At 39.8% G+C, this 72,089-nt stretch overlaps 1 long non-coding RNA gene across 1 annotated transcript; it reads left to right on the top strand.

The window, feature by feature from the left end:
* The first annotated feature begins 41,026 nt into the window (after positions 1 to 41,026).
* On the top strand, positions 41,027 to 52,288 carry LOC132652418 (uncharacterized). Its single transcript, XR_009589972.1, has 4 exons — positions 41,027 to 41,863; positions 43,004 to 43,239; positions 46,191 to 46,291; positions 49,953 to 52,288. It is a non-coding gene; the product is annotated as an uncharacterized LOC132652418 (long non-coding RNA).
* The last annotated feature ends 19,801 nt before the right edge of the window (positions 52,289 to 72,089 follow it).

Here is a 72,089-nt window from a genome sequence, read left to right as displayed (position 1 = left end):
TTCATGAGATTTCCATTAGATGCAGAAAGAAAAGAGCAATAGAAACGTGTGTAAAAAATGATTATATACAATAAGTAGCGAAACTGTGATGCGTGCTGTTAGGAAATTTGCCTGAGGGCTACGACAAGGAACCATTGCTGCAGGCTGGTGCTGTCAGGTGACACAGAGGGAGATCACTTTGCTATGACACAAAGGAGAGGGGAAGAGAGCTAAAGACAGGAGGGGCAGAACAGAGAACGGTGAGGCTGGACCTTGGCAGAAGGCCATGGAGGTGGTAATCATTTGAGAATCATCAGCTAAGGTGGAAGAAGGCTACACGGGCCAGCTGGTAGCTCCCTAAACACAGTGAGAAGATCGATGTCATCTGAAGCTTCGTCAACAGGGACTGAGAGTTCAAATCCAAGGAATGGTCTGGTCCACTTCACATATTAAGGAGTGCCATGACAAGTGGCTTTGTATGTTAAGGAGTGCTGTGGCAAGTGTCCTGAACGGTACAGTGATAGGAGCAAAGACTTTGGTGAAAAGGCAGGGACATTCACCAGATAGTGGCCAAGACTGGAGGAGTGGCTACAGAGTAGGAATGGATGCATTCAGATATATTGTGGCAGGAATGTGATTTGTGATATTTTTGACAGAGTAGAGAAAGTAAGGAAAAACTAAAGGATAATCATTGTTTCTTATTTATATTGCCAGAGGTCACTCTACTTACACACTGTGCTAAGTGCCAGACAATTAGACACTGAGGTGTAAGATACTTGGGCCATTTCCTCCTCAGTTTTCTGCAAACCTTTGATCTTCACTAATAAGTTAAGGGTCCAGCTAGAAGGCAAAATGATAATTCAGAGGAATTTTTTATCAAGGACCTCTAGACACATTAATTAGAGTAGTTACAACCCATTGTTTCCCCTCAAAAACCTAGTCCCTGTGATACTCTTACAAGGTTGGTTCCAACCACAACATTTTAGAGAGAGGGAAACTGAAGTCATGAAAGAATTTGCCCAGATCACACCACCTGGATAACAGTGGAAGAGAGACCTGAATTCAGATAAGCTGTTTCACAACTAAGGGGTATGGATCAAACAAGGATATGATATCATGTGAGAGGAAAAATGTCACCACTAAGTACTTCATGTTAGTGGAACATGGTAGCTAAGGAGAGAGAGGAAAGAATATACACAGTAGGCAGCTAGAGACAGTGTCTGTCTGTCTGTCTTTTGTCTTGCCACATACTGCACAGCAGCTTGGAAGATTTCCCCTTACCCCTGTGTGGCATAAGAGAGCTCCTAACAATCCTGCCTGATGTAGCAAGCAGACAGGGGTTTCTCAGTCAGGGTTGGCATATGTGTGTAATGTGAAGGCTTCCCTGCAGGGATTAAGGTCCTGTCCTTCCACTCTCCCAGGGATATAACAATAAACAAGTGAGACAAGAAATCACAGCCTGCAGAGCGGGAAGTCAGAATGCTTTGGCCTTCAGTCTCTTTGTCTAATGGCCCTAGGAGTAAGTCATACTAATGCCATTGAGCCTCAGTTTCCCCACTGGAGGAAAACTAGGAGTAATTTCTCTCTTGGTGACTACAGTGAAACACTCTAAATGGTGAAGATCATTGATGGCTGATACTCCTTGGAGATGGTTGAGCCTTTCACAGACACAAACATTTAGTTGGCTAAGCGTATAGTTACATAACGCACCAGGAATTAGGTTGTACCTCATCCAGACTTAATTCCTGTTGACAAACATGTAACCAGATCTGAGGGAATAAAAGCCAGCATTCCAGATTTCCATAGGTCTGTGCTGTGTTGTAGGACTACTAGTCAACCATCAAAGTGAGCAAGCTCTGTTCAGAACAAAAATATTCAAACCACTGGAGATAAAGCAAGGGAATTAGGAAAGTTGAGAAGCACAGAGAACACTGATTCCTTTCCTATCACCAAGCCTATATAGACTCCCTCAGTCACTCTCTATTTGGAGGCAAAGTTGAAAGCAAATGGAAAAGCCTAAAATGTTGGTCTTGATGCCTATTTCAGTCCTAGCTGTAATGTTTCTTCACATATCTTTTTGGAGACTATTTCACCACACATCAGAGTCCAGAATGGGAGGCAGGGGAAGAATTGCTAGAAAAGAAGACAAGAGAACTCATAAGTCAGAAGAGACAAGAGACAGGGGTGCTGTGGAGTATACACTTTATGTCCTCCCGAACTTTACATCTGGGTGCCATGTCACTCCTGCATCTCTGGGGATGATCAAGTTGAAAGTATGGTGAGACCAGGACAAGCTTGCATAGGAGGACTTGGGAATTTCATCCCACACACCCTTGTGGTGCTGCCCCAAGTTAACCTCAAAACAAGACAGCAGGCTTAAGGGATCATTATTTCAAAGTTTCATAATCTCCTGCTTGACAGCAGCTGGTGGTACAAAGTGGAGCGTCTACTGGATCTGATTATATAACAGATGGTTCTGTTTTCAAATTTTCTCCAACTGTTCAGATGTATTTGCACTAGATCCATATTGCCCTTCCGATGCTACCCCCTGGGGCTGAGCTTTAATCTGGATTCTAGTTTGTAAGATTGCTCCCCTCCCCATCTAATCTTCCGAAAGAAAGAGAATCCTAAAACACTATCAAGCATCCTCAGGGCCTGAAAAATGACTGCACATGAACACAAGAGGATTGCTCTCTGAGGCAGGTCTTGCCTCCGTCGAATCTCCTGCCAGAGGTGAATTCAATATACTCTACTTGGAGAAACCTCAAAACTCAGCTTCAATGACCTTGAGATTGAACAGCGTGTTCCTCTCCTCAGGCAGCACATGTTAACACATCAGCATTCTTAGTAGCAAATTAAAACTTCTTTAGTAGAGAATAAAGGCCCCAAGTAACTGTGTTACTGGACCATTGTGTGTCTCTAATTGTGTCACCCCACTCCTCACTGGGCTTTTCTGTTCATTATTTCCAGGTCCTTTTCCCACTGCTGTGTATTGATGGTTTCCCTATTCTTCCTCTCCACGCCAGCTGCCTACAGCTGTCAGCCTCCCACTCCAGCCTGGCCTTTCTGGTGTTTTCATCTTCCTGCCAGCATTATGAAATTTAATTTATAACAAAAAAAATGTTCACTGGGCCTTCTTTTCCAATTTCTGGTTTCTTTCAGTGCTTAGAAACCTCCCTGGTTTTCCAAGCACCTGTTCCCCAGAATTCGTTTTGTCAAAACTGCCTTTCTTTTGCCCAAGTTTATGATCCCAGTAGACACAAGAAAGAACAGAGAGGCCTGGAGTGTGCAGTGTGCTCTGGAAGTAGGGCAGTGCTTGGGAAGGGATGGGCTCTGTTGGAGGTCCAGTGCTTGGGCCTCAGTGGTACATGTCGTCTTTCCCACAGATAATAATGGGGGATGACTTCCAAAGTTATAAGATAATGACGCTGGTACCCAGAAAGTTTTGCACATCAGTGGCCTCCCTGTAAAGAGCTGAGAGCTTATGGACACCTATTTTATATCTCTATGAACTGTTGTGCTATCTGATGAAGCCAGCTTATAGGAATGACTACAAAAGTCACTTCTAGCGCTATTGAAGGACCACTGAGAGAGTACCCCGCCACATACATTGTATATTAAACACAAGTATTGAGTAATGCCAGATATGGGGTCCATGCAAAATGGAAACACAGGATAAGAGCTCTTGTTCAATGACAACAAAGAATTACAAGACATTTACTGCAGAACATTAGACCAAGCATAAAGCTGTGCTGATCTTGGGTCTTGTGTGACAGTTCACCCCCCAATGAAGCTGATCCTAGTACTACAGCTGTCATGTGACTATGAGTAGGCCACAAGGCCATGTCTACTTGGCAAGATGCAATTTTTTTCTTTTGGATATATTATAGGTGTATCTATTTTCATATAGACACTAAATACTAAACAACTATTACTTAATCTTCTTTGTCTTTTTAATATTCATGTGTTTCCAATCTTTATCATCTGATGGCATGCTCAAAGCTTATGTCTGCAATCCCAGAATGTAGGCAGTATTTTAGATTTTGATTTTTCTGTCCCATGTGTTTTCTTCCATCTGAAGGTGAAGATAACTTTATTTAGTAGAATTCTTCTTAGAAATATATTTTGTATCTACATGGATGAAATTCTTGATGAAGTTCTAATGAAAGCACAAATCCTAATGGTGCATTTAAGCAGCAGACTAGGTCACAAAACTGCTAGGCATAGGACAAGGATACGAGCCTGTGTGGATGCTGAAAAGATAACGGGACAAGGAAACAAAATGAAAGAAAGTAGGTGTGGTGGTATGAATAGGTATGGTCCCCAAAGCCTCATGGGTTTGAATGCTTAGCCTACATGGAGTGGCACTATTAGGAGGTGTGGCCTTGTTGGAGTAGGTGTGGCTTTATTGGAGGTGTGTCACTGTGTGTGTGTGTTCTGCCCAGTGTGGAATGATAGCCTCCTTCTGACAGCCTTTAAATCGAGATATAAAATTCTTGGCAACTCCTGCACCATGTCTGCCAGAATGCTGCCATGCTTTCCATCATGATGATAAGACACTAAACCTCTGAAGCTGTAAGGCAAGTCCAAGTCAATGTTTTTATTTTGTTTTTTTTTTTTTTTTGTCAGAGTTGCCTTGGTCATGGTGTCTCTTCACAGCAATGAAACCCTAAGACAGAAGGGAGGAGAGAAAAGAGCTCTGAGGAGACAGGATTGGCCTATGAAAAGTGCAAAAGGGACTGATGGCTTGAGGCCCAACAGTGAAAAGGGGACTTCAGGATAATAAATATTCAAGAAGGTTTTTTGTTTTGTTTTTGTTTTTGTTTTTGTTTTTTTTTTACTTGTTTGATGTATGTGAGGCACCAGTTTTTCTGGAATCCAACATAACATTTTTTAACAGTGTAGAGTGTGCATAATAGTGTCTGTGTGCCATATATAAACAGATTGGGGAACCAATTAGAGAGAGCGTGACTAGACGATTTCTGGTGTCCAACCATGAGACAGAATCTGCACCATCAAAAGGGACCCAACACTGTGACCTTTAAACATTCCTGGCTTCCTCCCCAGAGGTAGCACAGAGGTCGCATAACTGTTGATAGAGGAAACATTGAAAGTCATTTCAAAGAATTTTCCCTAGACCAAAGGGGCAGGGTAGGGGTTCTAGCTGATATCTGCACTTTGATTCTTTCTGTCATTTCTGAACCTTTAAACAGTCTTGACCAAATATTCCAACTTAGTCTCATACTGTAGAACACAGTGTTAAGGGAATGCTCATGGGGCCACACCTGGACCAGAACCTGGCCAAGAGAGAAACACTGCCTTTGCCTTTCCAGGCTGAGTCAGAAGTGCCCCTCAGCTGGTCTTAGTGAGAGATGTCCATGAGGTTGTTAAATCTGGGGACAGGCAGCAAGTTTATCTCAACTCTTTTCCACCACTCCAACATGAAGAGTCTCTCTTTCCTGTTATCCTTGAAATAGCTGAGGCTTCATATCATTAAAATTCTATGTCCTTTAACCGCCTCTACTGTGGATGCTACAGCAAAGAGACACTTGGCAATCTGGGAAACTTACTAAGAATGTCATCCCTGGGCAGACAGATTTCTGAAGTTCTGTAATTTCATAACTCTTAAATCATACCATGACACATGTGTGTGGAAATGTCCCCCAAAATAGAAACTTTCTTCTAGATCCCAAAGCATTAATTAATATTTTAGAGCTGATAAATGAGTAAAAATGAAATGTGGTCATTAAAGTCTTAAAAATTCCGCTCATGTTTCTTACCTACCAGTTACATTCCCAGAACTCATTTTGCCTAATTCATGTAATATGTGCTTTATTGATAGCTTCCAGCCTGTGAAAGATGGTATTTCAGTGAACTAAATCATTGGAGTTTTGGACTTTTGGAAAATTACCTTCCAGTGACTAATTTCCTTTTTAAATTTAAATTTATTTTTTTTATAATTTATTCACTTTACATCTTGATTGTAGCCCCCTCCCTTGTCTCCTCCTGTTCCCACCAACCCTTCCTCTTCCCTCCATCTCCTTCTCCTAGTCGTCAGAAAGGAGGAAACCTCCTCCTTTACCAACTGGCCCCAGACTATCAAGTCTCATCAGGACTGCCTGCATTCTCTTCCTCTGTGGCCTGGCAAGGTTGCCCCATCAGGGAGAAGTGATCAAAGAGCATGCAAAGAGTTCATGTTAGATTCAGCTCCTGGTCCCCTTACTAGGTAACCCACATAAAGACTGAGCTGCCTATCAGTTACATCTAAACAGGCTGTCTAGGTCTTCTCCATGCATCATCCTTGATTCGTGCATCAGTCTCTGCAGGGACCCTTGGGCCCAAATTTGTTGGTTCTGTTGGTCTTCTTATTGAGCTCCTGTCCCCTCCAGGTCCGCCTATCCCCCAACACTTCCATAAGACTCCCTGTGTTCTGCCCAAAGTTTGGCTGTGAGTCTTAGAATCTGCTTGGGTCCCCTGCTGGCTGGAATCTTTCAAATGACATCGATGGTCCTGTAGATGGGGTCTTCTAGTCGCAGATATAGATCATAGAGTAGTTGAACTGTAAATTTTGTGGGCTTCTAACAACAGGATCTATGCAGAATTATTTATCTATGCAGAAGTATCTGTCATTGTTGCCTGAACTATCAACCTGAGGGGTAGTAATGACATTTCTGTGTTGTGTGATAATAGCTATCATGTGCAACATTGCTTGTGGTGATTGTTATGGTGGTGGCAAAAATTGAAGTTCTGTGCTTCAGAAGTTAGCTGAACTTCATCAATGCCTCAGTATTGTATACAGAAAGAACCCAGATGCCATCTGGCTGAAACTGAGCATATAAATAAATTGGAGATGATATAAGTTTTCATTTTTTGCATTTAATTTTTTTTGAGATTTAAAAATGGGGCTTTATTTGGGGTTTAGCTTTTGGGCTAACATTTCACTATGAATTGAATAATTACAGGGAAATCATCTTATGTAACATTGGGATGGTCTTCATTGTATTAGTCCGGTTCACTCTATAACCTCTGGCAAGCTCTACTGAAGTATGTGGCTGGACATGATTAAAGATGGGAAATAGAATAGACAGCGATTTTTGAGCTTATGAGGAAATTAACCATGGAGATAATCAATGTTCTCTTCCAACCCTGAGATTGCTGGAAGTAACAGCCAACTGGCTTACAAGACACTCGAAAGGATTTGACATTGGTAGGAACTTTGATGGTAGAGCAATCTACTGTCTGGGACTACTGGGTTCAAATGTTCCTGGGAAGTTAAACGTTCAGCACTAAAGCTGGGAAAGTCTCACGCACATCCTAAGTAATTAAGGTGTCAGCCTACCCAAAGAGGAGACTCCCTTTAACACAAAGGTCAGCTCTTTCTTCTGGATATGGGGAGGAAGAAAATGCAGAAAGCACAAACTGCCTTATCTCTTTGCCACAGGCCCCCAGGTGTTAGTAGACTCTTCCTTGAAGCTTAAGAATCATCCATCAAAGAGGAGGATTGTGAAGAATTGAGTCAGTACTCAGACTTGTGATGCTGTGACTGAAGGTAAATGAGTTGGGGGCCGAAGTTACCACTTTTGCTAGAGTTTGGGATCAAGTATTCTAAGCTGTTGTTTCTAACACATGTTTTCCTGGTCAAAGCAGACAGGAGGACAGCCTGGACCCTGCTGGAGATGTCAGTTTGTAAATTACAAGGCACAAAGAAGTGTGAAATATTAAGTTTGCAAGGGTCTAATACAAGACCCAAGTTGCACCTGCTAAGTTAGATAGTTTCTTGTAGTTTTCAAAATTGTGTGGCTGTGTATGGGTAGGGAAATATGAGTGCAGGTGCCTGAAAAGAGCTAAAATTACAAGTGTTAGTGAGTCATCCAACATAGGTATTGGGAGCTGAATTCAGGTTCTCTGCAAGTACAGTAACTGCTCCTATGTCTGAGCCATCTTTCCTGCCCCAAGTGAGATAGGTTCTACTTGTAAGAACACTAGGAGAGATAAATGTGCAGAAATGCAGTTTCAACAGAGTATGAGGTTTGTATGTATATATGGATGTGGAGACACATGTTTACACTAAAGAATATACAAGGCAAGTATTATGTAAGTTATAAGGAAGTAATGTTTTTCTATTTGAATTTGTCAAGATTCACAGGCAATATAAGGAATTCGAGGAACAAACAGAAGTTGGTGTGGTAGAGATGAAGGGTAGGAATACAGCAAGTACATATTAATCACACAGGGCTTTCACTGATTTAGCAGGGCATGATTTGCACTACATGGCTGGCATGTGAGTTTGAATGTGGGCCCAGGAAATGATGTCAAAGAAACAAGTCAAAAGAAACCCTGATGGGAAACACAACCTGCAATGTTGTGGGACTGATCTAAAAATAAAGGAGTTATTTAATTAAGCTCTTTTTTAAATGTTTTAAATGTGTTAATGTTTAGTATTAAGTAACAACAATTGATACTTCATTACATTTTGTATTGACCAGGACCTGTTCCTCATAATACAAAGCCATTTAGTAGAGAAGAAGCCTACAAGGAAGATTACTATCCTGTTATGCAACTAAAAACAGAAACAAAAACAATAAAAGTCCTGAGGCACAGGTAAGATAGATCAATGGCTCAGCATCACACAGTGGTTAAAGGGTCTCACATGAACTTGAACCCATGCAGTCTATCCCTCAATCACTGTGACATTTTGCTGTCAATTGTCTTAAAGATAGATTTGTGTAAGGAGAGATTGGAGTTGCTTCTACCACATAGACCATTGTAATAATTCAAGTGAGTACTGAAATATCCTGAAACCACACACACACACACACACACACACACACACACACACACACACCAATTCCCCCACCCCCAAAATACTGGGTAAAAGGAACACAGATCAATATGAAAGATGTTCAAACTGTTAAGATTTGAATAGGATTCAATGAACACCTGCATCTAGAGGGGGAAAGAAAGAGAGAGAGAGAGAGAGAGAGAGAGAGAGAGAGAGAGAGAGAGAGAGAAAGAAAGAAAGAACAAAACAGAAAGAAAAAAAGGACTGATGCTAATTCAAAGTTTCTGGTTTGGGTGAACTTAACTATGAGGGTGAGTTTGTCATGAACAAGAAACAGGACAATTTGGTTTGGAAGGAAAGACAGAGTTCAGTTTTGACACTCTGAAGTGCTCATCGGCTAGTAATGATGTGTGGGAGACAGTTGGAAAGAAGGATGGATTCAAAGGAAAAGGCAGTTTCGAGGAAGAAACAGTTCCTAGTACCAAACACATTAGGAGGTCAGGTAAGGTAAGGCCTGTGCGGCTACCACTGGATCTGCAAATAGAGAGGTCATCATGACCTTGACAAGAACAAAGTAAGTGGAGGGGTGGCTGGAAGCCAGCCTGCCATGGATCACGAAAGGAGGAAGTGAAATCAGCAAGGGGTATCCTAGATTTCCAAAACCTTGCTGGGAAGGGAAAGTGAAAGAGCAGATGCTACAAGGAGATTTAGGGAAGATGTTTAGCTTAATTTCCCCCTCTATTTTTTTTTTCACACTGGAGTCAGAGGAAGAGGGAACCTAAAATTTAGAGAGAAGCATGGCACTATTTTTATTTTTTATTTAAGTACCCGAGGAGATCAAACGGGAGGCCAACAAAAGGGCAGGTAGAAGGGTTCCTTTTCAGTGTGCGACTTCCTGAAAATAGGAGGTTGGAAGATAATGTATTCAGAGCTGGATATATTTGTACTTTTGTGCAAGAAATTGAATTTTTTATAATGCTTTCTAAGAAGTACTAGGAGAAGTCATTTGTCTAAGGAAGAGCAGAGGGCTAGCCATCCTTGAGGGAGAAAGTGAAAGTCAGAGTTGTGCTTTGGTAAACAGGTGCCAGAAGGGAGAATTTGACGTGTGGTAAGCACAGTGCTAGATCCTAATGCATAATAATAGTGGAAATAATTTATGAGTAACCTATGCTTTAGACCCTCTTCAAATTGTCTGTTAGGTTTGTGCCCTGTAAACATTTACTGAATGATTGCCAGCCATCAAGCAGTCTGCATATTAGGACCCAACTTTGCAGGTATGGCCCTTCATTGATAATCTTAATAAATGTGTACACACACACACACACACACACACTTTCCTTTCTTGTGTGTGGTATTGGGTATTGAACCTGGGCCCTTGAATGCTAGACATGTTCTACTGCTGAGCCATTCTGTAATCTCTGTCATTGAACATGAATTAGATTTACGATGGAGAAAGTAGCTTATGTTAAGAGTAAGAGAGAGGACGTGTATCTCAGAATGTATAAGATGTTCCCTGATCTCTATGAGAATTCAGAGGGGCCAGAGAGATGGCTCAGTGGTTAAGAGCACCGACTGTTCTTCCAGAGGACCCAGGTTCAATTCCCAGCACCCACATGGTGTCTCACAATTATCTGTAATTCCAGTTCCCGAGGAACTGACACCCTCTTTGCAGACATGCATGCAAGTAAAATACCAATGCACATAAAATAAAAATGAATTATTGAAAAAAAAAAGCTGGGTACAGTGGTCCATGCCTATAATTCCAGTACTCGGGGAGGCAGAGGCAAGTGGATTTCTTTGAGTTTGAGGCCAATCTGGCCTACAAAGCAAGTCCAGGACAGCCAAGGCTACACAGAGAAACTCTGTCTCAAAAAAGAAGAGAGAGTGAGAGAATTCGGGATGCGCTCCTACCCACTGAGGCGTCTTTCCATTGTCTTGGCGATTTAATGTGATGAAACGTAGTGCATAGCAGGCGTTCAGTGAGTAGCTCTGAGTTATTATCAAAATATAAAGATATTATTAAAATAAAAAGATTCAGAATTCCAAATAAAGCCGACTCCCTGACCTGGTCTGTTGCCAAGGCCAGTGTACTTCTTAGAAAGTATTATGAAACTTCAGTGTCTTGCCCACAAATACAGATATATCCATCAGAAGATAATGAAAGCAGCAATATATTTGGACCTCCTGTTTTAAAAGAAATTTCATCCTCCAAGGGATCCTGTCTGCGCCTGTGTTAGTCTGCCCTTTGCTCTACACAGCCACTTATATTCATAAATAAATAGATGTGTTTGCAGCTATCTTCGCTCTTTCCTGTTACTTCAAGGGTCCAATCTAACATCTTGGATGGAATCTCAAAAGGCTTTGACCAGTTTTACACAGCTCCATTACAGGCCCTCCGTTCTGTTACTAAGAGAATTGGCTTTGGTGGTGGTGCCTGAGAAACATTCCTAACCCTTAGCTCCTGTTCTCAAAGGATAGTTAGCAACCTAGAGCATTGGTATGTTCTTTGGAATAGAACTCAGTACTCTGGGGGCAGAGCTCAGCAGTCAGTGTTCAGCAGATTTCTAGATGACTACATGCTCACCCAGGCTCAAAGTTCACCTCTGCGGACCACAGCTGTGTGGTCTTGTCCCTCTTCTACCTCAATGCTAGGGACCTCCCTCACATTTTTAATGCCACTATTTAGCCCAGACAGGCAGCAAATGTTTCTTGAAGCTTCTACACTTGGTCAGAGGTGTGCATGTGTATGAGGTGATGAGGGTGGAGTGAGGAAGGAAGTACATAGAGGAAGGCCAGAGTGGAGACAAGCACTCATTTCCCATTTTCTCAGTGTGAATGACCTGTAGCCCAATACCAGTAAGGAACTTGGAGTCCAAAGGACATTGAAACTTCTACAACTCTAACTGACTTTGGCAACAGCCCAGGTAAGAGAGTCACAAACTCTTGGAGCCATGAATCTTTTCATTTTAATAATAATTTCATAATTAACTACTTACGGAACAGTTTCTATGTATCAGCACCACACATTACATATTTTATCATATCAAAATACCAACCAAGAGGTGCAGAAATGCCTCACTGTTTATTAGCACTGGCTGCTTTTGCAGAGGACCCCTGGTAGGTTTCCAGCACCCACGTGGCAGCTCACCATCATTAGTAACTCCAGTTCCAGGGGACCTGACACCCTCTTCTGGCCTCCAAGGGCACTTGCACTCATGTGCTGCACAACCACACATACAAATCATTACGAATGTTACCAGTCTGTTCTAGTTTATATTCATTTTGTAGGAAAAGAAAATGAAAGTGAACTTAAACAATTTCCCAAAGTAAATGGCATATGATTCAAAGACTTGTCTCTGGGTTTGTAAAATGATTAAATCATAGTCTCCAGTACAAAAAGAGATATTTAGATTTTTTGCCTGAAGTATGTGTATCTGTCTGTCTTTTACACACACACACACATACAGAGAAAGAGAGTCTGATCAACAATGTATACATTCACCTAGGCAATGGCTGTTAACCACCTTAGGAAGAAACTTCTACCCTCCCGTTCATATCATCCTCAAGTCTACACTGGGGTTCATTGGAGCTCACAGGTTACCAAGAGCCTTCTCAATGTCCACGGCCTGTGAGGTCAGGAGGTAGCTGAAGGCTGCAATTAGCCCTTCCAGACTCCACAGACCATAGCTCTTCAGCACCCTTGAGGAGGTGGCTGCTAGGATGCTTGCTGCTGCCTGGAACTTTCCAGAGCTTTCGGTTCTCTTCTGGACTGGAAATACATTCAGGGCAAAGGGCTTGGGCTTTTTCTTTTTGTGGTATTTGGCTATGTGCTACTCAAATCTTAGCTTGGCCCTGGCAGGACTGAGGACTGTATAAGTGAAAAATCGTGGACTAAAACCTCAGAACACGTTATGACCTTCAAGAAGGTTTGGTTTGGATAGTGTTCTAGAAACAGTCTGAGTTTTTTGGTTGCAGTTTTTTTTTTCCAGAATGCAATTTGGTTTTCTTTAGAAGGCTGGCTGTTGATGGCCTCTGAGAAGCCTGTGTGGCCCTAGTGAGTCTCACACTGCCCCTCTCTTTGACTCCTAACAACAATGTTACTGGCCTAATTAAGAAGTGCAATGTTAGGGGTTAGCATTAAACAATACCACATAGCAGGATCCAGGCTGAAGAAACTTGTAACTGTCATTACAGAGTTTTCACAAGAGCTCAGAGAAGGGAGATGCTGAAATGTGTGGGATTGTTTTGATGAGGGAAAGAAAGTAAAGGCTTAAAATGTCTTGTCCTGGGATCTCAAGTTAACATCAGAGGGGGCTCTGATCATCAGAATATTTAACTGAAGGACATGACTTCTGAACCAAGTAGTCTAAGCTTTTCTTTCTTTTCTTTCTTTCTTTCTTTCTTTCTTTCTTTCTTTCTTTCTTTCTTTCTTTCTTTCTTCCATTCTTCCTTCCTTCTTTCCTTCCTCCCACTCCCTCCCGTCCTTCTCTCCTTCCTTCCTTCTTTTCTTTTCTCTTTAGTTTCTTCCTCCCTCCTCCTTCCTCTACCTTTCCTTACTAATTCCTATAATTCTCCTTATCTTCTCCTTTACTCCCCTACCCTCCCTTTCTCTCTGTTTTCCTTTACCTTTCTTGTCTTCTACTTTTAATCTCTACCATTCTCCCTCCTTCCTTTCTCATTGCCTTTCTCTTTCCTCTTTCTTGGGCTTACCAAGGCAATCCTTCCAGATGTTCTGAGTGCTGCTGGAGGTAAATCACTGGACCAGCTTTCTAGGAGAATTAGAAGATGCTGAAGACATGCAAATGATGAATGAAATCTTTAAAATATCTGAAAGGAGGCGAGGCTGAGATGTTCAGTGAACCACTTCCTCCTTTGTGGACCATTAAACTTAGTTGTGTTCAAAACTCTTCACCTTGCAATTAATTTCCAAATAAGGGCCTTGGAAACTTCCGATCATTAGATCCCAGCTAACTCAGAAGGGGATGAGTTCAGATGCTGTTTGTGGATTGTGTGTGGCTTCATGTTTGTGACTGCTACTGCATGTTTAAGTCAAGACCATGTAGGACTAAAAGGGTATTAATTTGTTCATAGATGATCACTGGACACAAAGCCATGCTGATCACTTATACTGGCCTCACTAGAAAAGATTCTTTCTTCTGTGAGTAGCAGGACATTTTTTCTCTAATTAATTAAGTTATTTACTTTATATCCTGGTAGGAAGTGCCCCTCCCTCCTTTCCTTCCAGTCCCTCCCTCTTCCCTCCCCTCCCTTTCCCCCCTGTGCTCTTCTCTCTTTCTTCTCAGAGAAGGGGACACTTCCCATGGGTATCAACCTGCCTTGTCATATCAAATAGGACTGGGCCCATCTTCTATTGAGGCTAGACAAGGCTCTCTGGCTAGGGAAAAAAGATCCAAGGGCAGGCAACAGAGTCAAACACAGCCCCTGCTCTTGCTATTAGAGGTCCCACATGAGGACCAAGCTGTACATCTGTTACATATGTCTAGGGGCCCTAAGTTCATCCCATGCATGCTCTTTGGTTGGTGGTTCAGTCTCTGTGAACCCTAATGGGCCCAGGTTAGTTGATGTGGTAGAATTTCTTATAGTGTCCTTGATCCCTCTGGCTCTTTCATTCCTTTTTTCCCTCTTTCATAGGATTCTCAAAGCTCCTCATAATGTTTGGCTATGTGTCTCTGCATCTGTTTACATCAGCTGCTGTATAAAGCCACTCAGGTGACTGCTATGCTAGCCTCCTGTCTGTAAGAATAGCAGAATATTATTAGTAATTTCAGTAATGGGCTCTCTCCCATTGCTTGCAACTCTAGTTGGGCCAGTCACTGGGTTCAAGGTTTTGTGTGTGGGTTGGTATTCCCCTCCCTCCACTGGAAGTACCACCCTCTCTGTGGCCACTTCAGGCTCCCGCTGTTAGGGTTCTCAGCTATGGTCACTACCATAGACGTACTGGAGCCTTCTCCATCTTACAGATGCCTCACTCCCCATCCTGCTGACTTCAGTTCTCTATCTCAGCCCTGCCCTCCCTTTCAAGTGAGGTTCCCATAATAGAAAAGAAGTCAAGATTCCAAAGAAAAACATGAAAATGCATAATCTGGCCATGCTTGAAACCAACAAATTTTCCAGTTTGATTTAAGCTTGGTAGAATTAGGATTAAGCCATCTGCAAATGAAAATGTCTAAGCAGCTTCAAGTAGAAGGGTTTTTCATGATCACAAAATGTCAAGATAGGTGGGTCTGGCTAGGAACTTTCTTGTCGTCCTCACCGTTTATTCCAGCCACTTAGAATGATATGTGACACATAGTAGACATTCAATAAATAGCAACAGAACACAACTGAGGTGGGACCTGGGGGCATGGATGACACATTTTGTTGCTTGTGTAGCACGTTTCACAGTTTGTCTCCAGATGCCTCAGGCACTTAGTTCAGCAAATGTGGGAAAACACAACAGAACACACAGTGAACCTCATAGTACGGAGAAAGGCAAATACTTAAGAGAAAGACTGGAGGCCTTGAGGTCTTAGGTCCACATCCCTGTTCCCAGTTACAGAAAGCTTGGTTTTCTACAATCTACATAAGCTTTATTGAGCTTAGTTTATTTGTAACATACATTCATCCTTGGTATCTATAGGAGATTGGCACTAAGCAAATCCTCCTGCAGATACCTAAACCTACACAAGCTCAGGCTTCATATACAGAACTATAAAGCATCTGTTTCTAACCAGCCAGTCCTCCTATATCCTTTAAATCTTCTCTGCATTACTTCTGACACACAACGCAGTGTAAGTGCCACATGATGGTGGTTGTGCTGTATTGTTTAAAGAATAAGGGCAAGAAAACAAAGTTGTCTCCTATCTAGTCTCCTCTCACTTCTCCCTTTCTGCCTCACTCATAAACAACTAAAGTCTCTGACAGGAATTTACGGAGATTATTTTTTTCTGAAGTGCTGGCAGCAGTTGACACATGTGCTCCTCAGCAACGCCACATTGCAAGGTGGCTTCATGACATTTTCTACCTAGGGTAGTTCTTTCTTCAAAAGCACATCAAAATCAGCTGTAACGGGGGGGGGGCACACTGAGTTTTCCATCTTATTATGAATGAATGAACCAATGAACCAAGAAGCATGATTTAATGAAATGTGAAAAATGTAGTACAGACATTCAACCGCACGCTTTCTTGGTAAAAAGGGAGCTAATCCTGCTGGGACTTTTGTCTGAAAGTACATGTGATGCATGGTGGCTATCTGCAGTGACCACAAGAACAATGGGATAAATGATAGAAAATGATTTGCTGGGTCGCTGTGGAAAGGGATTACTTAGAGGTCCTGTAGAAGACAAAGGAAAGGATCTAGCAACAAATGCAAGGTAATGACTGATGGAGACTGGGGAAGTGGTGACCTTGGGATTTCAAGGCTGTCATTTTCAACTTGACTAAAGTTATAGACAATCTCCAAGCCCAAGTTTCCTCTTTTCCAAGTATGGCATCACACAGATGCTGAAAAGAGCTCCGTGGCACCAAACATCTCACATTAGAGTCACCCATGAGAGCTCATTTCCTTTCCTCTTACCCTTTGTTCTTTCAAGGCTCAGCATCCTCCACACTCCCTTCCAGATTTCTCCCCCTTCATTCTTTTCACTCTGAGGTAAGTCCTCCCCTCTCCTCTGATTCCTAGACATTGAACAGTATATTCATCAGCCACTCTTATTTGACAGTATTGGCTAGATGGCTTTTTCCCTCTAAGACTTTTGGAAATTATGACTGCTTCGTATGATCTTCATCTCCGTAACCATGGGCAAGGTAGTAAGAGTGTGCTAGGAAAGCAGAAAAAAAGTAGCTAATCTTAATGTTATACTGTGAATCAAGTTACCTTAGGTAACCAGGTACATTTATGATTTAGAAAGGAGAGTAATAAAAATAAATCAATTTGAAAAAAAATTTAAAGTAAATGTGTCTATACCTCCGTGTGTGTGGGTTGTATGCTATGACATCAGTGATTGGCTGAGATTTAGCATTCATCACGGATATTAACAAAGACATGAATCTTTTTTAAAAGATTATTTATTGGGTATATGAGGGAGAGTGTGCATATGTGTATGCATACATGTGAGTGTGTGTGACTGTGTGCTAGTATGCAAATGTGTGTGCATGTGTGAGTTAGTATACCCATACTCATGAACATGGGGGCAGGGCGTATGTGTACCCTGGCACATGTATGGAGGTTAAAAGACAACTTGTGGGAACTGGTTCTCTCCTACCATGTGATCCAAGGGTCATACTCATTCCTTAAACTTGGCTGTAGGACCTTTACCTGCAGAGCCATCTTTCTGGCTTTTAACTTGCCAGTTGAGTTGGGGTCCTAGTTGAAAAAACTGGGCAGGATTGCAATGTCTCTTTTCCTTGTGCGAAAGGTGTTTGAGGTGCTGCAATGAAAACTCCATGTACTAGGAGTGTCTCTTCCAATCTGAAAAGAGGCCACACTCCTGAACCACTTTTGGAAAGCAAAATTTGAGAACTTTTCTGACTCTTGTCCTTCTCCCATAAGCATTTAGAAGAGGAACAGGGAACAATTAGCAAGGAAAGCAAAACCAACTTATTAACAATCTCTGAATCCATGGATGGAGAGACAGCAAGGCTAGTGATTGTCACAGTTTGAAATTGTGTGAAGCTTCAGGAATTATGCAATTGTCTGGAACTTAAGCCCTTCATAGCTTTTCATTTGATTTCTAACCAGCCACACAACTGGTGTGAGATGATTTAATACTCTCGGACTCCTCTACAGCAAGGGCCTTAGTGCTATACCTAAGTGCACTTGAAATTCTGATGAGGTCATTCATAACATCTCTTGTCAGTGGCTTAATAACTTCCTTGTGACTTTTGTCAAATAGATTTTCCTGGGGATATTAGTTTCCAAAAGTTTGTGGATGTCCTTCGATTGTTAGCCAGTGACAGAAATAGCCATTTTGCTGTGGCATGTTTTGAGGTTTTCTCCTAACTTCTAAGGGGGAAATAAAAGGCGATAATTGTGTAAACTAACCAGTCATCAGTGTTTGGCATCAAGTTTGAACCTAAAGCCTGAAGTAATATTTTCTAAAAAGAATAGTTTCATGCAATTTCCATGATAACAGCATGCCAACACCAACTATTTTAAAATGGCAGCCTGTTATTTTACAGGTTATGTAAGTCTGATAGAGGAAAAAAAAACTCTTACCACCTCTCTCTGGGGGCAGTTTCTTAGAATTTTCCTGACTAATACAGACTCACGTCAGAATGCTCATTTCTCATCTTCTGCAGCTCACGCCACACAGCCAGTCCAAACCCACTTTCACGCCAGAGCCAAGCCCAGGCTCTGCTGTGGACTGTGTTTGTGTATTTTCTGTGGTGGGAGGGAAAACCAGGGATAAGGTCAGCAAGAGCTGTTCATCACATTCTAGAACAGCTGAGTAGCTGAATAGGGCAGCCTTCAGTATTTGAAGGAAACATTTGCAGGGTGGGAGAGGAGGCAGAAGAGGAAAAGGGAGAAAAAGAAAAGAAAGGGAATAGGAGAGAGAGAGGGAAAAGGAGGTTGTGAGGGAGAAGGAGAGAGAAATTGCTTTACAAGTGAAACAATTTTCACTTTCTACATCCACCTACAGCCCTCAGGCTTGCCTTGGGAACGGAGATTCCCACACACCTAGTGAATGAATGAACGCCACAAAAAGGGCCAAACAGGGTTTGGATTAACTTACTTTGGATTGACATGTAACTGTCTTGGAAGAAGAATTCAATTTCCTTTAAGTTTCAGACTCCCTTCCACTTTCCTTCCTGTCTATTTCCTCTTCTTCGACCTCTGTGGACTATGAAAATTACTAGAAAAGGACATGTGGCCCTGGAATCAGGAGAGTAGTTCCCATTGTTATGGAAAACATGTGTGAATGCGTATGTGTATACATGCTCCTTGACTTCATCTCAGAAATGATAGAAAGCTGGAGACACAGATTGACAAGGAGTTGGTGGCGTTCAGAGAAAGGAGAAGCTTTGTAATGCTTCCTTAAGGTTTCCTAAAAAGACTTGTTTTTGCTGGTAGAAAGAAAGACTGGGTTAAGCATTGGTTGCTGCTTGAGCTTTACAGTCTAATGGTGGGACATGGAATGTTTTGGAATCCAGTGATTCTATACATGACCATACGCAAAGTGCAGGCATTATAATATGTATATATTCTGTAGCCCAGTGAGCCCCTGAAAACAAGGCATCCTTCTACACACTCAAGGGAGACCCATGCCTTGGCTTCCTGTTTCACTCTTGTTATGGTTTGAATATGTAATGCTCCCTTCAGAGTCAAGGTTTGCATCCTTGGTCTCCTGACCATGGCACTATTTGAGAGAAGTTCTGGAAACTTAGGAAGCAGGGCTGCATTGGAGGAGGTAAGGTAATGAGACTGGTCCTTAGGGCCTTTTCTTCTAAGATGGTTATCTCCAGTTTCATCCTGATTCCTACAAATAACATAACTCTGTTCTTTCTTATGGTTGAACGATTCCATTGTTTATATACACCACATTTTCTTTGTCCATCCCTCTGTCATTGGATACTGTAGCTGACCTCTGGTTAATTGTGCTCCAGTAAACAATGATATGTGAGCATCTCTGTGACACGGGACTTAAAGTTTTGGGGGTAAATATCTAAGAGCGGCATAGCTAGATGATATAGTCTTTATTTTATTTTATTTTCATTTTTTTAATTTTGAGGAACATACATGCTGATATCCATGGCAGCTGGGCCAGTTTGCATTCTCACAGACAGTGAGCACATATCAACTGTTTCATTTTAATAGTGCCTCATGCTAGGGACTGCCCTCACTCTGTTTAACCTAACTCCCCCAGGGAGCTTGACCTAACTTTGTCCAGGGACCACTTCTGCTTTCCCACCCTGCACTCTTAGCTGCTTTCCTCACTCTCTCCAGCAGCGCTCCCTTTAAGAGACACCGTGTCACTGTGCCCTCCGCAGTAACTAGTCCTATCTTTGGCAGACTTTCAGACCTCATTTTATTAACTGGGCTTCCTCTCTTCGCTTGGTATGTGACTTTTTTTTTTTTTTTTGTATTCACAGATCTGGATTTGGGTAGGGGTTCAGACAAAATCTGTGGTCTGGAGTGCTTTTCTCGCTTTCGCTTGCCCTGTTGGCTCTTAGCCCTCTGCCTTATGCTCTTTGGATATTTGTCAGTAACTCATTTGCACATCCTCCCTTCTCAGAGTCCTGGAGACTCTGATGTCCCTCCCCTTTGGAGCAGCTTCTTTCTCAATTTGCTTTTCTCAGTTTAATCCACTCTTAGGACTTCACCCAGAACTTAAGTGTACTGGCCTTGTACAACTCCACGTTTCCTGAGCATCAGACTTCATGTGCAGCTATGTGCTCCCACACAGTTTTGAAATTAGCCTTTACAGGCTATATGCCCAAATCCTGTGAGCTTAGAAAGGTCACTAACAACAGGAAGACCTAAGTAAAAGAATAATGGCTCCAAAAAAAAAAAAAAAACCTAATGAGAATAATTCAAAATGTAATATTATGTCAGTTTTATTACAAAAATATAATTATTTTAAGAAAATTTCAGTTTGCATATAAGTTGAGAAACCCTTATCTAATAAAAAGTAAAATGAGTTATGCATAATTTCAAAAATCAAAAATCATAAAAAATATAAATTTTTTTCTGCAAAGGTTACAGTTATATTTAGTGTGGTCTGTGTGTAGATTTTAAGAGCTTTGTTTTGATATGGAATTCTGTATCTTACAAGCAGCTCAAACTCCTGAATTACCTCCATCTGGATGTTCCACAGACATCTAAAACTTGGCATGTCCAAGCCCAAATTCGGCTCCATTTCTCTATGGCATTGCCCATTTTGGTTTTCAATGCCAAATCAGCCAAGCTAGATGATGTTCTTGGCTGTTTTATCTAATCCAAGACTTTTTTTTCTGGAAATATTTTATTTCCTCAAACATAACAATAATGGATAATACAATATTTTATTAATCTTATTTTCTTTCAATAAAGTCTTTTTCAGGAGTGGCTGCATTGTCTTTTTCTGTGGCCTGGTAATGCTGCTTCCCCCTGAGGGGGAGGTAATTAAAGAGCAGGCCAATCAGTTCATGTCAGAGACAGTCCCTGTTCCTATTACAATGGAACCCACTTGGACACTAAGCTGCCATGGGCTACATCTGTGCAGGGGTCTTAGGTTATCTCCATGCATAGTCCTTGGTTGGAGTATCAGTCTCAGGAAAGATCTCTGTGCTCAGATTTTTTGGTTCTGTTGCTCTCCTTGTGGAGTTCCTGTCCTCTCCAGATCTTACTGTTTCCCACTTCTTTCCTTAAGATTCCTTGCACTCTGCCCAAAGGTTGCCCATAAGTCTCATCATCTGTTTTGATAGTCTGCAGGGCAGAGCCTTTCAGAGGTCCTCTGTGTCAGGCTCCTGACTTGTTCCATTCTCTTTGCCTTTCTGGATAGGGATTGAGCAGTTTAGCAAGAGTCCTCCCTCTTGATTAGTTTCTTTAGGTGTACATATTTTAGTAGGTTTATCCTATTTTATATGTCTATATGAGTGAGTATATACCATGTGTGTCTTTCTGCTTCTGGGACACCTCACTCAGGATGATCTTTTCCAGATCCCATCATTTACCAGCAAATTTCATGATTTCCTTGTTTTTTATTGCTGAGTAATATTCCATTGTGTAGATGTACCACAATTTCTGTATCTATTCCTCCACTGAGGGGCATCTGGGCTGTTTCTAGCTTCTGGCTATTACAAATAAGGATGCTACAAACATGGTTGAGCAAATGTCCTTATTGTGTGCTTGAGCCTCTTTTGAATATATGCCTAGGAATGGTATAGCTGGATCTTGAGGAAGCACTATTCCTAGTTGTCTGAGAAAGCACCAGATTGCTTTCCAGAGTAGTTGTACAAGTTTACATTCCCACCAGCAATGGAGGAGAGTTCCCCTTTCTCCACAACCTCTCCGGAATGTGCTGTCACTTGAGTTTTTGATCTTAGCCATTCTGATGGGTGTAAGGTGAAATCTTAGGGTTGTTTTGATTTGCATTTCCCTTATGACTAAGGATGCTGAACATTTCTTTAAGTGTTTCTCTGCCATTCGATATTCCTCTATTGAGAATTCTCTGTTTAGCTCTGTACTCCATTTTTTTTAATTGGATTACTTGATTTGTTGCTGTTTAACTTCTTGAGTCCTTTATATATTCTGGATATTAGTCCTTTGTCAGATATAGGGTTGGTGAATATCTTTTCCTAATCTGTAGGCTGTCGTTTTGTTCTGAGGACAATGTCCTTTGCTTTACAGAAGTTTTCAATTCCATGAGGTCCCATTTATTGATTGTTGCTCTTAGAGCCTGTGCTGTTGGTGTTCTGTTCAGGAAGTTGTCTCCTGTGCCAATGAGTTCAAGGCTCTTCCCCAATTTTTCTTCTAACCAATTTAGTATGTCTGGTTTTATGTTGAGGTCTTTGATCCACTTGGACTTTAGTTTTGTGCAGGGTGATAAGCATGGGTCTATTTGCATTTTTCTACATGTAGACATCCAGTTAGACCAGCACCATTTGTTGAAGATGCTGTCTTTTTTCCATTGAATGTTTTTGGCATCTTTGTTAAATATCAGGTATCCATAAGTGTGTGGATTTATGTCAGGTTCTTCTATTCAATTCCATTGATCCACCGGTCTGTTTCTATGCCAGTACCATGCAGTTTTTAGTATTGTTGCTCTATAGTACAGCTTGAGATCAGGGATGGAGATACATCCTGAAGATCTTTTACTGTAAAGAATTGTTTTAGCAATCCTGGGTTTCTTGTTCTATATGAAGGTGAGAATTTTTCTTTCAAGGCCTGTAAAGAATTGTGTTGATAATTTGATGGGAATTGCATTCAATCTGTAGATTGCTTTTGTTAAGATGGTCATTTTTACTATATTAATCCTGCCAAGCCATGAGCATGGGAGATCTTTCAATCTTCTGATATCTTCTTCTAATTCTTTCTTCAGAGACTGGAAATTTTTTTCATACAAGTCTTTGACTTGCTTGGTTAAGTTCACACCAAGGTACTTTATGTCTTTTGTGGCTATTGTGAAGGGTGTCGTTTCCCTAATTTCTTTCTCAGCCCTTTTGTCTTTTCTATACAGGAGGGCTACTGATTTTTTTTGTTAATTTTGTATCCAGCCACTTTGCTGAAGGTGTTAATCAGCTGTAGGAGTTTCCTGGTAGAATTTTTGGGGTCGCTCAGGTATACTATCATATCATCTGCAAATAGTGATATTTTGACTACTTCCTTTCTAATTTGTATCCCCTTTATCTCCTTCAACTGTCTTATTGCTCTAGCCAGGACTTCAAGAACAATGTTGAAGAGATATGAGGAGAGTGGGCAGCCTTGCATTGTTCCTGATTTCAGTGGGATTGATTTAAGTTTCTCTCCATTGAGTTTGATGTTGGCTATAGGCTTGCTGTATATTGCCTTTACTGTGTTCAGGTATGTGCCTTGAATCCCTGATCTCTCCAAGACTTTAAACATGAATGGATGTTGGATTTTGCCAAATGCCTTTTCAGCATCTAAGGAGATGATCATGTGGGTTTTTTTCCTTCAGTTTGTTATATGGTGGATCACATTGATGGTTTTCCATATATTGAACCACACTTGCATGCCTGGGATGAAGTCTACTAGGTTGTAGTTGATTATATCTTTGATGTGTTCTTGCTAATCCAAGACCTTTATCTCCTGTTTGATTAATTACTGCAGGTTACTGGTTTGCAGGCCACCAGTATTAAGTCTATCCATTCCTTTACTATGTCTTACATTGCTGTAGCTTGTGCCCTGGTCATTCTTCATATTGATCATTGCAATAATCTTCTTTTTTTTTAAAATATAAGACATTTATTCACAGGTGCTTACAGTTTGTTGACTTTTTTTTGAAAAAATCAAGTTGTAAACTTATTACAAATTAAAAATTAAGTTCTCAAAAATTTCAGCTTGTCCAGATATGAAACAATTTAAAAACTGTTAAAGGTGTATTAAGAAAAACCAGGCATTTTTTTTTCTTAAAAAAAATACATTTGTCATTGCCAAAAAGAGACATCTTTAGGCAAAAATAATAAAACCCCATGCTGCATAGATAATGCAGAGAGTTCTAGTGTATCTGGTCAAAGGGCAAAAAGCAAGCACTTAGGTCTTCAGCTCCAATCTTTGTTCATTTCTTATTGCTGGAATTTCCTATAATCTTGGGTGTGGCCTCTCTGCACCTACTCATCTCCTGTTTCCATCTTAAAACCCCAACTAGACCCTGTTATTCATGCTTTAAAATATTCTGATGTCTGGTGATGATTATGAAGGAAAATCTGTGCTCCATAAGAAGGCTCCAGATGGTTACAACATAGTTGGTGATGTCTTTTTTCTATTCATCTCTGATCCTCACTCTCCCTGCCTGATACACATCTCTTACCTTTCTCTATTTTATTTCTTTTTGGTGTCTGAGATATATTTCAGATGTTGCCTGTTCAAACAAAGCCTTCTGAGAGCATTCCAAATGGACAGAATTATGTCCTCTCCTGAATCTGTCACTTTCCTTCATGACTGGCTACAAGACCGCTTCAAACAGTCTCTTCACGTGGCTTTGTCTTTTGACATTTATCTGGAGGTCACTCCATGTCAGGAGTACCTCATTCTTATTTTCTTCTTCCCATTTTTTCTTTTTTATTGAAAATAGATTCTTTTCTCATATAATATATCCTGCTTATAGTTTCCTCTCCTTCTACTCCTCCAAGTTCTTCCCCACTTTCCTTCCCCTCCAGATCCACTCCCTTTCTGTCTCTCATTAGAAAAGGACAGGCTTCTAAAATATAGCAACCAAGCATGACAACATAAAATATAATAAGATGAAGCAAAAACTGTCATACTGAATTGGGACATGGCAACCCAGCAGGAGAGAAAGTTCTGAGAACAGAAAAACAAACAAACAAACAAACAAACAAACAACAAAAAACAACAACGCGGAGACCTACTTGACTCGCAGTCAGGAGTTCCATAAAAACACTGAGCTAATAGCTATAATGTATTCACAGAACCTGGTGCAGACCCATGTAGGCCCTGTGTTTGCTGCTTCAGGCTCTGTGAGCTCATCTGCACCTTGCGTAGTTCATTCAGAAGCCCGTGTTCTTCTGGTGTCTTCCATCCATTCCGACTTTTATAAGCTTCCTGCCTTCTCTTCCATGGAATTCCCTGAGCTCTGAGAGGAGGGGTTTGATGGAGACCTCCTATTATTTAGACTCTCTCTATAGGTAATGTCTGGCTGTGAGTCTTTGCATTTGTTTCTATCTGCTGCTGGAGGAAGTCTCTCTGATGATGACTGGATAAGGCACTGATCTATGAGTATAGCAGAATAACATAAGGACTCATTTTATTGATACATTTTTAAAATTCTCATTTCACTCTGCAAAACAGAACCCAAGTCTTGAGTGGACCCAGACACACTCCCAGAGAATCTGTCTATACAGTTCTTATTAAAGGACTTATCTAGGACTCAATTAATGAATGAACATGATCTTTGGTGTTAAATCACAATTGGTTTATACAATTCACCCAAACACAGTCACATATAACATTGGACAGTGCAGTATGGTATTAATTTCTAATTGTTCTTCACAAAGAAATTGGTAAAAAAAAAATCTTTTAGATAGGGATACCGAGGAAATTATATCTGCTAGTCCAGATATTCAAATATTCATATTCTCTCTCCCTTTTTCCAGGACGACTCCCCTTTCCCAGGGCCAGGATGAAGGTTTGTACCACTGCACCAGATTCATTCTGTGCTGGAAATTCAGTTCTGTGTTTTATGCATGCTAATCAGGCACACTTCTCACTAAGCCATAACTGCTAGCCATGTATCCCTCGTCCCTTTTCTGATGACCTTGCTCTAAGATCATGTTATTACGTTCTTTAATATTTTATGCAAAGTAATTTTTTGTGTGTTCCAAGGCTCCCAGTGAAAAGCCTCTCTTCATTTGTGTTCGCTCAGAGTCTGTACGTAGCTTTGAAACAGAGTTCTCTCTCTGTATTTAGAAGGCTGCTTTTCTCTAGAACTTTGATAAATGCAGTCTGACAGTTCCTGATTTTCTGGGGCCTTTTTTCTCTCCACTATACAAAAGGCTAGACAGTACAGGTTAATAATGAATGAGGAGGGTGCCTTGTTTTCTAATAGTCCCTTAAGTAGTTTTTCCAGGCTAAAGAGAAAAGCAAATATAGCTCAATTTAAATCACCAACAAATTGTTTTTCAGTATAAGCTTGTCTTAGTATTTGGGAAGAAATACACATAGATTGTTACTTATCCGAAATTTAGATTTACTGTACACCCCTTATTTCCTCCGGTAGCACAGCTCTGGTGCACTGCTCTCTCTCTCTCTCTCTCTCTCTCTCTCTCTCTCTCTCTCTCTCACACACACACACACACACCACTTCATGTACATATCAGCTAGGTAGGTCTATTCTTCACTCCTGAAGAGAAATGCTCCTCTTCTTACTTTGCTTAGAGGAGAGATGCTTTAATTTCTCTGTGTTGAGCCTAGGTTTATAAAATATCTATCTTCTCAGCTCTCTGTTTAGAAGTCAGTGTTCTAGTTACTAGGATGCCTGGTGTCTTACACGTGTCTAGATTTTAGGGAATTGGGGGTGTGGATTCTATAGGAAATGAGAGGGTATATATCTGAAAGCGGTCTCTACATCCAGCTCTAGGGTTTTCACTGGAAGACACAGGCACTGTTTTGAGAATCAAACTGTTTTAAAGAAAAAAATTATCCAGATTTATTTTAAAAACACAAGAATTTTAAAATCATTAATTTTAACTGTTTTATTTAAAGCAAATGAGAACATATAAACATATACCATGTTTATATAGTCCAGTATACTTTAGCCACGTGAACTTTTCTGTAAGTGTTCGGATTGCTGCTGCTGGAATCCTGAATTTAGGAAAGATGCTGTCAGAACAAGGTGGTTTAGGGTGGTGAAAATAGATTCCCAAGTTGGAAAGTAACACAGATGCCATTGTAAGCAAGGTGATTCCCTGTCTCCTTTCTTTCTGGGTCTCCTTTTCAGGTTCCCAATGAAACAGAAAATCGGACCCAGCCCCTCTGTCTCTGAGAGAGAACAGGGAGACAGCACCTTTCAGAGCACTGTGCACTGAGAGTTTCATGCTACTGAGGAAATTTTCTCTGCATTTTAATCTAGAGAACTTGGGTAGAAGGAACTGAGGAAAAAGAGAAGAGTGAGATCTGCTCTCTCCCAGCCATTGACAAGATTCCAAGAGAGTAGGAAGCAGGAAAAATGTGGGGTTCTAGTGATCAGTAGATAGTGTCTTTCTGTCATGACTCCTCGGCAGTATACCACAGAGGACCTCAGAAGGCAAGAAAGTGGAAGCCAGGATTAAACCCTGGTCCTCAGTCACCCCACAGTCCAGTAATCAGAATGAACCACACAAAGAGGGAAAAAAAGAGAAGTAATTAAATCCTACAGGAATGGTAGACAAAGGAACTTCCTTGTACTGGAGTAAAGGCTTAAACATGGTGGCCATCAAGCATACAAGCACCAGGCCATGGAGAGGATTAAACCGAAGGAAGGGTGATGGAAACTATATGGAAGCCTAATGACTCACAGCCTAGTTTCAAAAATTGGAAAGATAGAATACATATGACATAAAAGAAGAGGGCCGGTTACTGGGGTTCAAAGGATTAAACAAGCATGGGGGTAGTAGCACTGAGGAGATGGAGGGGCAGAGTAGACTAACCAAAACTAACTGTTTGCGAGAAAGCGTTCTAGAAACCGAGTAGCTAGTGGGCTAATTTTAAGATACAATTTAAAAAACCAGTTTGAACAAAAGTATCCTACATGAGTATAATGTTGTTCCCAGGATACCTGGGTTAAATAAAAACCTCAGGGCAAGGCATGGGATGCTTCACAAAAACAGGCTGGAAAATGGCAGGGGAGATGGTGGACCCTCAGAGTTTGTGCAGTCAATAGCTTTCAGGGAAAGAGAGAGACACCTTAGAAAAAGGAGGTGGCCCTGGGCATGGCCTGCCACAGAAAGTTCCAATGGGACAAGGACAGGGCAGGAACACGGTGAAGGACTACGGCTTGATATGAACAACTGGGAGGTAGATGTCTAAAAGGGTCAGGAGAGAATATGAATGAAAAAAATAAATATCAATATAAACAGAACTTTAGAGGACCTTGTTGTGAGCTAATCGAAATGAGGTATAAAGAAGCATGGGCAAGGAAGTGACACACATGTACATGCATGTGCAAGCCTGACCTACATACTAAAAACCAGAGACGCTGGAGCGTGTCTGAATTCTTTGATTAAAAGGCTCATGCACTTACACTCCACGCCACACTGTCATCACTAATTACATTAAATAAGAAGTGAGTAAAATAAGCCTATTAATTTTGAAATTGACTTCAGATGTGATTCCTTTTAAAGCTATAAAGCTGTGTCAATTATGTAAACCAAGTCCTCAATGCTGGCATCAAGCTGTCAATGTCCCATCTCTTTGCCTCATTCTCTCATCACAGACAGGCATGAATTCAGGGCGTGGCAGAAGACTCTGTCACATTCTAATAACTGCCTGGAGGATGTCTGGTTTTGAACTAATACGTTGGCTTCAGCCTTCCCTTAGTTATGTGACATCTGTGCTTGGGTGGCTCTGAAAGCCAGGAAGTTGCCTCATCATTTGAGAATTGGATTCTGTATGTGGACAGTCAAGCCTTAGTCAAAATAGAAATAAAACTGGGTTTATATGCACACTTACACGGGACTTCTCAGCTATTCATTTGCAAACACTTGTCAACTGTCCTCACTCATAACCACCATGGTAGATGCTGGTGATAAGTAAATGAAGCAGACCAATTTGCTCTCCCTGACACTTCTCAAGATGAAGGTCAAGAAGAAAGTATTTTCCTGACTCAGAGGACCCAGATCTGAAAAGCTCTGCCCTGCAGACTATCAATGTAGATGCAGAGACTTATGGGCAACCTTTGGGCAGAGTGCAGGGAATCTTGGGAAAGAAGTGGAAAACAGTAAGATCTGGAGAGGACAGGAACTCCACAAGGAGAGCAACAGAACCAAAAAATCTGAGCACAGGGGTCTTTCCTGAGACTGATATTCCAACCAAGGACTATGCATGGAGATAACCTAAGACCCCTGCACAGATGTAGCCCATGGCAGCTTAGTGTCCAAGTGGGTTCCATTGTAATAGGAACAGGGACTGTCTCTGATATGAACTGATTGGCCTGCTCTTTAATTACCTCCCCCTGAGGGGGAAGCAGCCTTACCAGGCCACAGAAGAAGACAATGCAGCCACTCCTGATGAGACCTAATTGACTAGGATCAGAAGGAAGGAAAAGAAGACCTCCCCTATCAGTGGACTTGGGGTGGAGGAAGGGAGGGATTGGGATGGGAGGAGGAAGGGAACCACAGGGGGGATACAAAGTGAATAAAGTGTAATTAATAAAGAATGAAAAAAAATTATAACACATTTTTTCATTAAAAAATAACTTGGTATTGGAAATTTCATGATTCAGTTTTTAAATGTCAGTTGAATACCACATTGAAAATAATTAAAGAAAACTTTCATGGACACACACACACACACACAAAGAAGAAAGTATTTCAACTAGACACTAAAAGAAAACTACATCTACAGGTGGCAACATCACAAAGGTCTCTGGTGCCCCTGTGAGTGAGAGCAGTGTGTGTGCATGCCGCATGGGCTTGAGCGCTTGGCTGAGGCCAGAGGAGTTGGCGGAGCTCTTGGTGTTAGAGATACAGGGAGTTGTGGTTCGCCTGACATCAGTGTTGGGAAGCAAGCTCCAGTCCTCTGTAAAGCAATAATTACTCAACTCACCAGCTCCACATCCACTCTTTTGGTGTGTCCTCACCTGGCTGTGCCTTGTGTACATGTGCTGGCAATTTTTTGTTTTTGCATGTATACATTGCATCTTCTTAGAAAGATTACAATCTGATCGAATGAGGGCTGTACGCATGGCCTCATTGTAACTTAATCACTTTATAAAGGGCTGAACACAGTCACAATCTGAGGTGTTTAGAAAACGGAGCTGGCATTTCAACCTCAGACCTGGCAACGGCTGTGATGTAGCTCCTAACATTTGAGTTGTGACTGTGGCCTGAGACAAGTGGAGTTCTCATTCTCAGTCAGTGGCTAGGAGTGCTTTGCTCATTTTATGAAGCGCTAATGGCCAAGGCAAGCCACTGTGAAAGGATTCAAGTCTTTTGACTGGGCTACAATAGGGATAAGATGGGAACAGAGGATGAGGCTCTTGTGGAATTTCTAGAGCTAGATCATAGGCTTCGGTGTAAGACAGATGGGAACTATAAACAGAGTTCCTGATTGTCCCTACTGGTTTCCATGCCTTCACCACCTCTACACTGTTATTTTCTGCAGAGCCAGGGCCATTTCTGTAGGAAGAAACCTTTGCTCTCCTTTCAGCCTCCTGTTAGTGAGCTCTTCTTTTATTTTTGTCTTGGGAGTCTGTTTGATGCTTTCAGATATCAAGACCATGTACTGAAGGTTTTCATACAGCAGGTACAATGCTAAGGACTTGCAGACCCTTATTTCCTCTCCCTGACCGCCCTGGGGGGGGGTGTGACTGATCCCTGACTCATTTTGTAAGTGCGACAGCTATTACTCTGGGAGGCAAGTTTCCTGCCTGGTTTCACATGGAGAGTGAATGTTAAAAACATTCATGTTAAAAACTTGATGTTAAAAAACAACCAAACAAACCAACCAACCAACCAACTAACCAACTAACCAGCCAACCAACCATTGTCTTTCTGATTATAAATCAGAAGGGCTAAATCTCCTAGAGCTCACTGCTTTATAACACCATTCCTGCCCCTTATTTGGCACTTACCTGCAGATTAGAGTTCCAAGAACATCCTGGTATCTTAACTATTTAGACCTAGTGACTCTGAAAACAAAATTAGAGACTTGACTCATGAATGAACCACAAGAGGTTAGAGATTGTTAAGCAGAAGAATACATTTGTTTTGGTTTTGTTTATATATAAAATCATTGCTTCGAATTTGCCCCTTTGTGAGAGGGGCAAAGTTTCCAACTTGCTTTAGGCATGGTCTACTTTCCATTTCTTTCATCTCTTGGTGTTGTACAGTGATCAGAAGGGTTTCTGCATCAACACATTGACATGTAAAAGAAAATAACAAGAGGAAACTTGTCTTTTGTCAATTAGACTTATGCTTTGATATTTTTCTTCTCACTCCCTTCTTTTGTTTGTTTGTTTTTCCATTGTATTTTAGCTTATCTAACTTAAGATAGGTAAAGTTAGGATTGTGTAGACACAGCATTGATGGGCACATGACAGCCTTGGTATCTGAGCTTAGAGTCACATGAGGGTGACTTAAGGACAGAGCTCCAGCTTTGCCTCAGACCGTCTTTGGTTTTGTGGGTTTAAGTTAATGTTATTTGAAAGTTTTTGTATGTGTGTGGTTGAATATATACTCTAACTTGCTCTTTTGTGACAACAAGATTTATACTGGCCATGCCTCCCATACCACTGGGAACTGGAAAGAAATCTGACCTACAATGTGGGCCCTGAGAATCTTAAAAAGGCAGTATTCAGTATTCTTCTGTGATGGTTTCAAACCTCTGGTGAACCTCCTATCAGGCTGGGCTCCGCCATGCCTCCCTTGTGAAGGCAATATTCACATGCTCTATCAGGTATGGAAGACATTACAAATACATTTAATGACACTTTTCTGCCTTCTTTATTAAGATTTCTACAATGACTAAGACTGGGGTGAGGAGGAGAAAATGAGCTGGTGCAACTGTATTAAGTGCCAATGTATTTTTCAAGTTTCTGATTTTTTTCCACTTCAGATGACTTGGCTTGAGAGGCAAAAGGATTTGAGCAAAGTATAGAGGCAGGCATTCCACTTTGTGTATCATTTTGGCTCCAGTTGGCGTCTCCCATTACAACTTAGCCTGTGAGGTGTAGTTGTTTTACGCAAGAGGTAACAATACGAGTCTTTTATACCTCATAAATCTTAGCCTCAAACAATTTGGAGCCAACTGTAATCTATAAGGTTTCAATTTGTAGGGATTTGATTACCTCTTGGTGCCTTTCAGGCCATTAGGCAAATATTTATATGAGCTTCTCAGATGTTAAGACATTTAAGAATGATCCTGTGTACAACAGAAGCTTCGAATCCGTGCCTTCTCAGTCAATTTCTTTTAAATATATAGGTCTTAAGGTTTTCCATTTGTTGAATATTTTATGTTTTTGAGAGTCATTTTACTTAATTGTTTTTTAGACATAATTTGACCTAGACATATCCTAGATAGATTTTTAGAGGGAGGAATGCTAACATGAACACATTAATATTTCATAATTTTTTGTCTTCTCTGTACTTTGCTTATTTTCTTGAAAATAAATGGGAGTAGATGGCATTTTTTGACTTGACAGTCTGTAGCAATTAGGGCCTATTAGTACAAACAATAGTAAGCAGTACGGGGCCTTCCAACAGCTAAGAGAAGCTAAACACTGAGACTGGGGCCCTGAACATGGGCTGTGAGCTGGACCAGGGATTCCTGAGCCATTCTAACAGGACTCTCCAGAAAAAGGACAAAGCGAGCCATCACGGGCTTATTATGCCTGGTTTGATCATTGTTGCTGTTACTCCAGTCCGTACCTACAGCAGTCTAGAAAGACAAGGTATGAATCACCTGCTTTAGTCACCCACCTTGTGCTCAATGGCAGAAGGTGAAGACAGTTTGTGTGAGACCTGCAAACCCTCAACAGTCCATGCAGCGCAGACTTTTTGAAATGGAATGCTGCTTAGAAGGACTAGAAGGCAGGAAGCAAAACAAATGTCCACCTCCTGCTTAATACCACCTTCAAGGAAGGAGATACAAAATTCCATTTTCATTTGCCTTAATTCATAAATTCCAACAGTTTCAATAACTCTTTTTCAAACATATATATAAAATAAATATATATACATACATACATACATACATATATATATTAACCTTAGAGAGTGGAATCTGATCATCTTAGATCCAATTCAATGGAATAATTGTGAATTCTTTGGTTTCAAAGTAAAGAGAGTCTTGGGAACAGTTCCCTTGACTCAACTGCATGCCATGAGCCAGGGCATTCAGAAAACCAACCTGTACTTAGCTCCAGGCTCTAAAGAAAGGTAGTGATGGACAGCCTAGCTACATGCTTTTATATGGCTGCTTATTATGAGCTATTTAACTTTTACAGCTTTATTAAATGTTTTATGGAAAGGTTTATTTCATATTTTACTGCAGCTTTGTAGGATGGCCACATCTGGCCAAAACTTTTAAATATAGACAGATGAACACAAATGTTTTATAAATATTGTTAGTAAGCAGTTGCTGGGTAAATTCATGTTTTATTTGAATACATGCAGGGGTGGGTGGGGAGTTCTCTTTAGTGAACTGCAACAATTCTGAGTGATTCTGAAGGGAGTGGCAGAACTCAGGACAAGAGAAAGTACACCACATATGACATGCTAATGCTTACCTACAAAAGAAAAAGCAAGATAAATTTTACAGATATGAATTAGGAACTATGAACCAATAAAGGACAGATAGCTGATTTAAAGTATGTTTTATAAAGCTAAAAATAATATCTTACAGGATTTGGATTTTGTTCACCTTAAAACTATGAGGTGGATAAAAACTATAACACTATTACAGTATTCTAGCCTGATTTCAAGCAATTTACAAACTATATTTATATAATTCTTTTTTAAATTTTTATTTATATTTAAAATTTTCTTTTTAATTTTTTTTTTACTAAATTATAGTTTATTCACTTTGTATCCCAGCTGTAGCCCCCATCCTCATGCTCTCCCAATCCTACCCTTCCTCCCTCATCTCCTCCCATGCCCCTCACCAAATCCACTGATAGGGGAGGTCCTCCTCCCCTTCCATCTGACCCTAAACTATCAGGTCTCATCAGGACTGGCTGCAGTGTCTTCCTCTGCGGCCTGGTAAGGCCGTTGCTCAGGGGGGAGGTGATAAAAGAGCCAGCCACTGAGTTCATGTCAGAGACAGTTCTGTTCCCATTACCAGGGAACTCTCTTGGACACTGAGCTGCCATGGGCTACATCTGTGCAGGGGTCTTAGGTTATCTCCATGCATGGTCCTTGGAGTATCAGTCTCAGGAAAGACCCCTGTGCCCAGATTTTTTTTGTTCTGTTGCTCTCCTTGTGGAGTTCCTATCCCTTCCAGGTCTTTCTACCTTCTCCTTCTTTCCTAAGATTCCCTGCAACTTATCAGCTTATAAGTGAGCATATACCATTTGTGTCTTTCTGCTTCTGGGATACTGTACATATTTCTCCCTTCTGTTTTCCCCCAATACCTCCCATGTTTCTTCTTCTCAAATTCATGGCCTTTTATTTTTAGTTATTGTTACATATATCCATATGTACATTATGTACATATACATACATGCATATATATATATATATATATATATATATATATATATATATATATCGAGATTGGTGACTATTTCCTTCTGACTTCATTAGGTGTTACACGTGTGTGTGTGTGTGTGTGTGTGTGTGTGTGTGTGTGTGTGTTTAGGGCTGATCACTTGGGAATAGATAACCAGTCAGGAAGACCAACTCTCTCTCTCAGTGGCTATTAATTGCCCTTAGCTCTTGGTTCAGGGGTGAGTTTCCTGCCATCAACACTGGCACATAAACTGGTATTGTCAGTTTCCAGATATTGCTGAGGTGACCATATTGTTGATGTTTCATATGTAGACGACACTGTCTCAAAGCAGATTTCCTCTGGCTCTCAGAATCATTCTGCCCCCTCTTCTCCAACGTTCCCTGAGCCTTTAGTATAAGGGTTTGTGTTAGTGGTGGATGGGTGCAAAAAATATATTTGATAATGAAATTGTAAAATTTAATGTCAAGGTTCTCGGCTTATGTTTTGAATACCAAATATTGTATAGAAGTTCATTTAACTGTATAGATATGGTGACTTGTTAATTTTGTTATGTGAGGTTTTTATTTATTTTCAAGATATTTATACAACAAAGCTTATCTGTTTATTAATTTATTTATTTTAAAGGAAGTATGATAGTGGGCTCATCTGGACTTAGGATTTTTTTCTTTTTTCCTTTTCTTCTTTTTAATTGTAGTTTGAAGTTTTTTTTTTGTTTTTTTTTTTTTTTTACTGTTTCAATCTGCTTATTTGTTATGTGTCTGTTTAAATTGTTGATTTCTTCATCTAAAATTGGTGGTTTGGATAAATCTAGAAATTCTTGTATTTCTTTTAGATTTCCTAATGTAATGAAGTATAGATTTTTAAAATATACCCTTGTAATATTTTGAATTTCTGCTATAATGTTTCCCTGTCCACCTCTGATCCTATTGATTTGGGTTCTCTTTCCTTTTGGTTAATTGGGCTAAGTGTTTGTCAGTCTTGTTTACCTTCCTAAAAAACCCAGCTCTTAGATTTGTCAATTCTTTGTGTTGTTTTCTTTGTTTCTGTTTTATTAATTTCTGTTCTGAGTTTTATTATTTCTAACCACCTACTGCATTTGGGTTTGGTTTGTTCTTGTTTTTCAAAATTTTCAAGCTGCATCTTTAAGTCATTTATTTGCACTCTTTCCGATTTTGTAGCATAGAAGTTTGGAGCTATAAATTTCCACCATGGGACCGTTTTTGATGTGTCCCTGAGGTTTTGTTGTGCTCTCTTTATTTTTAATTTAGTTCCAGGAATTTTTTACTTCTTTTTTTTTTTCATTTCATTTTTGACCCATTCATTACTCAGTAATTTTGTTTAATTTCCATGAATTTGTGTGATCAGTGGAGATTCATCTACTGTTGATTTTAAGTTTCATTGCATTGTGGTCTGATAGGATACATGGAATTGTCTTAGTTTTTCTGAATTGGTTGATGTTTGTCTTGTGTCCTAATATGTTTTAAAGTTTTAAGAAAGCTCCTGAGGGCTGCTCAGTAGTATACAAAGTCTTGTGTGTGTGTGTGTGTGTGTGTGTGTGTGTGTGTGTGTGTAATAGTTTGTAAATTCGTTAGGTCCATTTGATATATGATGTCATTTAATTCTGATGTTTCTGGGTTTGTTTGTTTTTTTGTCCAGGTGAACTGTCTTTTGGAGAAAGAAGGGTATTGAAATTAGCTCCTCTTATTGAATTAGGGTTAACCTGTACTTTTAAGCCGATTAGTATACTTTGCATGAAATTAGGTGCACCAGAGTTTGGTGCATATATGTTTAGGATTGTGTGTCTTAAAAGTTGGTTTTTCCTTTTATTAGATTCAAATATCCTTCTTTATCTCGTCTAGATATGGTCTGTTTTTGAAGTATATTTTGTCAGATACTGGAATGGTCACACCTGCTTGTTGCCTACTCCCATTTATGTGGGATTTTTTTCTGTTCTTTCATTGTGACATATTTGCTATCTTTGAAGGTAAAATGAGTTTCTTGTAGATAATAGATAGATATATTTTTATATGTTTCTTAAACCATTTAACTAACCTGTGTCTTTTAATCATAAAATTGAAGTAATTAATATTTAAAATTATTATTGAACTATTTTGTTGGCATTTTTGTGTTTTTAGTCCTGTTTTTTGTTTCTGTAATTGAAACTTCATTTATTTTCTTTTTATAATTTCTTTGCTATGTTTGTGTGTCTCTTCATTCTCAAGTATTGCTTCCAGTATCCTCTGTAGGGTCAGCTTGGTGGATATAAATTCCTTTAACTTGTTATATATCATGGAAATTTTTCTTCCTTTTTCAACTATGCAGATAGTTTTGCTGGGCAGAATAATCTTGGTTGACATTTATGCTCTTTTTGAACTTGAAATGCATTGATCCAGAATATTCTGGCTTTAAAGTTTCAACTGAGAAATTAGTGACTATTTTGATGTTTTATTTCTTGTTCCTCTCAGCACCCACCTTTGTTCTATATAGTTAATGCTTAACTAAGATATTCTATCAGGAGTCTATTTACTGGCTGTGTCTATTTGCTGTCTCTGTGTTTGTTGTATTTGTATAGGTTTGTATTTCCTTAATTGGGAGAACTTTTCTTCCAGAAAGTTCAAATTTGTTTAAATTTAAGTTTTAAATTTGTTTATTTTATGTTATGTGTATGAATGTTTTGTCTGCATGTCTGTATATGTGTGCCTAATTCCCAGGGAGGTCAGAAGAGGGCATAGATTTCATTAAACTGGAGTTTTAAACAGTTGTAAGTAACCACATGAGTGCTGGGAACTGAGCCCAGGTCCTCCGCAAAGCAACAAGTGCTCTTAAGCGCTGGAGTACCTCTCCAGCCCTGCTATGATCTTGCAGACCGTCTGGTCTGTGCTAAAGACCTCGGATTCTTCTTTTCATCAATGCCTATAATTTGAAGAGTTGAATTCTTAAGGTGTTTCTGCAGGTTCCTTTTCTGTGTTGTATTTTTTTTTCACGTTCTTGCTGAAGTTATTCATTTCCATTCCTTTGTCTTCAAGTACTGATACTTGATCCATTCTATTTCTAAGGGTTTTCTAGCATTTTCTAATTGGACCATTGAGTTTTTCAGCTCCACCTCTGTTTGAACTTGATTCTTGTCAATATTTTTTGTCTTATTACTGAATCCAGTTTTTAAATCTTGATTTGTCTTTATCATTTCATTCAGCCATGTATTTGTGTTTTCTTGAATATCACTTGGGCATTTGTTGTTTAAGGTCATCATGTGTTTTTTTTTTAACTCCTTGAATTCTTTGATAAAGACATTCTTGATAAAAATTATTGATAAAGTTTATGATTATCCTTTTAAATTCTGCATCCTGCAGTTTAAACAATTTTCTTTTAAAATTGTGTCTACAGGATTAGTGAATTTGAGGGGGAGATACTGTCTGGGCTTTCATGTTGTTTGTGTTTTCATAATGTGACTGGGGCATGTGGGCTTTTTTTGGGGGGGCAGTTTTTCTGATGCAAGATTCTAGTCTACTTTAAGTCAGACCAGCATAGGAGCTGCGTGTCCAGAGCCAGGTCCCGGACAGACACAGCCTGTGCTTGAGCTCCTTGACTGGAGCAAGGCCTATGTGAAGATGGCATGGGAATGTGTAGGGGTCAGAAACTCAGGGGGCAATAAACACACACACACACACACACACACACACACACACACATGCACACACCACAACTGCACACACCACAACTGCACATAAACACACATACACAGTACTATGGCCATTTAAATGCTACTGGGCCACACTGGTAAACTTTCTGGGAGAATGAGTACTGTGTGGTTCCATAAGGCTAAGATGCCTATAAACTTCAGCTAGTTTTCCTGGACTTCACTCTATGTAGCTTTGCTCTTTGCTAATTTGGGTTTTTATTCTTTTTTTTTTAGTGAATGTTAGGCATGATTATGGAACAATGACATCTTTTCCTATAGGTAATGTATCAAGTATCAAGGGCGAATGTTGTGAGTTTTCAGCCACTCCAGCTAGTTTGGGGCCTTTCCACATTGTCTTTTGAATGTTCTTTCCACTTTGTAAAGGAGCAGTTATGTTAAAACTCTTGGTTCTGGCTTCCATCTTTCCTAGGAAGCAAAGCCTCTCTAACTTACACCGTTGGGTTGAAGTACACCCCGTAACAATAAATCTTTTCCTCCAGCTGCTCAAAATGAAAGTCTCATGCCAATGCTGACTGAATTTTGAGCCAGTTTTTTTTTTTTTCAATGCAGTTTATTCAGGAACCTTGAATAATTCTCGGACCCCGGGGAAAGCCAGCCCACAGCTTAAATAGCCTCTGGGTAGCCAACACAGGCGTGCCACGTGGGCAATGCAGATAGGTCCACATACATGGAAGCAAGCCAGATCCTCGGCCTTAGCCAAATGTGGAATTGTTCGTGACAGAGAGCACTCACCATCGGGAAGGTGGAAGGTGGAAACCAGCTTCATCTTTAAGGCATAGCATTCCGCAGCTCTCTACAGTTCCCCCTTTTTGTTTTAGACGCATCAGGCAAGAGTAGAGGTCTGATCTCTGATATTAGAAATAAATTGTATCGGACGGGTCTGATGCTCTTTGGGTGGATGACACCTAAATGAGCCAGTTTTTTTTTAAGTCAAGAATCCAATTTTTCACATTACTATGTAACCCAATTGGACTCTGAGCTGCCCTGGGCTACATCTGTGCAGGGGTTCTAGGTTATCTCCATGAATAGTCCTTGGTTGGAGTATGAGTCACTGGGAAGTTCCCTATGTTCAAATTTTCTTGTTCTGTTGCTCTCCTTGTGGAGACCCTGTCCTCTCCAGCTCTTACTATTTCCCAGTTCTTACCTAAAATTCCGTTCACTCTGCCCAACAGTTGCTGCACTCAGGGTCAGCCGCTTTGGACCCAGAGAAGAGCATGTCTGATTGCATGCGGGTTGATGCCCCAGGTCCCGCCTCTGAGAAAAAGGTATCAGACGGGTCCGATGTTCTTTGGGTGGATGACACCTAAATGAACATCTGTACAAAGTCCCAATTTATTTCTAATATCAGAGATCAGACCTCTACTCTTGCCTGATGCGTCTAAAACAAAAAGGGGGAACTGTAGAGAGCTGCAGAATGCTATGCCTTAAAGATGGAGCTGGTTTCCGCCTTCCACCTTCCCGATGGTGAGTGCTCTCTGTCAGGAACAACTCCACATTTGGCTAAGGCCGAGGATCTGGCTTGCTTCCATGTATGTGGACCTATCTGCATTGCCCCCGTGGCACGCCTGGGTTGGCTACCCAGAGGCTATTTAAGCTGTGGGCTGGTTTTCCCCGGGGTCCGAGGATTGTTCAATGTTCCTGAATAAACTGCATTGAAAAAAAAAAAAAAAAGAATCCAATTTTTTGTTTTATTTATTAATGTTGTAGTAGTAAATTCAGCTACAGTTCCAATCCTTTGTACGTGGCACCCTGCATATGTCCTAAGTGATCTTTATGTAATAGCATTTGCATTTGAAGTGAAACATCCATTCCATACAGAATTAAGAGCTCACCTCATGTTATACAGTAGGTTGGGGTACTTCGCTTAGACCACAGTTTTCCGTTAACCCTCACTACAATACTGGCTGTGCCGTGTTGTCATTGAGGAGAGGTCAGCACACCAGAAAGCTGAAGCTCAGACACCATGAAACACAGGTCTAGGTTTCTGGCTTTCCCAGGGAAGAAAACAGACTCCACTCAGTTCACTGAGGGGATTTCCTAAAGGATTGTCACATCTGTGTGGAAGACTTACTTGCGGATAGATGCCTGCGGTTATGATACCGTTATGGCATTTGTTGTTGTTTTTCTTGTTTGTTTGCTTGTTTTTGTTTGTTTGATTTTGAAAGAGAAGTCTCTGATTCTGCCTTCCCATGCTGCTGCTCAAGCGCCTGCTCCTGTGGAGACTGAAAACACTCCCTCTGTAATCTCTGCCCATAGTGGCAAGTTCAAATATAATAGACATGCTCAGGACCTGAGAGTTGACATGACTCTTGATCTGTGTTGCACTTGGGATTTTGTGTGTGTGAGTGTGTGTGTGTGTTTGTATGCACAAAGGATACTTATGCAATATTATCCTTATATTTGGGTATAGCTTTATTTGTGTCTGAATACAGACGTAAACATTTCTGGGTGTTTGAATACTTGGCAGAAGGGAAGTATCCAATACCAGCTATAAAGTCCAATTAAGGGCACTTTATGAATTCAAAGAGCTTAAGCTATGGCCCCTAGAAGATGAAGAGTTCAGATTCATCGGAGAATACTAGTGTATAGTTCCCATTTAAAAAGCTGGCTTCACAGTCAATCATAAGCTATTCTGAACAAAACATAGCTGGACATTTGGATAGTCTCTTAAGGAATCTGTACAAAAGGAACTGCATCGTTGCCAAAACTATTGAAACAGCCCTGAAGCTGTCTAGACGGAAACTAATTGCTTTTATTTATCTTTCTTCTCCCAGAATGTATTCACTCTCTAGTTATTACTGGGCCTTTTTATTATATATTGAGACATGAACATCAGTTAACTAAGGAAATCAATGGAACAAAGAATCAGGAATTAAATTTGTCACTAAATTTGCATAACTTGAAGAAAGTCACCCCGTGTCGTTCTAGACCTCAGACTTCTCTATTAAGTAAATAGAAGAATATGAATTCACTCTATTTTACCAGGTTGTTGCATGATGCACATGAAAGGGTGTGAGACCTTTTGAATAGCATAACAGTTTTAAGTCAAAACACTGTAAATTGTTACTGATGTGGTTGCCATCAGGGAACTCAGCTATGGAATGTATAAGCTACTTGAGTTTCTCTGTTAACCACCTAAATGAAATGAGCACTTAAGCAAAGGAGCTAGAAGATTACAGTATACTTGCTACTTTCATTACCTTTTGGCAGGGGTAATCTTTGAGCATGTTATTTTGCCTCTTGAGCCTTAGGAGTGTCTGTGTCTGTTAGGAGTTGAATTTGAAATGGCCCTCTCAGGCTTGTATTCTGAGTGTTTGTTCCTTAGGTGGTGGTACTGTTTGAGGGAGGGTATGGAGCCATTAGGAGGCAAGAACTGGCTAGTAAAATTTGTGAGTAAGGGCCTTTGAAGGTTGTCGCCAAGCTCCTGATTCCAGCTGCTTTCTGCTCCCAGGTCCACCACAGCGATGACAGGACAGTAGCCAGAGTCATACACTCCTGCAGTGATGAACTCCACTATGCCTCCCTCATTGTGACAGTCTAAGACCATGAACCCAAAGATTCTTTCAGCCCTCAGTCATCTTTGTCAGGTCACAGGGAAGGGAAAGTCACTGATGAATCTTTGAGATAGGTCTGTAAGTTTTCTCAAGGGTATTTTAAGGCTTCCATGAGATGTTAAGATTTTTTTTTAGGTGTTCAAGTTTCACAAATGAAGAAATCACCTTCCACTACACATTTTGTATGTTAATCAAGTGATGTGCTAGTCTTTTGGTTCACTGACAAAAAGATCTTGAAGACCTAAGAGCTTTGTCAAGAAGCAATTTATTTACCTCCTTGTCTCTGAGGACATCATTAAAAAATGGTAAGAGCCAGTGAGCATGGAAGACCCTGGGAAAACGGCCTTCTAGACACATGGGATCAGTGCATGTATGACCTCACAGAGACCATGGCATCTCTCACAGGGCCCGCCCAGGGATAAGGTAGACAGGAGCCCAGCACTGAGATCGGAAGAGGACATAGGCTTCTACTCCTAACAGAATCTTTCTCTGATTGATAACTGCAAGCAAAGGAAAAGTTGGTTTTCTCCAAGGAAGTCTCACTAGATATACAAATCACCCTTAAGAGCCTGCCACATGCTTGGCAATAACTGCCAATACAAAATAAAGCCAGTAGTACTTTTGGAGGGTTTGTTTATTTCCAAGTGGGTCCCTAGTAAGGGGTACAGGGGCTGTCTCTGACTTGAACTCAGTGGCAGGCTCTCTGATCACCTCCGACTGGGGGGGTGCAGCCTTAACAGGCCACAGAGGAAAGTGATGCAGCCAACCCTGATAACACCTGATAAGCTAGAGTTAGATAGAAGAAGAGGAGGTCTTTCCTTATCAGTGGGCTAGGGAAAGGGCATAGTGGGAGAAGAAAGAGGGTGGGTGGGACTGGGAGGAGATGAGGGAGGGGCTACAGTTGGGATACAAAGTGAATAAATTGTAATAAATAAATATATAAATAAAATTAAGTAAAAAATAAAAAAAATTTAAAAAGAATATAAAAAGAAAATCTATTCTCAATGAAAGAATCTTAATATATATTTTAAAAAGTAACTGGTGGTCTTGGAATCAAAATGAGTCCTTCTGAATCAAAATTCTGAGGCTTTATGAACATTCAAGCACTTCTGGAAAGTTAATTAAAATAATTACCTTGAGTTGTTTTCTAATATGTGTGATTTTATTGTTATTTATGTGAAATATGTGGATATCACTTGTTCATTATATGTTTATTGGCCATTTTACAGGCTCCACTTAGAAGCTAGATATGTAGAAATGAAAATATGTGGTCCTAGTATACAAAAAGCTTTTAATGTAGACAAGAAACAGGTCAGTTTCTTTTTTAAAGCAATAGCACCAGGGCGCATTAGTGGTGGGGCGGGGCAGACACAGGTTCTCGCGCTGGGATCACAGAGATGACCTGCAGTCTAATCCTTTCTGTTCGCCGGGGAAATTCAACCTAGCCGAAGATGGGCTGCTGCTTGGGGTGCCACAGGAAAAGGTATCTGGAAGTCTGAGCATACTTTGGACCTCATGGAATGGCAACACATGTTATAAAACCCAGTTGAAATGTATGTGGAGGCATGGCTAGAACATTTTTCCTAGAAAAGGAGAAATAAGACTGACTTCTTAAGGATCTGGATTCGGGACTAGGAAGAAAGTGGAACTGAAATTCAAATTCTTTCTTGCACCTGAGTAGGTAAGTGACATGATGACAGTTGTACTTTGGAAAGAGTCAAATTCAAACCATTATCATTTATTTGCTAACGTGCTGTATGTAAAATGCTAACAGATTTAGCTCAAAAGGTCTTTAGGATCTTAATCTTTTAGATTTGGGAACGACTGTAAGTTGGCAGCTGTGTCTTTGGTAGGTTATGTCTACATCCATCAAAGAAACATTAGAGGAAGATAAAAAAAGAGGAATGGAAGGAAGGAAGGAAGGAAGGAAGGAAGGAAGGAAGGAAGGAAGGAAGGAGGGAGGGAAGGAAAGAAGGAAGGAAGGAAGGAAGGAAGGAAGGAAGGAAGGAAGGAAGGAAGGAAGGAGAAGGAAGGAGGGAGAGAGAGAAACAGAGAGAGAGAGCTAGGTATTTGGTTAGGAACTTGTTCTCATGAACTTGCCTTCCATTCCCAGTATTTTGGTGGGAAAATACCCCTCCTTCGTGGGAAGAGATGAGTGAGACTTCCTATCCTACTATCAAGTGACCATTCATTATAAAAATACTCCTTTCAAAAAGAAGAAAAACCTTTGAGAATACAAGACACACTGTTCCTCTAGGTCTGAAGACACTTATGGCAGAGGGAAAAAAGGAGAGATGCATTTCTAACTCTTGGCAGATGACACGTATTATCTCCAGAAATGATATTTTGTGGGAATGAGAATTATTTTCAATACGATACAACTAGAAGAAGGGCTTTTAAAGAGAAGAGCAGAGAACTGGCAATTCCACTAGGTCTGATGTACGCTCAGCCAATAAAGCTGGTTTCTGCCAAGCATGATGACATGATTCCCAGAATCCCTGTGGTGGAGAGAACTGATTCTGCTAAATTGTTCTCTGGCCTCCACACTCACACCGTGGCAAGTACACACACCTCCAGCATGAAATAAATACATGAATGTTTTAAAATTTGGAATAGAGCCACAAGAATGCTTGGTAGGTCCAGGTTATGCTAAGAGGAAAGGGAGGATTTTGATGGTCAGTTCCATCCCTGTACATGGAGAAATAGAGATTTGAGTTACAGAGAGGAACAGACAAGATGGACAAAGGAGAGCAGACAGGACACTGGTTTTGGAGAAACAGATATGGAGTAAATGTTGTTATCTTTGTCCTTGAAGGTTTTCCAGCTCCCCACTTCCATCGCCCTGGAGGCCTCTCTAGACTTCCTGACTTTGGGTTCTATAAATTTCACTTGTATTATTTTAAAAACATCCTGGCATATTTTGGGGTATACCCCAGTTTGAATAGGATACTATTATTTGCAATTAAATTGTCCTTGACCAAAAATAAAATAAAATAAAATTGCAAAAACACTAAAAACAAAACAAAACAAAAAATTCAATAGCAGCTTAAACTTCTGTTTTGAAAGTCAACTGGAGAATAGCTTCACTGCAGCATTTCTTGATTTCCCACCAAAGATACATATGAATTAAGGGATTTAGAAACTATTTACAATAACATTGAAAATCAAGGCTGGTAGTCAACATTATTTCAGAACAAGAGAATTGGTTCCAAAGGCTTAACCTCTAAATGACATTTGTCCTCTTGGGACAGTATCCCTTCCTTGAAGTTTCTGCATCCTCGGGATCCCAGGATTATATTCTCCTCAGTTTTTTCCATCTCAGCTTTGTCTTGATTTCCTTTGTTCCTTTTTTCTCACTCAATGCTTTTCTTTCTACAATAGTTTCCTTAGCTTTTTTCCACATTTTTTTTCTCAGTCTAATTGGCCAGTCCCACTTGAGCTCATGGTTTTGCTCTGATAGTTATACATCTATATGCTTAGTTCACAGCTACAGAGGGAACAGCACGCTCAGCTAGAAATTTCTATAGGGATAATATCATTAGCTCATATGAAATTAAAATCATCATTCCAACCAAATCACCTCCCACCTTCAAAACATTCCACTCTCCATCTACACTGTTACTGAAACTAGAAACATAGGAATTGCCCTGAGATAGTCCTCTTTTCTTCTTCTTATGCAGCTGTAAAGACCATCGGGAAAAGCTTAGTGTCTCCACTGACAGTTGATTTATTGTCAGGAACATCTGGGCTTTATCTCCCTTCCGTGTCCACCCCCTCCTGTGAATCTAGGTTCATATCCCCTCCCAGAGCCTGGAAAAACATGAATCTGTGCGAGCGCATATAGATATCCATCCATATGTACTGAACAAAAAAAAAAAAGAGCCTTAGTGATGATAAGTAGTGGGAAATGAGGGTGTTTGGGTGCTTGGAAACTGGTCCAGGATCTTGTACATGTTAGTTAGGCAAATTCTCTACCACTCACCTACCTCCCCCGACCTGGGAGATGAGTTTTAAATGAATACAGACAACTAGAAATGGGAGAAAAATTAAGTGAACACATATGGAAATATTTTTTTCCCAGCCTAAGCTCAGAAAAAAACATAAAAGCTATAGTTAGATTTTAAGCAATAAAAGTCACATTTTATGCTGGAAAGGGCTTGGCATTTGCCTAGCTGTGGCGTGTTGAGCCCTAAGAGTAATCCTCAGCACTAAAAACAAATAGATAGCAGAAAAGAGAACGTGTGTTGACTCAAACAAACACATAGACAATAAAGGAGAGAATGCAGACACCAGAAACGAGTTAGGACTATGTAAGCAAAGAACTCAGTGCCGAAAGAATGCAACCTAGAAAGCTGCAGTATTAGGAAAATAGAATTGAGGAGAAAATGATGAGAATTCTGTTGTAAAAGATGAACTCATGACTGAGTGGCCCTAAACCTGTGAGATCTGACTGCAGGGCCAGGAGCCCACACAGATCTCAAAACTAGGAAACCTCATTTAGGCATAGAAAACTACTTAAAAAATGTACTTAATTGCAAACATTGTACAAATTAATGAATCTTACTATGACAATTTCTTGCGCATGTTTGTTTAATTTTTTCACATTTATCCATTCTTTTCCTCCTCCCACAGAGTCTCCTCCTTCTTCCCTAATAACCCCCTTCCATTTCCAAGAGTTCCTCCATCCGCTCTAGATGGGATAACAAGAATGAGGACATTCTCAAGTAAACAAGGTACTGAGGTACATAGAGTTTACCAACCAAGAACGTTCCTAGAGGGAGGGAGAGAGCAAACAAATCTCTGAGACTCAACAACAAAATGAATCCAAGCAGAGGAACAAATTGGGGCCTGGGAGGTGGCTCAGTGTGTAAAGCAACTGCTGTGTAAGCTTTGTGCAAGCATTCCCAGCATTCCCTGCTGTCAAGTCAGCGGCACTGTCTATAACCACAGAACAGGCTGGGAGGGGGCAAGCAGATCTCAGAGGCTTGTGAGCCAGACACTCTAGCAAAAATGGCAAATGTTGGCTCTAATGAAAGGCCATGTCTCAATAAAATAAGATGAAGAAGATACCCAGTTTGGACTTCTGAACTCTATATCATATGCACACTCCTGTGTGTGCACAGAGAAATTAAAAAAAAAATTAAAGAAATGAAGTTCAAATGTTTTATTTTGAGCAAAGACTTTTTAAATAAGATATTTACAGTAGAAATACAGTAGAAAATTGTGCAGCGCCTGCTTGGATTAGCTTCAATCCTGGGGCACAAGACCGCACTCTCCTTTATGATTAGGCCTGTGCTTGCAGAACCTTTCACCTCACCTTTTTTGTTTACTGTGACCCACTCATTGTATTATCTTCAAAATAAATAGACACCTTATCTTTTCTTTGATATGACTTTCATTGTCAAATCACTGGTGCTGGTTTCTTTGTTCTGGTTTCATTCACTCTCTCTCTTTCTTTCTTTTTTTGTTTTTTATTTTTCTAGACAGGATTTCTCTGTGTAGCCTTCGATGTCCTAGACTTGCTTTTATGACCAGGCTGTCCTTGAACTTACAGCAATCAGCCTTCCTCTGTCTCCCTGAGCACTGGGATTATGGGCATGCATCATCACACCTAGATGTTTTGGCTTTCTTTTATTTTTTTAAATTATTTTTATTAATTACAGTTTATTCACTTTGTATCCCCCCTGTATCTTCCTCCCTCCTCCCTTTCCAATTCCACCTTCCCTCTTCTCCTCCCATGTCCCTCTTCCAGTCCACTGAAAAGGAAAGTCCTCCTCCCCTTCCCTCTGATCCTAGTCTATCAGGTCTCATCAGGAGTGGCTGCATTGTCTTCTTCTGTGGCCTGGTAAGGCTGCTCCCCCCTCAGTGGGAGGTGATCAAAGAGTAGGCTAATCAGTTCATGTCAGAGACAGTCCTTGTCCCCATTACTATGAAGGCCACTTGAACACTGAACTGCCATGGCTACTTCTGTGCAGGGGTTCCAGGCCATCTCCATGAGTGGCTTACAGACTGGGAAAGTATTTTCACCAACCCTATATCTGACAGAGGCCTAATATCCAGAATATATAAAGAACTCAAGAAGCTAAACAGCAATAAATCAAGTAATCCAATTAAAAAAAAATGGGATACAGAGCTAAACAGAGAATTCTCAACAGAAGAATATTGAATGGCATAGAAACACTTAAAGAAACTAACATCCTTAGTTATCAGAGAAATATTTTGGCTTTCTTAACTGTGGCCGTTACCATGTCACCTACCAGCCCCAGGAAGTCTGTTCAGCTGTCCTTAATTCCATTTACAGAGATGATAAACACACTTTTGGTGCCTGTGCTGCCAGTATGGTTGATCACAGCTCTAATGGGAAGACCCAGGGAAATCAAGAATCTTTCTCTGAAAGACTGACCACATCCTTTCTTTGACATCCTGAGCCCCCAAAGTCAACAAACAAGTCCAAACACTTAATACTTAAAGGAACTATTTGATTCCACTTTTGCCACTGTAACCAAAACTAAATTTGAGAAATTATAAATTTCTCAACCTATAAATTAAAATTTTATTATAAATTATAATAATTAGAAATTATGTGTAGAATCACTAAGAATCACACAGCCTAAAGTTCTTGTCTTACTGTAGATGGGAAAGAAAGAAATACCTATTTATTCTACATGATTTTGAAGAAAAAAATTAAAGGCTAAATGAACAAGGATAAGCACTGTTTGAAGAGACATGGATTGCACAACTTTATAGCAGGGAGAGAAAAGTGAGACAAAGCCTGTATAAAACAAACAAATGTTCAAAAGAGGTGAACCAGGAACACAGTGACAATAGAACATAAATAACTCTGCAAATAAACTGAAAAATGGCCACTATGAAAATATATGGTAGTTGAAATCATACAATTAACAAGAATGTCCGAATACTAAGAAGAGTTCAATAAGTAGGAATGATCCGGCCTTTGCCCCAGCGGACACAGAGGAATCACAGAACGGTGTGGTCTGACCTCACAGGGAACCCCGTAGTCAGTGGCTACAGTAGCAGAAAACCAACAGTCAACGGCAACATATTGCCTACAAAAGACCATATATCTTCACAGTGAAACAAACAAAACGAGCTAATTTAATTTGTGAATCTAATGGAAACAACAGATGTTTAGAATTGAGTGAAAATAAAAATGATATCATAGTAGTCAATTGGTTCTTGGAAAGAAATTTATGCCCATAAGTGGCTTATTGGATGTTTAAAAACATTTAAAGGTTTAAAAATAAATTAGTCTTCCCATCCAGGAAGCTAGGGGTAAAATGAATAAAGAAAATATTAGTATGGGGATTATCCACAGAAAACCAAAATTGAAATTAGAACACTGAACAAATATCAAATAATAGAGTTGCTAAGTGAAACCAAGGGCTAATTGTTTGAAGAATCCCACAAAATAATTAAAACTCTGGAAAAACAATAACTTGAAAAAGAAAGGAAGACATAAATAGAATTTGAAATGACAATAGGTTCAGAAACAAAATGACACAAAAATGTTTTTGAAATTACAGAAATTTCATAAACCATTTTATACCAAGGGATTGAAACATAAATAAATGAAACCATTTTAAGAAAATTAGAAATTTGCCAAAATAAGCTCAAAATCATAGTCCAATAAACACAAAGGTAACAGTGCAATATGTGAAGAAGCTACATGCTTCACTAAGAAAAGACCAGGACCAAGTGTCTCATGGCAACATTCTAGCAAACCTTCACGGAATGGATGACTCAGCTTCGGCATACTGTTCCCAACAGTACAAAAATGTGGAGGCCATCCAGCATATCTTGAAAAGTTAAAGAGTGATATCAAATCAGACCATGTTCATTGTGAGATTGACTTATTATATATTTTTCTTGCAGTCTTAATCTTGTTCATAGGTAAATGGTAGAGTTGTTCCTGGTTCAAACTGTGTGCTTTCTGTTACTTGATCTAATTGTTTACTGTTGCTTCAAATAAATCCTAAATAAAAAAGTGATTCTATAAACTTTTACTAGAAAAGGATCTTGTCCTTGGAGGATTTGTTTAGTTTTACACTTGGTTCCAATATAGGTGCCTTAAACTTTATTTTTATAGTAATATATATAGTGTAGACATGCATTTTGAATTATGAGCATTTGTTTGGGGGAAAATAGAGTTAGTGAAAACTCTCAAAATTCCCCAACCACCACATATTAAGATTCCTTTTCATCTTTTTACATGTTACAAATACTTTCTGCATGTCAGCTACAGAGAGCTACACACATGTTAGATATTATAAGACCAGTCACTCTGGTGCAACAAGCTTGAAAAAGAGTTCTGTCTGTAATCCCGGGGAAATATGTGCTCTCTTTGTAGTTCCTTTCCTCTACTTTTCTTTCTAGGATCATCGATGGAAAGAGAAGCCATATGAGCTTCGATGGCTCTGCTGGCTGCTGATGAGGTAGCAAGACATGAGGTGGCTTTGTCCAGAACACACGCATACTCGGGATCCGTGGTACTTTCTCTTGCTACTCTCCTATCGAAGACTCAGCGATGCTACTTGTGATAAAGTGGTGTGGTGTTTGGCTTTGTTTATAGACAGCTTGTAGCACCAGTATTGAATTTGAAACCTGATTCTGCTTGAGTGATCTCAAGTAGGATGATTAACTTCTCTAGGCCACGAGGCCCTTCTTTGGGAGGTGATATTAGCAAAACTTTACAGCATGGGGTTGTTGGAGAGCATAGGTTATATTATATTAATTAAAATATTTTCATATTTCTTTTTAAAATTTTAATTTAAAATTTTTTCTTCACAATTTATTCATCATATATTCTGATTTAAGTCCCCTCCCTCAACTACCCCGAGTCCCAAACTCCCTCTGTTTTTCCCCCATTACCTTCACCTAGTCCACTGAAAGGGGGAGTTCTCCGTTATTGCCATCTGCCCATAGTTTGTTAAGTCTCATAAGGACTACCTGGATCCTTTTCCTTGGTGGCCTGACAAGGCTGCATCACCAGGGGCAAGTAATCAAAGAGCAGGCAATAGAGTTCATGACAAAGGCAACCCCTGCTCCCCTCACTCAGAGATCCACATGGAGGCTGGGCTGCCAATTGGCCACATCTGAGCAGGGGGTCTAGGTCCTCTCCATGCATGGTCCTCCGTTGGTGCATCAGACTCTGCAGGACCCCCTGGGCTCAGATCTTTTAGTTTTGTTTGTCTCCTTGTGGGGCTCCTGTCCCCTCCATGTCCCTCTATTTCCACCCCTTTCTTCCTCTAGAAGACTCCCTGCCCTCTGCCCAAAGATTAGCCCTGAGTCTTAGCATCTGCTTCGACCCCCTTGTTGGGTAAATCAATTCAGAGGACCCCTATAGTAGGCTCCCAAGGAGGACCCTAGGGAGGATGCTTGAATCTAATTAAAAATTTAATATGACTTAAGCTGTATAGCAATGGTTTTACATATATGTATATATGTGTGTGTGTGTGTGTGTGTGTGTGTATATATATATATATATATAGATAGATAGATAGATAGATATGAGTTCTCTTTCTCTCAAATAATGTAAAGGCAAGCTTGGATGATGATCACCTGATTACCAGATTGTCCTGCTTTGGATTAAAAAAGTCAACTAAGTCTTACAGTCATAAACGGGAGATATGTACAAACTGCTTAACACACAATTGAAAAATTTACTACATCCACTCACATAGACATTCTTTCAAGTAGATCCACCCCACAGCAGACACTCAGTTTTGAACAAGGAAGGGATCACTTTATACATGCATGGTTACTACTAAGGAAATCAGCAAGTCTCGGTGTGTCTGGGTTTACGGAGACCATTCATTGTCGAAATTTTATTTGTGTCTATATCAAAGCCCAGGGAATAAGTTGAGCAAAGTATTTCAGCCCCATTTTCTACTTGAGAAAATTAAGATGCAAGAATTTCCAGTTGCTGCCTGAATGCCATAATTAGAACTTGGAGCTCAGTTTTGCTGATTTTGTTTTTTGTTTTGTTCTTTTACTTTTTACTTTTCTTAAAACTGTCTTGTTCTTTGGGAGAGTGTATGGACTCAATAAAATAAGATACAGATATTATTTGAGAGTAATTTATTTTGACAGTCTCCTGAAAAAACTAAAAATTTGCAGACACTATAACCTAGCAAGTTGGTGTCTAAAGACTGTCTTCAAAGGTGTTCAAGAAGCGTGGTGACACATGCCTTTACTTCCACAACTCAGGGAGGCAGAGGCAGGTGGATCGCTATGAGTTTGAAGCCAGCCTGCTCTACAAATGAGTCCAGGGCAGCCAAATTACAGAGAAACACTGTCTTGCAAAACAAAAAACAAAACAAAACAAAACAAAACAAAAAAACAGGAAAACAAACAAAAAGGTGTCCAAGAACAGAAGAGCAAGGACATTGACCTCAGCATTGTTTGGTAATAGAAACTTGGAAGCAACCTAATGTCCATATGTAGAAGAATAAGAAATATTTTCTTCTCTTCAAGTAATGATTGTTAAAATAGTAAATTACTCTCATAAATGTGCTATTGAATTAAATATTTTAGAATAGCCCATATAGCAGAATAGCATTCATAAAGCATTTTAAAGTTGAATACTATATACTTTTAAAAATATAAATTTGCTGTAATAGTGAATACCTTTAAGATCACATAACAATTTCAATGTAGTATTTACTTTGGAGAAAAAAGGGGGAACCTGACAAGGAGAGCAAAGTTGCCTTTACCTTTATATAAGTGTTCTTCTTTTCTTTTCTTTTTTTAATCTATAATTCAGAAACAAATAAATAAATGTTAATTTTCTTATCTCTGGTGTCAGTCACATGGATATGATTCTTTCACTATTACTTTTTATGTATAATTTAATTAAAACAACAAAAAAGCAACAATCTAGAAAAGGCAATCTAGAAAAATGTTCATTAAGAATGGAATATGTCAAGCCGTGCTTGGCAAGGGGTGAGCCTTACGTCAGACACTGGTTGGGTACTCCCGTAAGTCCTGAGCCACTATTACCCTAACATACCTTGCAGGCTGTACAGATAGTAGGTCAGATGTTTTAGGAATGGTTTGGTGACTGTGTTTCTCTTTCGGTAGCCTGCAGAGTACCAAAGAGACTAGAGCATAGTGGTGAAGACTCCATGCAGGCACCAGTTCAACTTTTCCTGTTCAATGAGTGGCAATGAGGCCCCTCTGTCTGTTTGTGGAGAGCAGGCCTTTGTCTTAGCAAGAGCCTTCCTGGGTTCTTCGGATATTTTTATGGGACCTTCTTGGCCAACGACTCAGTTGAATACAACACAGTCCCATCACTAGAAGCTTCACCTGGCAACGAAAGATGGTTAGTTGAAACTCTGTATCCCCCCATTGCTAGGGTCCTCATTAAGGTTGCCTTCATACATTCTAGGTTTCCACTGTAGTAGATTTCCACACCACTCCCTATATGCCCCCCCCATTCCAGTTATCGCTCCCTGTATCCTCTTCCTCCACTCCAAGAACCAGAGACTAAAATGCTCAGAGACCTACATCAGTTTTTAAAAAAATGTATTAATAAAATGATTCCTAATGACATTCTGCTACACTATTAGATCAGTGTCTTATCCAGTCATCATCAGAGAGGCTTCCTCTAGCAACAGAATGGAAGAGATGAAGAACACCCCCCCCCCAGACAGACATTACTAGTAGAGAGTCTAAATAGGGAGTCTCTTATCAGATCCCTCCTTCAGAGCTTAGGAAATTCCTTGGAAGAGGAGACAGAAAGATTGTAAGAGCCAGAGAAGATGGAGGACACCAGGAAAACAAGGCCTTCTGAATCAACTAAGCAAGATGCATATGAGCTCACAGAGTGAAGCACCAAGCACAGAGCCTACATGGGTCTGCACCAGGTCCTCTCTCTCTGTCTCTCTTTCTCTCTGTATAATATATATTATAGCATTAACTTAGCATTTTTAAAGGACTCCTGACTGTGAGAATGAGTTGTTCTCTGACTCTTGTGCCTGTTCTTGAGACTCTTTTCCTCCTGTAGGGTTGCCTTGTCCAACTTCAATATGACAGTTTTTGCTTCATCTTATTATGTTTTATTTTTATCAGTGTTTGGTTGTTTTCTCTTAGAATCCTGTTTTTTTTTCTAATAAGAGACAGAAAGTGAGTTGATTCATATGGGATGAGAAATGGGAAAAACTGGAAAGAGTAGAGGGAGAGATATGTATATGAAAACCAAAACTACTTTTAAAAAAAGTAAATTTTTAAGAAGAATGGAGTATACCAGAGCAGTTAAGAGCACAAGCTTCAAGATTAACCAGATTTTGTTCCCAATTCTGCTAATTCAAAAGTTAAAATGAGATAGATGTTTGTCTCCACTTAGACAACACTGCACTGATGTCTATTGTGAGTCATTAGGAAGACTATCTAAAACTCAAAAGTTCTCAGATTTATTTGGCCATGGGATAAGAATATCGAAGGACATGACCTCATCAAGCCTATATATTTAAATATTAGATTTAAGTGATCAGTTGTCTTGATGATTGAAAGAAAGCATTCCTTAACCCCCCTCCCAATTTACCAGCCTGTTGTGCTTTTCCTAGTCGCACTGATCCTAGATTCCCTTTGTCTGCCTAGGCAGGGCTTCCATCCCTTAGCAGAACAGCTCTTGAGTTCTGAAGGCCATAAGACAGAGAAAGCCTCTTTCAAGACTAGCATGGCTCATAAAGTATGGAAAATTTCCAAGATCTGTTTGAAAATTCTGTTTATTTTTGGCATGCTGCCACTTCCAGCTTTAGGTAATATGTAAAAGTGCTTGATGCAGCATTTTCACATCCCTCTCAGTTATCCAGAATCCTTTCACTCCACTTTGTTTAGTAAAAACACATCAACATGAAGATTCACTGGGTTAAAGTCGCCTTGAAGAGTAACATAAGCTATGGTTCACACCTCACAACGAATGAGTTCTCCATTCCTTAGAGACTCCTACCAAGAAACCTTGGAAGATGTCATGAGAGTCACACCCAAAACCTGGCTTTATTCCTACTTCTCCAGCTCATAAAACCCCTTGAGCCAATGAAACTCAGCTTGAACTTCAACTTGGCAACTTTAGACCCATTTCCCCTCACTTCTTCTAAACTGTTTAGAGACCTGCAAAATTAAAAATAAATGTATATCTGTCGGATTATAATCATCAAATATTGTCAAGTGCCACTCTAGGTCATGGGTTATTTTTTTTATATTGTATCATTGGCATCCTTAACTCAGTATGACTTATGAGTTTTTTTTTCATACTTCAAAGCCATTGGAAAAATATAAATTTTGACAGCTTGAGAGTGTCTTACATTTAAATATTTGTTATCAGCCCCAGTGACACTCCCTGAGGCCATGAAATTCCCTTTATATTCCTTCCATTTCCTAGTGTGCCCACACCGTTCATCAAAAGCATTTACTCCCATTTACTTGTATGGACATAACTTTTATACCACCCTTTGTGAGCCAGTAAGGTTTTGAAATTCCTTAATTCTGTGTGGCCCTAGGATGCTGCTATTGAGGCAGTGACCTTCAGAATGTGACTGTGAAGGTCAGTTCAGGCAATGCACACAGTAGGCTTTGGGGTCTCCTACTGAGGCATGCAGTGCATTTGAGTGTGGCTCAGTGTCAACTTTGTGTCAGCAAGCTGTCTCCAGCCATGTAGAACCCTCCTCATATTTCCAAGTGAAGATCCCATTCAGTCTAGAACTGAGCTGTTTAAAGATAGGTTTTAGATTATCTTGGTGAACTTTATTTGGTTTGTTCAAGGCTGACATATTTCAGATAGAAGATTTGATTTTGCCTTGGTTGTTAATACTTAGTTTAGATTTGGAGCAAACTGTGAGTGAAGGGTTTAATTTCAGGTCCCGTGTCTGACCTTGGTCTTCACTTGACTTTGGGTAAATTCGGATCTCCTGGAGGGCAAGCTGTCCAGACAGAGAACAGTTGGTGACGGTTTACCTTGGATTTGAAACACTTCCCCAGTGATTTATGTCTTGACATGGTCTCATTTTATATAACCCCAAATACAGCCCTGTTTGTTTCCTTTGGCCCCTGTGAAATCAGCAGAACTGCTTACTCCATAGATTCAGGCAAATTCCCCAGGATGTATCCCCTTCTACGCACAACGCCAGCTCTGCTTTGCTGATTAGCTTGGTGATCCTCTAGGCCTCTTTGGGGAGTTCAGAACTTATGTTCTCATGGTGTAATGTTCCAAAACCTGACAGAAAACAGAAACTGGCTGCTGCGACTCAATTCCTCCATGTGGAGTTCTGACTGAGCCTTAGATCTGTAGTGACCTGAAAGAACATTGTATGGACCACACTTGGAGCTCAGAGCTACGATACTCCCCCTACACCAACTAAGCGTCCTGTCTACTGAGGATCCCAATCAACCCCCAAATCGAATTCCTTAGCATGAGTAAATCTTGGTTGCTTTTACACAACTGTGCACGGTCAGAGCATTGGTAAAGTGAGGAAACACATTTCCCTGTTTCCCAGATCACACACTGTATTTCCTGTTCTCATGCCAGAAGCAGGCTTATGGAGGTGATGAAAGAGAAGAGTCCCAATCTTTGTCTTTCTGGAAATTCCAGTTTGATGGGAGAGGTGTAACCTCAGTAGACAACAGCGCTCTTGGTGAACAGTACCGGTAAAGGGCCTGGTGAACAGTACCGGTAAAGGACCTGCAGAACTTCCAAGCACCTGGAGCCACACTCTGATGGTTCTTACAAATTACCCATGAAGAGTTGTGCTGTACTTTGGTGCAGTATAAAAACAAGCTTCCCAATAGTGGTGCTTGTTGGCATTGTCTGACGTGTTTCTGCATATGGGAGGGTGGGAATGTTACTGGAGCAACTTCCGTGTAAGTATGGAAAAGACTTCGAAAACTGGGTCCTGTGAGCCATCATGCTATCCTCTCCATGCAGGGAAATTTTAGCAAGATATTGAGATAAATGAATGACTTGGGACACTGAGGGAAGAGTGATTAACGTCCTGGCTTTTGTCCTGACAATCTTTGAGCTGAAGTCACTCAGATGCTGGATTATCTGTTCCCTGAACATTCGGATTCATTTGTGCCCTGGCTTGTTTTAGAGAAATGTATCTGAGATCCTTAACATACTACGACAGACTTCCAACCCGGACACCTTCAAAAACCACATCCTTCCTTGATTTTTGGATGATTTTCTTACTCCAGGCCCAAGTGACCAAGTTTATTATTGATGTGTTGGCAGGTGTATTTGTCACATTCTTCTGGATTAAGGGGGATTTAAGTGTGGTCATCCAGGTAGTCTGCTTTAAATTTGAGACAGCATGTTTCTACTCCATGGAGATGGGGAATCTGTACATACTCAAGATTTGACAGGATTCTTAAGTACACTTAATATCAGCCTTTTTTTCTTGTTGATTTTTTCTGAAGCTTGTTAAAAACAAAACAAAACAAAAAAAAAAAACAACTTGAACTGCTTTGAAGACACTTACTATTTCTCTCCAATGTCAAACTTTTTTACTTTTTCTCCCACTTCAAATCAGCGTTTTCAGTATTTTCTCTGAGGTAAATGTAATTCAGAACTGTGTCTGTACAACCAAGTGAAGTAGAGAATTTCAGATAATTCAAACAGTAAATGAAGTTTCTTCACAATTATCCAAATACTATAGTGAATATATTTTTAAAAAACCTCTTGTGTGAAACAATTTAAATTAAAAACTCAATTTTCTGTATTACATTACATACCACAGGGTATATAGAACATTTTTAGGTTATAATTTTTTTTAAAGTACTGGAGGTTGCTGGGGATTGAACTCAGGACCTCTGGAAGAGCAACTGGTGCCCTTAACCTCTGAGCCATCTAGGACAGGAGCCTACCACAAAGGGCCTCTGAAAGACTCTACCTAGCAGTGTATCAAAACAGATATTAAGACTCATAACCAAACCTTCGGCAGAGTGCAGGGAATCATATGAAAGAAGGGGAAGTTAGTAAGACCTGGAGAGGACAGGACCTCCACAAGGACCAAATACATCTGGGCACAGGGGTCTTCTATGAGACTGTTTCTCCAACCAAGGACCATGTTTATAACCTAGAACCTCTGCTCGGATGTAGCCCATGGTAGCTCAGTATCCAAGTGTGTACCATAATAAGGGGAATAGGGACTATTTCTGACATGAACTCAATGGCTGGCTCTTTAGCACCCCCCCCCCCCTTGAGGGAGGAGCAGCCCTGCTAGGCCACATAGGAGGACTTTTCAGCCAGTCCTGAAGATACCTGATAAACCAGGGTCAGATGAAAGGGGAGGAGGTTCTCCCCTATCAGTGGACTTGGAAAAGAGCAGGGAGGAGATGAGGGAGGGACAATGGGATTGGGAGGGAAAGAGGGAGTGGGATACAGCAGGGATACAAAGTTAACAAACTAACTAATACTAAAAAAAATTTAAAAAATTGAAAAAATAAAGTACTGGAGGTTTAATTGATTTTTTTAAATTCCAGTTTATTTGCCGTATGAAGAGAATTTAGTTTTGTGTCCTTTTTATTTTTTTTCCTTGTGGTAGTCTCAAAAGCAGCTGCTGTTGCCTTGGCCACAATACAGCATTCATTTGCTGATTTGGGGACATTAATGTCCAAACTTGGCTGAGCCGCAGGGATCCAGAACTTCTTGGAATATAAGGCTAAAAGCCATGGCTCATGGGCCTGAGGCACCTGTGAGTGTAACACTCTTCCTAGTCTGTAAGCCCATACCCTGTGGCTCCTACTGAGCATGTCCTGGGCCCAGGGGAGGGCCTGGGAACCTTAAGCACTGCTGACATGCCTAGACTAAGGTCGGGACACACAGATACTGTGAAGAGCTAACTTCTAGACTTCTAAGATCCAGACACTCACTGCCTATACACATTCCTTTGTCTGGCTAGCTTGGGAGGCTTTCTTTGGAAACAAGAGCAAGGCATTCCTGATGAAAGGACATTTCTGGAATCTTTCCTTTATCAGGATCTTGACCCAAACTCAGTCCAAAGACTCATTGCTTTAGGGACAAAACTTCTCTCCCTAATAATTCGGCCTTCAACAATTCTAAGAACATTGCAAAGGGCAAGAAGACTTAGATGTAGCTGGTGTATGAGGAAGATTTAAAACATTCTTTGGCCCATTACCTAAAACAGTGGTTCTCTACCTTCCAAATGCTGGGACCCCTTTAATATAGTTTCTCATGTTGTGGTGACCCCCAAACATAAAATTATTTTTATTGTTACTTCATAACTGTAATTTTGCTACTGTTGTGAATTATAATGCTAATATTTGATAAGCAGGATATCTGATATGTGACTCCTGTGAAAGTTCTCAATGCACAGGTTGAGACCTGGTGATCTAAAAGTTCCTTTGTTCTTTGAGCTCTGCCTCGTGCTTCCATTTTACACTCTCCACTCTTTGTCTTCCGTTTTATATTTCAACAATCCTCAGCCATCTGAAGCCTGCATTCTTTGCAAGCATATCTATATTTTTCTTGCATTTCTGTTCTCAAAACTACTCCATCCTTCACCTGAAAGTGCTCATCCCAGAATCTGCTTGTTCCTCCTCTTAGACTGTCATGCTAAGATTCCCCTAGAAAGGCTTTCCTGAGTTTGATCACTCTATCCTTGGCCTTACTAATGCATGAGCACATCCTTGATAGCTTTATCGAGCTCTGATGATCTCTGTCTCTCCACTGCACCACAAGCTCCTTTAAGGCAGATATCAATTCTTTTTTTCCTTTTCCCATGCTTGATTTAGAAATTATGGGGTTATTGATACTAATAATAAATGCTGAATAAACCAAATTAATACATAACAAGGGCTGATATTTTTCGGTTGGAAGTTGTATCAGTGGGGAGCCAAAAGCCAGCCACACTGAGGAAGGCATGGTTGTAATATTTATTTAATGTAAGAGGAGCCGGGCATAGTGGCACATGTCTATAATGCCAGCATCAGGAAGAGTGAGATGGGATGATCGTGAGCTCAAAGCCAGTTTGGCATACATAGTGAGACCTTTCCTCATTATTGATGAAAGGATAATCATGATAATTATAACTTCAATAATTAAAAATCTGAAATGAAAAACTGGAATTCTCAAGAGACAAGCTAAGTGATTTTCTTAAAGCCACACAGTCACAGAAAGCAAGCCCAGGGCTGTTAACCACTGCCAACATATGATGTTTAATAAATGACATGTTATTTTTTGGAGGCAGGTATAGGAACTGGCCATGTTGGAAACTAGTTGAAATGTACCCAAAAGCAATTAGATTTTGTATTACTCTACTGGGATAACCCTAAAAGCAGCACAATCAAAAACTACTTCATTCAGTCTGCCTCTGGCAGAGGCTGTGTGCACATGGGCTCCAAAGGCAGGAACAGCTTGTTAATTTGGCATTTAACTACCAGAAATTTCTATTAACAGTTATTGCTGGGCAGGGTAATTGATGCATAATGATGGCCCTAGGGTATTATTTGGTCATGAGTCCCTTCTGAATCATCAAAGGAAACTGAATTCACTCTCAGTCTAAGTCCTGTATTAAGTAAATTTTATTGTCTTCCAAGTCTTTGGATGTTAATAATGTCTGAATAACATGCATATATGCTTATATTAAATATTTCAAAATACAGAAAATCCCTCTATGTAGAAAGTTTATTATAATCTTGAACTTGATTATTTTTACTTAGGTAAGTTATGTATGTTTTATTTATGAAATACAATTTTAAAAAAATACCTAGTTTTTTCATTAGCACTTATTTTCCAATTACTCATTTAATAAATATTTCACACACACCTACCATGTGTGGAGTTGCAGGCAAGATTAAGACACACAGAGTTTCTGTCTTTAATGTGGAAATACTTGAACATGTTTGAGGATAAGGAAAGAAATTCTGCATGTGAGCAATCAATGCTATCCAAGGCTGTAAATAAAAGCTACAACATAATGAAACACCAAATGCAGTATGTGGTAAAGGTAAAGAATTGATTGTACATGAGAACTGGAGTCATGGAAGCACAATTGTTTGAATACGCACAGAGGAATAAGGCATGTGGCCCTAGAGCAGGGGTTCTCAGACTGCTGTAGTCCAGACAGTTCAGCATTGTTCCAGAGAATCCGTGTTGGAAAGGCAGCCACCTGTGTGTCAATGTTATGGCATCATTTATGCCACTTGTGAAGCTTGATGCTGTCCCACCAGAACTTAATAGTGTGTGCATGTGTGTGTGAGCGTGTGTGTGTGTGAGTGTGCATGCGTGTGAGTGCGCATGCGTGTGTGTGCGCATGTGTGAGTGTGTGTGCATGTGTGTGTGTGTATGTGTGCATGTGTGTATGTACATGCGCATGTGTTTGAGTGCATGTGTGAGTGTGTGTGCATGTGTGTGTGTGTGTGTATGTGTGCATGTGTGTATGTACGTGAGCGTGTCTGTGCGGGTGTGTGCGTGCTTGAATTCCAATCCCCCAGAGCCCACTTAAATCCACACCACAGCATGTGTTTGCCATCCCAGCAGTCTTACAGGAACATGGAAATGGGAGCAACTCTGGAAGCTTATGAACCAGCTACTCTGGCAAACAGTGGAGAACAATGAGAGCCCTTGTCTTAAACAAGGTGAAAGGCCAGGACTGATGCCAAAGGTTGTACTTCACTTTCACATATATGGTGCAGTGTGCTGAGCTTGCATTCAAATTCATGTACATACACATATCACACTTGTGCACATGCATGTAAATATGTGTGCATGTGTGGGTTCAGTTGCATGAACAAGTGTGTGCATCTACGAGATGGGCAGAGAATATTCTCAGGTGTCACTATCAGGAAGACTATCCACCTGCTTTGAGAAAGGTATCTCCTTGGCCTCAAGCTCACTAATCAGGCTAGACCTAGCCAGACAACAAGCTACTACAGTTCCTGCCTCCCCAGCGTGTTGAGATTACAAGTGTCAACTTTTTTGAACTGGATGCTTTAGTGGGCTTTGGGGTTCGAAGTCAGGTCCTCATACTTTCACTGCAATCACTTCACTGACTGAGTCATCTCTTCCAGCTCTTGAATGATTTCTTTATGTTAGTAATGGAAAAAGAACAGAACCCCAGCATGCTGAATGCACTTACGATTCCATTTATGTGTGTGTGTGTGTGTGTGTGTGTGTGTGTGTGTGTATGAAACAAACAACCAATTAATTTGCACCAATCACTTCCCATTCAGGTAAAATATTATCCAGCTTCAAGCTCAGCACATGGAAAAATGGAGAGGAGTTGTGGGCGTTGTACTCCTAGTTTGGTTAAGGAGTCAGAGTAGTGCAGATCCAAGAAGAAATAAGATCCAGGCTTTACAACAAGACAGACATTCACACATGGAGAAATGTTAGTTCCCTGCAAGTCAGAACAAGGACAAGAACAGTGGGCTGGGGAGAGCTCTGGCTTCATCTGTCCTGATGTTCTGGTGAAAAGACACAATCTGAGACTTAGGAAAAGAAGATCAGTGGCCCAAATCTCAATCAGGCGGGGTCTCTGTGGAATGAATGCCAAAAAGAGTGTTCATGAAGAAGTGTGGGGTATGAATTCAGTTTTTAAGTCTCTAATTCCCTTTCCACTAAGAGCCTTCAAGTCAAGGGTCCAAAGCTTGCATTGGCTCCGGCTATGGATTGGCAGCTTACTTAGACCTCTGCAGAGTGGGGATTTGTTTGCTTTAAAGCTTCCTCCAAGACATATTTAATAGGCAGATGTAAACCTATATGTTCTTCTCCCAGCAGCTCTTGGATCCTCATGTTCCTTGATGCTTGCACTCTTTTCCCAAGGCGGCTTTAGCAACATTTTGCTGAAGGAGAAGGACCTTTGGCTCGCATGCTTTCCCACCACCCTGTCCGTTATTATATCTGTTTTTTTGAAATGGCTCCCTCAGCTTGTTTATTTGTGATGGGCCTTGTGGTCAGTTGCAAGCTTAGTTTGCAGGGTTTTTGGACAACATTTATTGTTTTCATCCGATTAAGGAAAAATGCATGCCAATGGTTGACAAGTTTCAAAAAAAGACAGTGAGGCATGACAAAGAAAGTCCACATCACTCACAATTCTATCACCAGGGTAAATCACTGTCACTGTTTAAGATATTTTATTTAGTGTAATTATCTATATAATTAAGTTTATATAATTATATATTTGTAATTTATAATTATATAATATAAAATATTAATATGTTATATAAGTATATAATATATAAATATATATTTATATAGACTTAATTATATAGATAATTACACTAATATATATATACATATATATATATGTATATATATAATTGAACACACATCCCTGTCTTCAGAAACAAAACCTTAATGTTCACATGATTTCAATTGATTCTGAGTTTTTAAACCATTTTAACTAAGGTAAGTTTCTAAATCTTAGCCTGCTTTTCTTGTTCTGTCTTTAGTAATTCTACAGTAATATACACTCATTGAGGAAATTATACTCCCCATTGTTTGGGTGTTGGCACAAATATACAAATTTGTAATTTTCAGAAGTATGGTAATGCTTGAGTCTTGTCATAACCCCTAAATTCCAATTTCTTAGCTTACTGCAAATGGGCAGTAGCATCTTTTAAATTTATACTTACATTACTGAAGAGTTTGAAAGCCTTGTATAAAAATTTTTTCTAGAAGCTGTGGCCTCTCTTTGCTTTCCTTTAGGTCCTGTGTGTTTTCTCTTCACCCAATAGTTTCATAGTCATGAAACATTTAAGAGCTGCCATATTTCAGGCTTCTGAATTTAGTGGATGGATGAGAGTTGAAGGTTCCTAATCTCTGAAAGCTCACTACAGAGAAAGCACACGCATAAAGCTGAAAATAAGATGGAATGACTTGTGTCATGAAGTCCATATTTAGTGATTGCTACTTATGTGGCATAAATTGCAATAAACAATTAGATGACTAATGTAAACAAAAATAGGTATGATTTGCCTTATTTTTATATATAGATAAGACCATTGTTGGATAGTGAAAGCAGTATAAATTTATGAGAATACCGAGGCATATTTTAGGGCAGCTTAAAGTATGACCACAGACACAGCTGTGAAGTTAGATTGATCTAGGTTCAACTTCTAATTGTGTCTAAATATGATTATGGGCAGGCAAATTAGTCATGCTGCTATTTTGTTTCCTTCAAGTGAAAACAGGGGCAATTTCAGGGTTGTTCTGTACATCCATGCAAACTATTTAAAACAATGCCTAGTATATAGTGAGTTCTCACACAAGTGATTATCTTCAAGTAGCTATGACATGGACAGCACAATGCAGCTATTAGAATGTGTAATAGAAGTACTTGACTGAAATTTGAGACTCAGAGCTCAGGGGCTCAAGCAGCTGTTAAAGGAAGAGGTAACATGATACAATGAGAATTATGCAATAGACATGTGAGAGAGAGAGAGACAGAGAGAGACAGAGACAGAGAGAGAGAGAACCATGAAAAAATGACAATATGTAAAGTCCCACAAGAAGCAGAATGAGTAAAAGAAGTTAGCTGTGCCCGACTTGAAGACTGATTAGTCATCGATTGCAATATATCATCCTGTTTCAAAACAGCGAGGCTTAAGAATACAGTGACTAGGCTGGAGAGATGGCTCAGCAGGTAAGAGCACTGACTGCTCTTCCAGAGGACCCGTGTTCAACTCCTACACCCCACATGAAGCTCACATCTGTCTGTAACTCCAGATATCCAACACCCTCTCACACACAGACATACAGATAAAACACTAATGTACATAAAAATAAAGATAAATGTTTTAAAAAATACAATAACTAGGAGGAGAATTCAAGTAACTATGGACTTAGCACAGACACCAGAAAACAGTGGAAGACTTATTTGAAGCACAGAAACAAAACAAAACAACAGCAACAACAGTAAACTGTCAATGAAAATTTGATATCTAGAAGAAAACATCCTGATAAGGTAAAAGCAAAATTAAAAAGCTTTTTCAATGGAGGGTAAATCTAGAATATTTGTCACCAGCACATCTGTTTAAATAAATTCCTGAGGAGTTTCTTCAGGCTACATAAAAATTGAATCATAAACTTGAAATCTCAAGGAGCAAAGAAAGAGGAACAGAAATGGGAATTAGCTGGGTGAAATGACATATTTTTTCTCATAATCAATAAAAATTCTATGACCATTGAAAGGAAAACAGATAACATTGTCTGGCAGTGTTTCAATACATTTAAATATAATAGGCAAGACAGTGATGTTGATATTGGAGAAGGGAATGTAAATAGATCTAATGGGTTGCAAATCTTCTGTATTTTACATATTAACTGTATACATACTGTGAAAGTTTATTTATAAATATTATGATCTCTAGGTCAGGTGCTATACAAATAATACAGAGAAATATTCAGAAAACCAATATAAAAATTAAAATGGAAAAATAAAAAAAATATTTAAATAATTGTGAAAAAAAGAACAGTTCATTAGAAAGGAAAAAAGAAAAGAATATTATAATGGGCCTTAATTTACACTGTCAATAATCTCATTACATGTAGATGATCACATCAATGAGAGGACATGGGTGGAACTGTTTTCAAAACACAATTACACAGTATATATAAAAGTAGATGGATTAAAAGTGAAAGGATAGAAGGGTGTCTATACTATTAAAACTCTCACGAAAATAAGCTGTGATGATGCTGTTGATATTAGGAACAGAAGACGCCATGTCTGAGTTTAATTTACACTCTTAATACTAATTTATTAAGGGAGGAGCTTACACAGTGTGTCATTCCTTTGTTCTTTTTTTAATTTTTTTAATTAAATTTGTATTCTTTGTATTACTTACAGTTTATTCATTTTGTATCCCAGCTGTAGCCCTCTCCCTCACTCTTTCCCAATCCTACTCTCTCCCCCTCATCTCCTCCCGTGCCCCTCTACAAGTCCACTGATAAGAGAGGTCCTCCTCCCCTTCCATCTGACCCTAGCCTATGAGGTCTCATTAAGTCTGTGACCTGGCAAGGCTGCTCCCCTCTCAGGGGGAGGTGATCAAAGAGCTAGACCCTGAGTTTATGCCAGAGACAGTTCTGTTCCCCATACTGAGCTCCCATGGACTAAATCTGAGAGGGGTTTCTAGGTTATATCAAAACATGGTCCTTGGTTGGAGTTTTAGAAAAGACCCCTGTGCCCAGATTTTTTGGTTCTGTTGCTCTCCTTGTAGAGCTCCTGTCCCCTCCAGGTCTTACTATCTACCCCTTCTTTCCTAAGATTCCCTGCACTCTGCCCAAAGTTTGGTTATGAGTCTCAGCGTGTGCTTTGATACACTGCTGGGTAGAGTCTTTCAGAGGCCCTCTGTGGTAGGCTCTTGTCCTGTTTCCTGTTTTCTCCTTCTTCCATTGTCCATCCTGTTTGTCTTTCTGAGCAAATCAAATAATCCAATTAAAAAATAGGGTACAGAGTGAAACAGAGAATTCTTTGTAGAGGAATATCGAATGGCAGAGAAACACTTAAATGCTCAACATCCTTAGCAATCAGAGAGATGCAAATCAAAACTACCCTAAGATTTCACCTTACCCCCATCAGAATGGCTAAGATAAAAAACTCAAGTGACAATACATGCTGGAGAGTATGTGGAGAAAGAGGAACCCTCCTCCATTGCTGGTGGGAATATAAACTTATACAACCACTTTGGAAATCAATCTGGCACTTTCTCAGACAATTAAGAATAGAGCTTCCTCAAGATCCAGCTATACCACTCCTAGGCATATATCCAAAATATGTCCAAGTACATAACAAGGACATTTGTTCAACCATGTTTGTAGCAGCTTTATTCGTAATAGTCAGAACCTGGAAACAACCCAGATGTCCCTCAACTGAGGAATGGGTACAGAAATTGTGGTCCATTTACATAATGGAATAATACTCAGCAATTAAAAAACAAGGAAATCATGAAATTTGCAGGCAAATGGTAGGAACTAGAAAAGATCATCCTGAGTGAGGTAGCCCAGAAGCAGAAAGACACAGATGATATATATTCACTTATAAGTGGATATTAGACATATAATATAGGATAAAGATACTAAAATCTGTATACCTAAAGAAGCTAGGCAAGAAGGAGGACCCTGGGTAAGATGATCAATCTTCTTTTTTAATATAAGCATTTAACATTAATAGACATTACTAGACAGAAAACAACCGAAGATATAGGGAAAAAATAAATAATGGAAGAAGTTAATTCTCTAAAACGACACAATAATACTATTTTTTCATATCAGAAGACAGTTTCAAAATATACAAAGCAAAAGCCAATAGAAGTAAATGGAGTGGTTATCAAAGCCAGAGATACTGGGAGTGCCCATATTTCTTCCTAGGGAGTTGATGAGGATAAAGCTATAAGAGAAAGCATAGTGAAACTGAACATGATCAAACAACTTTTTTGACTAACCTTTACAAAATAGTCCACTCATCGGAAGTGTGAAACATGTTCTTTTTGATGTCTATGGAATGTTCACTAGAATGATACCTACTCTGGTCCTCAATGAGGGCCATGGAATACAAAACAAATGACAGAGTGTTTAAGTCCTACAGTTTATGTTTTCCAACACAAAAATAATTAAATTGAGATTTACTAACACATAGACATCTAAAAACCTTACAAATTTGAAAATTAGATTAAGACATTTCAAATAACTTATAGATAAGAGGAAATCTGATAAGAAAGTAAGAATTTTGAATGCAATAGAAAGAAAAATACAATACATCAAAATTTACAATTTGCAAGCAGATTGGTATTTAAAGGAAAATTTACAGTATGAAATGTCATAATTTTCAAAAAGGAGGAAATCATGAAATTTGCAGGCAAATGGTGGGATCTAGAAAAGATCATTCTGAGTGAAATATCCCAGAAGGAGAAAGACAAACATGGTATATACTAACTTATATAGACCTATATGATATGATAAACATGAAATCTATACACCTAAAAAAGATAATCAAGAGAGCGGACATGGGGTAAGATGATCAATCCTCGTTTAGAAAGACAGATGGGATGTGCATTGAACGTATGACAGGAGTCTACTGAGCTCATCTGAAAGACTCTAACTAGCAGTGTTTTCAAAGCAAAGACTCATGACCAAACCTTTGGCAGAGTACAGGGAATCATAAGAAAGAAGGGGAGTTAGTCTGATGGGGAAAGGATAGGAGCTCCATAAGGACCAAATATATCTGGGCACAGGGTCTTTTCTGAGACTGACATTCAACCAAGGACCATGTATGGATATAACCTAGAACCTCCTCTCAGATGTAGCCTGTGGTAGCTCAGTAACCAATTGGTTTCCCAAAGTGAGGGGAACAAGGACTATTTCTAACAGGAACTCAATGACTGGCTCTTTGGCCTCTCCATACCCCAAGGGAGGAGCAGTCCTGTTAGGCCACAGAGGAGGGCTTTGCAGCCAGTCCTGAAGATACCTGATAAAACAGGATCAGATGAATGGGGAGGAGGTCCCCCCCATCAGTGGACTTGGAAAGGGGCATGGTGGAGATGAGGGAGGGAGGGAGGGACTGGGAGGGAATGAGGGATCGGGACATGGCTGGGATACAGAGTTAATAAAATGTAACTGATAAGAAAAAATAAAATTAAAAAAAAAGAAATGTCATATTTTATAATATTGCCAAATTTTTGTTATTCTGATAATATTAAATGTTATTATTAGAAAAGCATTATAAGCAAACTAGTTTTCTACCTAAAAGATTACAGAGAAAAGAGCAAATTAAGTTAAAGGAAAAGGAAAAGGAATGATAAAGATCACAAATTTAAATGAAGTAGGAATTTAAAATATTAGAACATTGAAACAAAATATCATTAACAACATTATTTAACGTGACTAAGGAGCAGAGAAAAAATGGAAAAATTAGACATGCTATGAAAATTAAGAATATTACTTAGCTATAAAAAAACAAGGAAATCGTGAAATTTGTAGGTAAATGGTGGGAACTGAAAAAGACCATCCTGAGTGAGCTATCCCAGAAGCAGAAAAACACACAGGCTATATACTCACTCATAAGTGGATATTAGACATATAATATAGGACAAACATACTAAAATCCGTACACTTAAGAAAGCTAATCAGGAAGGAGGACTCTGGCTAAAATGCTCAATCCCCATTCAGAAAGGCAAAGAGGATGAACATCGGAGGAGGGAGAAAACAGGAAACAGGACAGGAGCCTACCACAGAGGGCCTCTGAAAGGCTCTACCCTGCAGGGTGTCGAGGCAGATGCTGAGATTCATAGCCAAACTTTGGGCAGAGTGCAGGGAATCTTATGAAAGAAGGGGGAGACAGTAAGACCTGGAGAGGACAGGAGCTCCACAAGGAGAGCAACAGATCCAAAAAGTCTGGGCACAAGGGTCTTTTCTGAAACTGATACTCCAGCCAAGGACCACTTATGGAGATGGCCTGGAACCCCTGCACAGAGGTAGCCCATGGCAGTTCAATATCCAAGTGGGCTCCACAGTAATGGGGACAGGGACTGTCTCTGACAGGAACTGACTGGCCTGCTCTTTGATCACCTCCACCTGAGGGGGGAGCAGGCTTACCAGGCCACAGAAGAAGACAATGCAGCCACTCTTGATGAGACCTGATAGACTAGGATTAGAAGGAAAGGGAGGAAGACCTCCCTTATTAGTGGACTGGGAGAAGGACAGGGGTAGGAAAGGGGGAGTGTGGGATTGGGAGGGAAGGATGGAGGGAGGTACAGGGGGGATATGAAGTGAATAAACTGTAATTAATAAAAATAAAAATAATTAAAAAAATAAAATAAGCATACATATAAAAAAGAAAATAAGGAATAAAACGAGCTATCACAACAGGTCCTTCAGACATTAAAAAGCTAATGATATCTCTCTGTCCACAGATTCGACAGTTATAGGAAATGAACAAAATTCTTAAACCTCATGAACTGCCAGTAACACACAAAAACTGACACTGTTTGTATCCAATACCTATATAATAGTCACACATTTTATACAAATTACAAAATAATTTCCCAATAAATCAAACAATGGGTCTAGTAGTCTAGCAAATTTCTCTTTGACAAAAAGCCTCAAGATTTGGAATAAGCATCAGACAGATTTAAAAGTAAGAAAACCGCCCACATTTCTGTACCAACTCACTGTTCTTTTTATATATTTTTGCCACTTCTGAGGGAGGAACTTTCAAAGCGCAGAACTGAAATAGCATGGGAACCACTGCCTAGGTGTGAAAAAATTACTATTGTGTATGTACATTGCCAAACTAATAGTAGATACTAACTTGCTTTGACAGCAAACAGGAGGATTGTAATAGCAGTACTGAGTACCAAGGTGTCTACTGTGTACCAGATTAGACAAGAGGTAGGCAAGAGTTCCCATGAGCTTAAAATAATTTAAAATTAAAGCAAAGAAGTTTCTTGTTCTTGTTCATTTTTTATTCTTCTTCTTGTTGTTCTTCTTCCTCCTTCCCCTCTTGCTCCCCCTCCTCTTCCTCTTTCTTCTCTTCTGAGAAAGTAAGGTGGAATAATTAAATACCTTAGAGTTATTTAATTAAATAAATACTTAAAATAACTCTAAGTTATTAGGGCACATTGATTTTTCTCTTTGTGTTTTGACCTTCAAAGCTAGAAATCAAAAGTTGACATCAAATGACATACATAGAGACAGACAGACGCATATACTTTAAAATCAAAGGATAACTTTGAGAAAAAGTTGTTTAACTAACAATGGAGAACAGCTTCATTTCATCAATTACAAACCCAACATATGTTCATTGTGTAACACTTGTCAAGGTCAAAGTCTCTGAAACCCAAGCTAAGAATCCTGAATCTGTTGATAGCAGTAGAATGTTTCTCCTTGAAAGGGAAAGTCAGAAAAGTGTGGCCCCACATCAGATTTTATTCTTCCCATGATTTTATGGCAACAACTTATTGGAGCTCAGTCATTTCCACTTATGAACAAACCGCCCATGGTTGCTTTAAGGACCTTTTACTGGCAACAGAAAAGTTGCAGCCCATTGTTTAAAATCTTTATTGTTCAGCTTACTACAAAAGCTACCAATCCCCTGCCCAAACAGACCCACCTCACCACTCAAGTTTAGATGGGAGAAGGACTAGACGGTCCTCACAGACACAGAGCTGCTTATGCTGTTCTCAGGGGGAGATTTTGACATTCTGTGTTCCAGCTTCTGTCGCTAAGAGACCTCCAGATCTACACTTGCTCACCTGTGAAATGAAGGCAAAAAGTTTCAACTCTCTTGGCTCAGATGCGGCCCTCTGAAGAGTGACTCTTCAATGCAATAGCCCCAGTTTCTGTGTAGGCTGATCTGTCATAAAGCGGTGGTGCACCTGAAGAACTCACTTGACTCCACTTGATGTGGGATTTTTACTTTCAGAGTGGAGGATACCTTTAGTCCAATATTCCTGGTACATAGAAAGGACACAAAAGTTGTAAATTGCTATTTTACCTGTTGCTGGTCTCTAAGAACACTTCTTTTTACAGGAGTCTTTGCCACCTGAATTTTCATCACTAAAAAGCAAAACGGCCAGCATGTATATGCCAAGAAACTTGCTGGAGCTATATGCGATTGTAGGTGAGAGAGCATGCAAAATGAGCCACATTTGTATCTCGGCTCTCCTAATAAAATGGCATTCATTACTTAAATGTGTTATTTAAGTAATGGTCATTTCCCCCACATGAAGTGATAATATCTTCTAAGAGAGCAGAAAAGCCTGTGGAGAGAGTTGGATATACTTTGTAACACCATTCATTGGCAGAAATAGTGGGAAATACATAAAATACTGAGATGTGAATGCAAAAAAAAAAAGCAAAATCCAAACAAAAACAAAACAAAACAAAACAAAAAAACCAAACAAACCAAAACCTATGTTTACTTATCTTTCCTCATTGACGATGCATGAATTTCTCTATACATGGGAAAATAGAAAAATATTAAATTACTATTACTTGATATTATGTAGAAATCTTTAACAGATTGCAATAGTAACCTTTCATGACATTAGGATGTTAATATTTAAGGAAGAGCAGTGAATGATTCCATTTAATTTTATTATCTTATAAAATAATAGACTATATACTAAAAACTTATTTTTTTATTATCTAAAAACTTAGTTTCCAACAGGCTTTTAGGGTTGAACTACATTTGGGTAAGGAAGGTACGGAAGCCTGTTTGTACACGTCTTTGGGGAGAATTTCTATCTTGTTTCAGGCTGTGAATCTCTCCATCGCTAATCTGCTTCAGGCCTTTCATTGGTTTCATAGCTGCCTGTCCTGGAAACCTCGAGCGATCCTCCCAGAGGGCAGACTCCTGCTCCCGGGTTCCAGGTGCCAGCTGCCCTGCCTCCTGGCTGAGATTCCCGGGATAATCTGTTCGTATATTCTGATTCTCTTCCCTTCTAAATGAGTCTCCTTTGAAGTAGTGCATGCTTGGGCCGAAGTCCCATTCTTTAGTCAAGCAAGTTCAAATGTGCATTTTGCATGTTCCCAACATTGTCTTTCATTCTGTTTTT

This window comes from Meriones unguiculatus, chromosome 2 (genome assembly GCF_030254825.1).
Source record: "Meriones unguiculatus strain TT.TT164.6M chromosome 2, Bangor_MerUng_6.1, whole genome shotgun sequence".
In the NCBI taxonomy this organism is placed as follows: Eukaryota; Metazoa; Chordata; class Mammalia; order Rodentia; family Muridae; genus Meriones; species Meriones unguiculatus.
The sequence above is the reverse complement of the archived record's forward strand: the minus strand, read 5'-3'. Positions and strand labels throughout refer to the sequence as shown.